General features: G+C 40.8%; 2 protein-coding genes across 2 annotated transcripts; one reads left to right on the forward strand and one right to left on the reverse strand.

Moving 5' to 3' along the window:
- The first annotated feature begins 3,885 nt into the window (after positions 1-3,885).
- BIRC2 (baculoviral IAP repeat containing 2) lies at positions 3,886-13,062 on the forward strand. The gene is made up of 9 exons (XM_075198791.1): positions 3,886-3,992; positions 6,694-8,323; positions 8,403-8,502; positions 9,390-9,468; positions 10,006-10,054; positions 10,492-10,731; positions 11,561-11,815; positions 12,238-12,279; positions 12,711-13,062. Exons 2-9 carry the CDS (start codon positions 7,468-7,470, stop codon positions 12,902-12,904), a joined length of 1,815 nt encoding a protein of 604 aa, XP_075054892.1. The 5' UTR covers positions 3,886-3,992; positions 6,694-7,467; the 3' UTR covers positions 12,905-13,062.
- An 18,188-nt stretch (positions 13,063-31,250) lies between these two features.
- Positions 31,251-60,291, reverse strand: TMEM123 (transmembrane protein 123). Its single transcript, XM_075198792.1, has 5 exons — positions 60,065-60,291; positions 44,315-44,506; positions 39,112-39,198; positions 36,376-36,523; positions 31,251-33,238 (listed from the first exon to the last, which is right to left on the reverse strand). Exons 1-5 carry the CDS (start codon positions 60,153-60,155, stop codon positions 33,214-33,216), a joined length of 543 nt encoding a protein of 180 aa, XP_075054893.1. The 5' UTR covers positions 60,156-60,291; the 3' UTR covers positions 31,251-33,213.
- Between the last annotated feature and the right edge of the window lie 11,798 nt (positions 60,292-72,089).

Raw genomic sequence — 72,089 nt, forward strand, 5'->3', positions numbered from 1 at the left:
TGTAGATTGGCTAGATTATTTCAATTCTTACAGGATGACCTAGATAAAGGATTAGGATTGAGGTTAGTTTCTCTCAAGGTTCAGGTATCTGCATTATCCATCTTCTTCCAGAGAAAACTGTCCACTACACCGGATATCCAGACCTTTCTTCATGTGCAATCTCCCTTCGTTCCACATGTACCACCATGGGATCTGAATTTGATCTTTTCAGCACTACAAAAGTCACTCTTCGAACCTCTGGAAGATCTTGAGTTAAATACCTGTAATGTATCTTCTTTTCTTGCCATTTCTTCTACAAGAAGTCTCATGGATGACGGGTCAATGGGGATGTCAAAGTCACCCAGGATGACAGAAAGGAGGTATCAGGAGAGGCAGTGGGGGAGCTAGGCTGAAAAATTATCAAAAAATTGGGAACTGAGACCTAGGGGGCTTAGCAGTCGATGACTGAGACACGGAGGTGGATGGAGTAGAAGAGATGGATATACAGGACCTCAAATAAGGAGAATGAAAGGCAGGGCTCATGGGAGATGACATGGAAGGTACAATTGGAGAAAAAGAGGATGCCCATACTGCCACCCAGAGGGCTATCAGGTCTAATGGAGTGAGTGAAGGAGAAGCCTCCATAGGAGAGTGCAGTAGGGGAAGCAGTGTCATGGAAGAGAGCCAGGTTTCGGTGATGGCAAATCGCCTGAGAAATCTGATTACATGTGTCAAAGTTGCATTTCTTGAACTGAATCACCTAACAAAATAACATAAATCCGTAATTAAGCTTTTGTTGCATTATAGTTGATGGATGGGACTAATAGCTAGACAGTCACTCAATGTAATTACATTGCAATCATCCAGGAAAAACATGATTGATTTTTTTATGGAAACTCATGGTATTCAATGACTGCAATAGTCTGACTGTGCAGTAGTGGGGGTGACAGGAAACATTGTACCTCAATTGTTCAGCTCTCCCACTAAACCAGTACATCTGTGACCATTTGCTGTCAAACCAGCCACAGATCCAGTCACAATGGGTTTGCCAGACAACTGGATAACAGGTTGTTTCTCCAGAATGCTTGAGAAAGATTGAGAAGTATAGAAGGTACGAGGAGTTGAAGTACTGTGCACTATGATTATGGATAAATAGATTTGGTAAGGTTGCTGTTATGCAGAGCACTACTCCATGAAGCCGTTTATTATATGTGCAATGTGGGCTAAGTATGGGAGCTATGTTTGCGGGTAGTTGTATTCCTTGTAGATGTTAAGAGTATGGTAGAGAAGTAGCTCAAACAAATACTGTAACATTGATTAATGAATATTGGGATTTGTGTTTATTATAATGTAAAATGTGAGTCTCTATATAATGTTACAGATTAAATGTAAAAATGTGAGTCTCTATATGTCACAGATTAAACAAAGTCAGCTATAACTTTTATCTACTATACCTGTAAAGAGAAAACTTTCAGTTTTATTTACTAACTAGTACAGAGATTAAACTGGGAGGGGGGACTAAATATTTTGTTTAGAAGTTAAAATTTCCATAAATCAATCAATAATTGATTCTTGAAACCCTGCAATCTATTAAACATCAATTTATTTTAAAATCAGGTGGTCCGGAGAGACTTTTTCTCCACTGAGCAAAATCATCCTGTTTTCCATTCATCTAAATGGGCAGAAAGGCCCTTGAAATGCATTGCTGCTAAAAATGAATAGGAAAAGCTCAACCAATCACAAGCAACGCTTACATGGTGGCAGCTTGTTTGGTTGAGCAGGTACCAATCTCCAGTCCAAAACCAAGAAAATACTGTGGGACTGTTCTAGAAGACCCTTTTCAGCCCTTGCAAAATTAGTTTATTCAAATTGGTAAAAATGGCTCCTGCACAGGGGCTGGCTGGGCATTTGGCCCAGAGTGGGCTAACTTGGCTTGGGTAACCTGTATTTTTTTTCTCCTTTAAAATGTTTCTAATAGGCTGCTGAGTCAAGTCTTGCCCCTGGGCAAAAATTTACCAACCAGCCCATGCACCTTCACCCAATCTGAAATCTGTTCTAAGTCTACAAACCTTGTTGAGCCAGGATAAATACAAGCAGGTTTTAATTAAGGTCCCCCACTGTCAGGCGCCGGCTGGCAAGTTTCAGCCCGGGGGGGGCGCACAGGCGGCCGCATCACATGACACGCGATGCGGCTGCATCATGATGACGTGGCCACATCGCATGTCATGTGATGCGGCCGCCTGTGCGCTGACGCGGCCGCATCACGTGACAAGTGATGCGGCCGCCGGTAATATTCAGGCAATATTTCATCCACGGGGGGAGGCGCAGCCGGCCCGAACAGTCATTAGACTGAGCGGCCTGGGGGGGGCGGTGCCCCCCTGTCCACTGTGTATTTTTATAGACCAATTGCTAGCCCAAACTGGCATAACCCTCGAAAAGAACTATAGCTACTTCTTCAAATTAGTACAAATGGCCCCTGCGCTCACTTTGCCACCTGATTAGATGTACAAATCCTGGCAGGTTACGTTAAACACAGGTGGATTTTCTTATAAGGAAATCCTCTCAGTGAATTTCTGCTGTCAAATTGCAGTCCCAAAATGGTTTAAATCATGAAAATAAAAGAGAATGATAGTGCCTGGTGGTGTATTCTATGGGGGGTATTCAATTGTCGGCGGGATTGCCGAAAATCCCGCGGTCCGCGCATGATTACCGATATTACGGTAATCGTGCGCGGAAAAAACGTTAATACAGTAATTTACTCGCTGGATTTCATGAGCTGCAATCCAGATGGGTGAGTACCGTTTTAACGATAATATTTTTTGAGCGCTGGATTTTCGGCGATCCCGCCGACAATTGAATATACCCCTATATATGGATCAAACCAAATTCATAGATTACACCAAGTCCAAATGAAATAATTGAGAAAGAACAAGATGTGTAGATAACATAAGGCAGAATTCAAGAGCAAATAAGTTACCACAATCGAATAAAATTAAAATAGTGTGTATGTATGTATGTGTGTTTCACCTTTGTCACCTAGTAGTCATTTATCTTACACGCACATGTAGCAGGGGATTTCCAACCACACCCACAGTCTCGTCAAAGGGATTTTCCACAGTGTACTTTCCCACCATTACTCATTCGCATTACTCAAATACTATTATTACTGCCAAATTTCCCCCAACGTATACGGTTTCACCAAAGATCACGGTAATTTTCGATTATGAAGGAAAAATAACCGAAATTTTCTTCAATAAATCTAATTATGTGTATTAAAGGCGTCAGTACGTCACGTAGCCGCTCTCGTCAGCAGTAGTTTCGCTTTAAGCTGAAGGGAGAAGAGGTAAGATGGCGCCATGTTATAAGGAAGGCTTCGTGTGATTAACGTGGCCCGCTCTGAATACCACGGTGACCGACTGGGGGGATATACAAACAAACACAGACATCACAGTATTAAACGAACGCGAGAGAGCGCCCGGCGGCAGCAAGTACGGCGAGAAAACCGCCTCGGACATTTTCCCCCACCAGAAACAAAATGGCGGCGCGGACCTGGGAGCCCGTTTCTGACAGAAAATTGTGACAGAAAAAACGGCGGGTAGTAAGTGGGTCCACAGAGTCGGTCACCTCGGCCGGACAATGACTTAAACCCAGTGCATCCAAACGTAGCCAGTTATTTCACTAATAATCCAATGTCTCTCCACAACTTATAGTTGAACCTAACAATCATTTCAGGTCAGTTGGCAACGTCCTCATAAATGCTTTATCTAAAACATAAAAGATTAAACGCCCGTGAGACACGTCTGTAATACTTTTAAGAATACGCAATGAGGAAACGCCCCTACCCCCTCCCCTGTTTCCTCTCCTCGCCTCTATGGGGAGGGACATGACATATACGAAACGCATATATATACATGACGTTGGAGACGGACAATCTTAACATTTTTGCAACACACCATGTTCTGGAAGGATTTTTGTAGCCTGTCGTTTGGTGAAACTGCGCTGCGTTGCTGCAGGTATGTGCGTCTGCTGTGTGCGCCTGCGCGTTCCTGCAGATGTGTGTGTGCGTCTGCTCTGCTGCAGGTATGTGCGCCTACGTGTTCCTGCAGATGTGTGTGTGTGCGCGTCTGTCTCACTAGGGAGTCTACAGGCGTTTTCCAGCTTCTCTACTTTGTGTCTTTAGTTTTCAGGGCATGCTGGGACTTTGTATTTGTCAACCTGTGCTTTAATCATTTTGTGGAATATATTACAATATTTAAGAGCTATTTCTAGGAAACCCACCCACTTTTTTTTTATTTTGATTGTTATATAAAGTTAAACTGTTGGTGCATACATTTTGGAGGTTAGGATTTGAGCCCTTTATAATATTTATGTAATATTACACTGATTATACCATTGCCATGTGTAAAACTGTGGTGGATGTGTTTGTTTTTTGTTTTTTTTTGGTTTTCTGTATCCTTGTTTTTTATAAAATTGAAGAATTTGAATTATCCAAGTTCATCATTTTGAATTGTGTCACTATCGCCTACGCCCTAGGTTCCCACAGTGGGCGCCGCGGCTCACAGGGGTGCCGTGGCCAGGAGGAGAGGAAAAAAGAAGGGGGGGGGGGGGGGAACGTAACAATCCGGCGGCGGCCGGGACCCAGCATCCTCCTGCCTCCGCGCTTCTCACTGAATGTCGGGCGTGATGTCATCACGTCCAACATTCAGCTGGAGAGAGGATGCTGTGTCCCAGGCACTGCCGAATTGATAAAATAGAATAAAGAAGGTCAAGTATTGTAAGTAAAGAAACTGAAGGAAATGGTGATAGGAAATAGCAGTGGAGGGGCAAAAGAATGAAGGAGGGCGCAGAGTGTGTGTGTGGATGAATGGGGCACAGAGTGTGTGTGTGGATGAATGGGGCACAGAGAGTGTGTGTGTGTGTGTGGATGAATGGGGCACAGAGTGTGTGTGTGTGTGGATGAATGGGGCACAGAGTGTGTGTGGTGGATTAAGGAGGGCACTGTGTGTGTGTGTGTGTGTGTGGATTATTCTTTGACAGAAATATAATTGAAAATAAATATAAAAATATTCTTTTCCCTTGGATTTATGTGTATTATTTTTGGATACAGCTAAATAAGTATTTCTGTCCTGACCTAAATACTTATTACGTTTTTTTGCCCCAACTTTGGAGGGGTGCCTTGAAAAAATTATGGAGATTCTAAGGGTGCCGCGAACTTCAAAAGTTTGGGAACCACTGACCTACGCTCTTAAGTTAAAATGTGCATAATAAATCATCACTAATTATATAGCACCACTAATTCCACAGCGCTGTACATAGAACTCGCTCACATCAGTCCCTGCCCCATTGGAGCTTACAGTCTAAATTCCCTAACATACACACACACAGACCGAGAGAGGTCAATTTTGATAGCAGCCAATTAACCTATTAGTATGTTTTTGGATTGTGGGAGGAAACCCACGCAAACACAGGGAGAACATACAAACTCAACACAGATAAGGCCATGGTCGGGAATTGAATTCATGACCCCAGTGCTGTGAGGCAAAAGTGCTAACCAGTAGGCTACAATATATAGACCTTTGTCTCCTATTCTTTTCCCTTGCGCTCTTTTTCTCATGTGCTCCTTCTCCTTTTCTCTTGCCCTTTTTTCGCGTGCTCTTTTTCATTTGCGCCTGCTATCGATCTTTCTCTTTTGCACCCTCCTTTTCTCTGTAAGTATGCATGATATATGTGAATAATTTATTTTCAAGTTTCCCTTGAAACATGATCTAAGCAATGCTTAGAGCACCATTTCTATGACCACTATAAGGGCTCATTCACAATAAGTAGAACACATGAAAATGGCCATGCGATGTAGTGAGGGGCTTTTTCTAATACTTTCCATTCCATTGTGTTAATGCATGAGAAATAGGCACTGTTTAACCACCTCATATCCATTATATACAGCACATCATCACCATAAGTCTTATGCAACACTCCTTTTCATTGGTGCACAGGGATTCACACTAAATACCAAGGATTACTCCTCCTTCCCTCCCCTGTTTGTCTACCTTATTTGTACTGTTCTATGTATGGTGTTTAGGGGTATTTACACATAAGCATGGATGAAAACACTGCTCGCATTTATCTTCAGGTGTGGAAGCCTCCAGCATTTCATCCATTGATATGACAGCATTTCCATGCAATTATTTCAGTTGGCTTTAGCCAGTGGAGGCTGCCATTTTGTGGGCTGAGCCAGCACTTAGTGCCTCATTGTTATCACTGATTCCTAGTCAATGGATAGGCTGCATTGTTATGAATCTTGGATAAGGCCATACCTCCACTGTGGAGGCAGCAGGGGCTTTCCAGTTCCCCTTTAAGGGGCATATTAAATTGTTGGTGTTATAGCCAAAAATCTTGCGGCGCACGCACTATTACCGTCACTACGGTAATAGTGCGTGTAAATACTGTTATTACGGTAGTTTTGACGCTGGGTTTCAGCTCGCAGCTCCCTGAGCCGCGAGCTGAAATCCAGCTTACTATTACCGTAATTACGGTAATAGTATTAACGTCCAATTGAATATGCCCCTATGACTATATTTATAACTTTTTCTGTAAGCTTTCAATATGTTATATTGCAACCTTATATATATTTGCATTGATTCATTCTGTGAAGCAATAGTGTTTTAACAAAGAATCTTCTGTTTTTTAAACACATTTATTTTTTTTCCCTTTTAGGTTCTGAGATCCTGCAGCTTCTTTTCTATTTCTGCCCATCTGTCACAAACATTTTTTTTCTTTTGTTTGATCATAATTTATCATGCAAGGCTAAACGCCCACAAAAAGGAGGGGGAAGTCTGTTTCTAGGGGGTAGTTGTGTGCAATAAAGTAGCCTATTTATAATGTATAGCATTCAGTTATTCATGTCATGGTCACCTTTTATAGTTTTACACTCTAAAAAATGTAGCACTGACAAATTAGCAAGTCCTTTTCCTACTTAATTTGTTATATATGTTTTTCTTTCACATTACTGCATGCTAGGGCAGCCTTTAAATGCACAAAGGTTAATTAGCTGCCATGATATGCCACCTGAGTTCTAAGTACCTTCATCTGCTTTTTGGCTACCAGTGGAAACCTTTGTGGTGCTTGGTTAATATACTAATGAAGCCGAAAGATGCGTAAAGTGGCAAAAAAATGGTTTTGGAAAACACACACTTGATAATATTATACACTTGGGTATATTAGTGTGGTGCTTGGCCATTGAAAGATTCAAAATATATATTATACAAAAAACAACTTAATTGCTTTTACTTGTATGATCTTTTATAAAACACAAGACCTTTAATTTCAGATTACAAGTTTCTTTAACAGTATGTGTATTACAAAAAAGAAATTATTCATTTTCATGCCAGGCGTGTTATTATTTTACCATGGTAGCTATTAGTAGGTACAAAGCTACCTCCTAGAGACAGACTTCCCCAACCTTTCTTTTTTACTAGCTCATAATATATTATGGAGATTTTGAACAGCAGCCCGTTCTTGGCAAAGCTGATGAAATCTAGTCCAAGTATGGACAGTATTACCCTTGGACCCTCGTGTGAACTCTACAGAATTTCCACTTTTTCTAAATTTCCTGCCAATGCGCCAGTCTCTGAGCGCAGTCTTGCTAAAGCAGGGTTTTGTTATACCGGCACAAATGATAAAGTAAAATGCTTCAGCTGCGGCCTAATGCTGGATAACTGGAAGAAGGGAGACAATGCAATCGAAAAACACAAAAAACTATATCCAAGTTGTAGTTTCATCCAGAATGCTCCTTCTGTAAACCTCGGAGCATCCATGTATTCAGCCTTTTCACCTCCTACTTCTATAAGCTGTCAGACAAATTCTGCCTCTTCTGATGATGATGTGAAGTTTATCAGTGGATCATTCACAAGTACTCCCCATGATTCCATTACATCAAGGATGGTTGAAGATTTGTCTCATCTAAGGGGCAGCGACAGCATTTCCTATATGTACACGGAAGAAGCAAGGCTCGGGACTTACACAAATTGGCCTCTAACCTTTCTCACTTCTTCTGAACTTGCAAAAGCCGGATTCTACTACATAGGTCCTGGAGACAAAGTAGCTTGCTTTGCTTGTGATGGAAAGCTAAATAATTGGGAACCTAAAGATAATGCCATGTCTGAGCACCGTAGGCATTTTCCAAATTGTCCATTTGTGAGCAGTAGTGCAAAGCCGTCCTTGAGGTCAAGCGTTTCAAACGTCAGCATGCAGACCACCTCCTCCCGGCTAAAAACCTTTTTAAACTGGCCGACCAGAATCCCAGTGACGCCAGTAAAACTAGCAGAAGCTGGATTTTACTATGTTGGTAAGTACTGTTCATCACGAATTATGCAAGCATAAGTTATACTTGCATTCGACTTGAGACTTATTTTGTTTTGTTATAGGACGGAATGATGATGTCAAGTGCTTCTGTTGCGATGGTGGTTTGAGGTGTTGGGAATCTGGAGATGATCCATGGGTTGAACATGCCAAATGGTTTCCACGGTATGTATTTCTCATTAATAATGTAATGAATATCCAAAACGGCCATTGCTGACACGAATTCAATTATTTACGAAGACTGACGATTGTGTTTGAATTCAGCTACTTATTTTACCTCCTCCCAAATTGGTGACCCCTACCATCTCCCCTTGGTGTGCAGTATTTGGGAAATGGTGTTTCCCCTTGCTCTGCCTGATGCCTCACGCAGCAGTTTGTGTGCAATGCCCCACCACTCTGGAATACTGCTGAAGAATTGAAATCCCATTCGCTTGTATCCCACTTCTGGTTTGAATACTGGAAAGGGGGCAATATTGCAATGTCATTTAGGCGTTTGTATGACTGATCTGCTGAAGATGGCCACTGCTTGCTATATTCCTCAGGGTTCAAGTACTTTGTCTTGATAAAGCCAAGATAACGAATCGCTATCTGCTACTGCTATTTTAATCACATTTTGCAAAATTTATGCACAAAGCACTTAGTTTTAAATTGTTTCTATTACATACACAATCAGGAGGTTGTTGTATATATATATTTTTTATTTGCTTAATTTCTGTTTTGCCAACATGGCAAGGGCTTATGAGGAAAATGCCCAAGAGAGTAAAACACGGCACAGCTTGGGAGTAGAGATGGGCAGATTAACACGCAAATGAAATGGGCAAACTTGGCCATATCAGAACCATTATTATTATTCACAAGGCACTAAACAATGTATAAATAAAATGCGAATGAGGGACACGGTCACACAAAGTATTTACTTACAGTTTAAAGGGCAGGATTGTTGAGTTTGTCAGCTAATGCAAAAGCTGGTTTAGCCATTAAATTGGTTGGATCACTTTACTTATGAAAGTTACACTTATATTGGAATGTTCATGATTTTCTTTTTCTTTCAGGTGTGACTATTTGCTGCAGGTCAGAGGTCAGAGTTTTGTTCAGGATATTCAAGAGAAATACCCACATCTTCTAGATCAGGTGTGAATAAAAAACATTTGTCACTCAAATCTGTAATGAATACATAAAAAAATAATCTTAATGTATGATTATGCTTTTGTTGTTGAAGGAATAGGCTGGTGTAATTCTATTAATTATAATCCAGTATCTTATTATATATTTTATTTATATATCCCACTCCGTGTAATCATGTAAAGAAGGCAACCATATCCATATTGACTTTGAGTTGCATAATGTAAACTTTCTTATCTTTTTGTGTTTTTAGTTTTGTGTGCAATTGGTTTTGCTGATTGCTTTCCACCCAACCTTTTCAAAGACTCCTGTCATTAATTATTAGGGTGAGCCCTTTGAAGGCTTGTTTCTCCCAAACTCATCAAATCATAGGCACAGTGGTTAGCATTGCTGCCTAGCTGCAATAGACCCTTTATAAAGAATAATAATTTTAAGCTATACAAAGAGTGAGGTGTATTTTCAGTTAATTATTTTTTGACCATTTAAAATTAAAAACTAACTGTTCCTTTAATTAACTTTGTTTTTATTTTATTTTTTTCTCGCCAGTTGTTGTCCACATCAGATATACATAACAACGAAACCCAGTACCCACCTAGTAAGTACATTTCAGTAAGGCGGTTGTTGATTTTAGTTGGGCAGGGTGCACTGACTAATCAGATGTTCAGAGGCTGCTCAGCTACCACCTAATCCCCATCCCTCTACTTGTGTATGATTTTTATTTACTGCTGCCTGCTATGGGTTACTGCATGATACAGCAACTTGAATAGCTTGATGACATCAGATCTCTGCCTGGGACCATATGCTGCACATTTTAGTTGGAAATTACTCTACAAAATGTGTTTTTAGTCTTGCTGAACGCAAATATTTATTCATGCAGTTTTTTAAATTCTAAAGTGATCATTATCGTTCACACTGTTATGCATAGATAGCATATACCATATCCCCAAAATTAGTTTGTTTATTTTAAGTTTCCTAAAAATGAAGTCCGATTGGCATCTTATAATCTTTATATATATTTTTTTCTTACTTTAGTTATTCGCTTGGGCAATGAGAACAGCCAGGACGATGAAGTCTACATGAACACCACTTTGGTTCAAAATGTGCTAATGATGGGTTTTAATCGCAGATTAGTTAAGGAAACTGTAACGAGTAAAATATTAACATCTGGGGAGAATTACAAGGAAATTGATGACCTCTTAAACGATCTAGATTGTGCACAGAAAGCACAAACGGAAGAAGAGAGAGACAGACAGTCCGAGCAAAATTCATCAGGTAATGCTGAGTGTCTTGTCTGGTGTCGTCACAATGTCCCTAAAACATTCTGTGTCTCATCCCTCAGCGATGTCCGTAAGTCTACTGAATTTAAAGGCTCAATATTGGTTTGCCCCCACAAATTGGCTGCCTCCCCTCAGAGTAGATGATGGACACACCTTATATGGCATTTACTTTCAGACCATAGCTCCCAGTCCTGATATGATACTAACTTTGTTTTATATAGTCTAGTAAAACACCTTTAACTTCTTTGAAAAGCTTTTTTAACTAGGGCTTTGAGGTTTATTAATGTATATGTGGGGAGCAGATGCAAATAATGTTGTTTTCTGCAAATATTTATCCTGTTTACTCATGGTAGGAACCTGTCCCTTACAGTCATCCAAGATACAGTATTTAACAGGGGATTGAAGCTTGCTGGTCCGGCGGTCTTTGTATTCTTATAGCGAGTATTCAGTACTATTTCTCAGTGCTTTCAGCAGAAGTCGATGTCCCACGTCCACTCCATGGCTCTGCAGCAGGAGATATATAAATAGAATCCAAGATGACTCTTGTTGGACAAATGCTTAGAATCGCTTTAAAGTTCGTTCTGTTACTACAACTGGACAGTTGTTGGCATCTTGAATTCTAAGCAATGGGTTTTGAAGAATTGTGATCAGTACTTAATCTGTGGGTGCCACTTTCAGGGTTCTAGATCCACACTAATCATTGCATCCCTTCTTGGCCTGTTTTATCTTGTCATACTCAAGTATGTGATATATGGGCATCTGTCAAATGCATCTTATTTCTAATTTGTCATTTATATGTTTCTCCTCTTTTTTAATCTTTTTAGATGAAATAAATGTAATCCGGAAAAGTCGGCTTGCATTGTCACAAAACATGACAAAATGCCTTATAATTATGGATGACCTGCTCTCCTCAATGATCATAAACTCTTCTGAGTATGATGCCATTAAACACAAAACTCCACCAGCTCTACAAGCCCAAGAACTAATCGACACTATTTTAAAGAAAGGAAGAAATGCAGTTGAAGCTTTCACAAAGAGTCTTCATACACATGAACCAAGTCTACATAGAGAATTATTACGTACGTTTTAAAAGGGTTTTCTTTTATATAATTGTATTATATTGGAAGGATCTCTACCAAAATAACACAATACTTTGAAAAATTTGAAAACAAACTTTGTATATACATGCTAGTTAAATACTTTCAACTCTAGTTTAATTGTTTTTATACATTTGCGATACCGGCTTATTAAAAGCAAGTGAAAATAATATATGTGTAAATTATGAGTTTTGATGTTCAGTTCAGTGTTAAATATAAAAACGTGTTCACTGTAAGGACTAACCAATCCCTACTGTACATATTTCATATTAGAAGTCAAAACTCCTCAGTGACTTCTAATATACTTATAATTTCAAATCTAACCTTGAGAAGCGACTGATATTATATTCTAAAGCAGTTTTAGAGTCTAAAACTTATGTTGGTTTTTTTTGTTCTTGTTTTAGTGGAACAATCACTGACCTATCCAACAGCAGATAATTATTCAGGTAAATATCTAGCTTTCTGTTTAATACACTGCTTGCATTCTGATGTTAAATTGTACTCTACAACCATCTGTCATTTACTAAAAGGGGTTATACACTTGGAAAACCCCTTTTAACTTTTCCCCTGCATACAGTAGATTTGAACACCACAAAACCAATGCTGAAATGCATTGGTTTTCCATATTTCTTCTCTGCACGGAAAATGAAGCCCTAACAAACCATCCATAGCTCTACAATAGAGCTTTGTCCCCTATGCCAATAGCTGCAAAACTGTAACGGTGTATGTAGGGGGAAAGTTTAAGAGGGGTTTGTCCAAAAGGGGACAACTCGTTTTAAAACTTACTGTTCACTTGGTATTGTACAATTTTAGGTGCAATTTTTTGTTTTTATACATTGATGCACTATTTATATTTTTATGCTGATTTATTTTCTAGATTTACCAATGGAAGAACAATTGAGAAGGCTGCAGGAAGAACGGACCTGTAAAATTTGCATGGATCAAGAAGTATCGATTGTGTTCATCCCGTGTGGCCATTTGGTAGTTTGTAAGGACTGTGCACCATCCCTTCGGAAATGCCCAATTTGCAGAGGCATAATCAAAGGCACAGTTCGCACCTTTCTTTCATGAAATGGGACACTTGGGCGCTTAAACACTTTCATCGTAACGGATGTGTTTAGTAGACTCAAGTAGCACTATAATGTGTTATCTGTAAATACAAACTTTGAAAAGTGATATGAATGCCTGTAACTAAATCCAGTTTTTTATTTAATAAAAAAACAAAAACTAAGTTAAATGTCTTATTGGTGTGTTTTTTTTTTCTTTACATTGCTTTGTACCTTGTTCTTAATTTCTTACATATGGTATTTTACATATAAGACAGTCTAACCACGATTAAAGTAAAATTCAGCAGTGATATCTGGTAAAATAATGGTTGGTTTAGAGCTCCATGTCACTTGAGCATTGTCTGTCTAAAGTCTTGTTCAGTTTACAAATATATAATTTATGCTCTGTCCTTGGTCGATGAGAAATAAAGAACCACCCTGGTTGAGCATCCTTTAATGGTTCATATGATAGAAACTTAGGGCTAGATTTACTAAGCTGCGGGTTTGAAAAAGTGGGGATGTTGCCTATAGCAACCAATCAAATTCTAGCTGTTATTTTGTAGAAGGTACTAAATAAATGAATGCTAGAATCTGATTGGTTGCTATAGGCAACATCCCCACTTTTTCAAACCCACAGCTTAGTAAATCTAGCCCTTAGACTTGTTTAAAGCCTTTTCATCTGTTTTGGCCACTTATGTATTACATAGTATGTCCCTATTTGGTTAAAATTTATTGACAACCTATTTGGCAGGGAACTGAAGAGCTTTTCTACATGGAAGTAATTGCTGAATAATTTTCTTCCTAGTCTCATATATTTTCCAATACACGAAGACTGTTAAAATTTGTTGGATACCCTTGTAATCTTTGAGCAAGGGCAGCTTATCAAAGTGTTATGTAAGAAATCCATTGCCAAGGTGACTTTCTTTTATCCAAAACAATTGAAACAATGTTTACCCAACAGCCAGCTACTAGCATCAGGTGTTCTACTAACAATGCCACATTCTCTTACAAAAGCACAACAGAGATGATGAAGGACTATTAAGTCCTAAGGCTACAGTGACATAATTTTGAAAGCTGTCGGAAAGGTCAATCTGAAATAGATATGAGGTTTGGCTAAGGTTTGAAGTTTTTTTGTTTTTTTTTATTACAAATTGGCAGGATGGCTCGAAATTAAAAGTTAGTGTTGGAGGTGCAACTGGTTTACCCTTTCCTAACCCTAAATTAAGTCCTAACTAACCCCAACAATATTATTTTAAAAATGTGATTATATTTGAAAACATTTGGGATAGATCCACCTGTCAATGGTGTGACACAGTGGATATCAGTTTTCATGTAAGACCTTTCAGTGGTACCCAAGTGGTCAATTGTAGTCTATTGGTTGATCATGGGATGGTGCCCGCTAGAATACACGCTTGGCTTATTTGGATACACTACTGTCACTGCACCAAGCCAAGTTCATCAGGACCTGTGACACTTCTTTCCTGTGCCATCAAAGAGGAAAGTTGGATTCACCAAGAGATTGCAGAGTAACTTGGGATCACTGTGCAACAAGCGGTAGGTTGGGGTGACTGCCGCAAGGTGGCTGGTAGTATTTGGGGTATCTGTGAAAAAGTTTCTAGCAGTTGAGGGGGTCTCTGGGCAAGAAGGTGGCTGTTAGTAGTTGAGGTGTCTTGTAAGGGATATAGATTTGGGAGTAGCTAGGGAAGCAGGAGATAACATGGCTACCATAGTTATTGCTAAAATAGACCACAGGTGTATCCAAAATATAGTCAAAACAGGAGGATAAGATAGATATCATTCTCCATCCGAAGGCAAATGACCTGGACAGACATGAATGAAACCCAGCATCTATTTCAGAAGAAGTGCCAACATATGCGAGAAGCGAGGGCAGGATGCTATACACCAGAGCTTTTAATGTGTGGCTAGGTGTAACTAGGACTTTAGGTCCAATAAATCAATTGGTAGATGAACATCCAGCACACAGAGTACAAAAAAAAACAGGTTCCACTTAGTCTGGGCCCCTAGTGAATAGAGAATGTGATTTATTCTTGTTCGAGTTGTTACTTCCATGCCTCCCCCCATTGATTCATATCTATATTATTTTTGTTCATCCAACTTGTCTACTAACATTGTTTATCTTCTATAATCCTGCGCATCGTTCTGAAGCTTGTTCATGATTTTATGTATATAATTATGTTGCACCAACTATATGTATTTTGATAATCATGACTTTGCACAATTTACATATTTGTAGTGATGATGTTGTGTAATTATTTCTGAATGTTTAGATCTATAAACATTTTTGGAAATGCAAAGTGTGCTGGTTATCAAGAACATGAATTTGTTACTGTGTGAACAGATATAATTCCAGAATCCATCCATGTACTTTTTGATAAAGTTACCTTTATTGATGTGTTTATATACATCCTATAAGGTTCTTATAGGTGCCCACGATAGGCTTGGCTTCTGACAAAAATGGACCCTAGGGTGTGTGTGTGTTATGGGATTTAGACTGTAAACCCTAATGAGACAGGACTGATGTGACTGATTCCATAGGAAAGCAGCTGAGCGCATCCAAGATGACTGCCCCATGCTCTGCAACAATGTAAATTATTGGATATAATAATTGCTTTGAGAACTGTGTGGTAAAGTGCAGGAGAAAGGAATCATGCATACCGGCTATGATGGGTAACCAGAGAGCACTTGGGTGAGTAACTAACTGTTATGTATATGTATGCTGATTGTTAATGCAGTATCTGTGTGTATGTGTGTTAGTAAATGTGTATGTCGCCAGGAGAGAGCAGTTACTTACCAGACAGGAAGATGCTCCTTTGCAGAACAGGTGCTGTCTAGATCAATTATGAGGCAGTTCTCCCCCTGTTTTAATGTAATACAATTACATTTTTTTCCAGCACAAGTCTGTGTCCTGATTAGTCCTGGCTCATTTTTGTTTGTACTGAGCAGCAACTCATTTGCTACATTTTAGGTATATGTGTATATAGATACATCAAAAACCTGCACGTGCATCTAAATTTAATATTAATCTGAAAACGAATCAGATAGAGTAGAAATCAAAACTTTTATTATAATATGTTCAACTTATGAGAATTTAAGCAAGAATGTAACATTCATTACATATATTGAAGTATGTTTCTCACATGAATACAGTGTAATAGTGTGACTCAGAAACATGTTATAATTGTACAAATATTTACACAACAGTATCATGTGATTAATGACTTAGCATAGTTATCACATTGCAACATGAGACACAGTTCATATAATAATGTATTGTTGTTTCTTCACATGCATACCAGGAAAATTTAAAAGAAAATTAAAAGGATGTACTGTATCCATGACATAAGGTTTTCTGTTGTGAAACATCAGAAGGTAAGGTATCATTGTATGTAACTAGTGAAGATATTGTAGACATTAGACAGTGTGGGACAGATTCAATTCGGCCACGTTATTCTAGGAATAACGCGGCGCTAATAGTATTACCGTTAATACAGTAATTTTAACCCGGATGGCTGCTAGCAAATATCCATGTAAAAATGACCGTACTAACTGTACACTATTACCGTAGTAACAGTAATACTGCGCAGAATTGAATTGGCCCCAGTGAATTTATAATTGAAGAAACACAGTTCATAATCCTGAACAAAAATGAGATCCCACAGAAGAGACACAGTCACTTGCCCAGGCCCATGTACAATGGCGTAACATTAGGGGCAACTTGCACAGAACTATATTTTTGGCATGTTCAACATTGATCTGATGACCATAAAGGAAAAAAGGTCTAGGAACCCTATATGCAGTGAATATGGAGGCTGAGGAGGGAGTTGGATTAAAAGAGACTGATAAGGAGACTCTTGCGGACCCCTTGTGGTGCATTATAAATACATGGTAAGAGAAATAATACATTCCTACCTACAAATATATGTACAAATATCCATACATGGCTACAAGTAAAAGTTTGGTTTGAAGCTGGGTGACCTTTTTGGGTAGTCGCACCCGGGCACTTTTCTTGCTTATCTTGTAAGACTTTTTCCTGCTTCAATTTTATAACATTGTTTTATCAGAGCCGGAAAATTGCAGCACTTTTGCAGCTCATATCTTTTAATAAGCAATTAAAACGTCCGTTTGACAGGGCCTACTGAAATATAATTTATTTTAATTAGAGATCGGTTTAATCAGGAGCTTTGCATACTTATCCAAAATGCTGATCTGGGTCTTTTAAAATCTGCTTGAACGATTAAAGTGCTGTTGTGATATTCTCTCTGTATTAATTATATAAAAGAATGATTTCAATTAGGAGCGATTAAATGTTGTGCCGCGTGACACCCCCCTTAGAGATTATGAAGAATTAAAGTGTAGACAGGACCATAAATAGAAAATTGGGTGCAGAATGTCACTGAAAAACAGTGTCATTTTACACATTCTACACCCACATGAACTGCTTCAAGGACCCTTGTGGTTTACAGAAGATCACGGATCACATGATGTTGAGAATACTGTTCTTTTGTTTATCTGTAAATAGTGTTGTGTTATTCTGAGTATATATTTGTGATCACTTGACATCATATTATGCGAAGAAACATCTTGTACAGTTTTTGTAAGAACAATGTCTAATGCACTTTGCTCTAACCCACTGTACACCTACTGCTTTATAATTTAGTCATAGACACACAGAAAGTTTCTATTGTATATTGTATGTTAATGTCAAATCATGAATTGTGGTTTACAGCTTCACTTTTATTTATAATATACATTGGAAATTTTTTTTTTTTTGGTAACCTAAGTCATTGCTGTCTTACTTTTCCAGTCACTACATCAGATAATATTCCTTTATGTAAATTAGAATGACTTTTGGAATTTCAGAATTCTTTAAACTCAGATACTTATGTTGAATGCTTTGGATGTAACACCGCCATGGAATTTTTAAATCACAAAAATCTGTTTTAACTGTATGCTATTAACTTGTTAGCTACAGTATTAAACTACAGTATTACAGTAAAGTTAAAAAAGCAGCCCACGAGTTAGGTATATCTAATATAGGATTTGGCAAAGTCATTATTATTTTTTGGCATTTGAACAGATAAAAAACTATATATGTTTTAGGCAGACAATCTGAGACTGTCCCTGCAAATATCTATTAGGTGTATTTTATTTTGAATGTAGTTTACCCATACTTGGGGCAGCACAGTGGCCTAGTGGTTAGCACTTCTCCCTCACAGCACTGGGGTCACGAGTTCGATCCCCAACCATGGCCTTATCTGTGTGGAGTTTGTATGTTCTCCCTGTGTTTGCGTGGGTTTCCTCCGGGTGCTCCGGTTTCCTTCCACGTTCCAAAAACATATTGGTAGGTTAATTGGCTGCTATCAAAATTGACCTTAGTCTCTCTGGGTCTGTGTGTGTGTGTGTATGTTAGGGAATTTAGACTGTAAGCTCCAATGGGGCAGGGACTGATGTGAGTGCGTTCTCTGTATAGTGGCGCTATATAAATAACTGATGATGATGATGATGCTTTAGATTGCCTTTAGCTTCCACTATAAAATAATTTTTTATACATTTGCTGGAAGGCCACCAACATGTCTCCACCCACTATTAAATGTGTATCCATGTATATAAATCTTTCCTTATCCCTACTGCTAGCCCTCTCGCTTTTGCATTATACTATGCTAGTACTGTCTATTTGCATTTAGTTTCATAATCTCATTATCTGTTAAATTGGTTTGTTGTAAAAACATGATGACTGTTTTTACCTATACATGTTACATGTTAAAAAGTGTTTCCTCTTTATGGGGGATTTTACATCTCTCATATTCCAAGAGCAAACTTTTATATTGATCCTACTAAGGTTAAAGTGGGATCAATCTTGATATCCGTATGGAATGGAGGTTGGGTGGATTGCTCTATAGGTCTTACACTCTGGATCTACCCATCATGTCACATTTTGACTTACAGTCCTAAATCTAGGCATGGATGGCACCACGAGCAGTTTTGCGCACCTGTAGGTATAAAATAATAACAGTGAACAATATACATAAACAACAGTAACACGGAGGGTTTGTAACCCACAACAGAGTGTCAGCTTTAGTACTGACTGCCGGATATTATTGCACAGCACGGAGGATTTATGTTTAATTGTTGTCGTATTATTTAGGCTGATATAATTACTTTGTTACTTGTTGCATATCTGTAATTTTATATCAGGTTTCTCTCTTTTTTTAAAAATAAATAAATAAATAGCATGGTTATGATATGTTGTTTATGGTGATTTCACCTCTTATAGTGTAAGTCTTAGTATCTACTGAGAGAGACCTACTTTAAGGTCAAGTGAGTATGAGGTCTCTTAGTTTGTGAGGTAATTATATTTGTTATGCATTTAGTGCTTAAAAATATATCACATAAGTATAGCTGTTTATGTATAGGAGAGGACATGTTCTTAGGTTTACAGTCATGTTAGAATTGCAAGTTTAAAGGGCTATAGCTATCCTACGGGGTTAACACTGTTGGAAGTTAGCAGGTATAAGCAAATCTTGAGATATATAAATATATATATTGTCATAAGATTGTATTAGGGTTACTGTCTTCTGGGGTAGACAGCTGCAATTCAGACATATCAGCTAAGGATATCACATCAGTCAATTGTTTTGGATTTTGCCATGCAACCCTATGGGGTGCGCACGAAAATCCACGTTATTGCGGTACAGTGAATTGACTTTGCGACCTGTTCTGGCGCATTCCCGCAGACCAGAAACCCAATTGAATATGCCGCAGAGCTTCTTTAGCTAAGTTGTGCTTTTCCACAATTGTGAGCTGAATACCGGCGATAACCTGTTAGTCTCGCTGTGACAGCAACAGAGTTGAGCTTTCGGCAGCTGTCCACATGCTTGTCAGAACAGGAAGTCTCCTCGATAATCTATATTAAGTATTCAGATGCTCTTAGGAATCACAGAAACAAATGGAGCCATATAATATGCAGGTGTATATGCATGTATGCAGTGATCGAAGTGGGAATTTAGACGTGTTGGGGGCCTATACATCAAGCTAATTTTCATTTAAAAGTGGAGATGCTCAGACTCAGTTCCCCGAGAACCAAACACATCCGAACTTAGCATATCCAAGTACTGAGCCAAGCCGGCTGGTACTTTCGCGCTTTTTCGGAATTGTTATATTGTTGTTTTCGGTGTTATGTAGGTTACACACAAAGAGGAGCTCTCCATTGCTCCATTGCTAATTCTCATTGCTGAAATACAAATACTAGGGATTGCAGGCTTGTCTTCTGAATTTGCAGTCAAATTGTATGGTGTTATATAGGATACACACAAAGAGGAGTGTTCCATTGCTAAGTGTCATTCCTGAAATACAAATACTCGGCCTGGCAGGTTTTTCTTCTGAATTTACAGTCAAATTGTACGGTGTTATATAGGTTACACACAAAGAGGAGTGCTCCATTGCTAATTGTCATTGCTGAAATAGAAATTATAGGGCTGTCTGGCTTGGTCTAAATCTGCAGTTACATTTTACTGTACCATAGCTCACTCAGAAACAGGAGAGGTGTCAGAGTTCAGTGCTGAAACAGAAATTGTAATAATAGGGCTGTCAGTGTTCTTAAAAATCTCCAGTGATATTCTACTGTGCCATAGCTCATACTGAAACAGGATGGGTGTTTTCACTCTCCAGTCTCAGTCATGATAATACTAATCCCTCTACCTCATGTGCTAAAGCCTATGTTCAAGTGCATAGTGGTTTTAAGCCAGGGGAACAAAATGTAAATAAAAAGCTTGTACCTTTTTAAAGAAAAAAAAAACGCTCTAATAAAGGTGAAAGTTTACTGTAAAAAAACATAAAATTGCCAAGATGCCGGTCTACCCAAAATATTACCAAGCATACCAGCATCAGGTAGCTCCCTTCTCTTAGCTAGATTTCAGCACCTGCAATCTACACTGTCATCATATTCACCCTCATCAGTGTATACATCATCCTGAAACAATACTTATTCATCCCCGCTGGAATCCACCATACAGAAGTTTGATGTAATTGCCGATAATGGCCTTCCTCATGGAATTGTAATTCATTTTATGGCAGAGCTGTCACGATTTTTTGGGGAATTCTTTAAGACCTGCCCAAATGTCAAAATGTTGTGCTGACTCATCTGCATCACCACTGGGTGTCTTGGGAAAGCTTAGTTTTTTCCTAGAAGCAGTTGCCAGAGAAACTGAAAGAGACGTCGTTGTGTCATGTACCACTTGAGCTTTCAGCCTGCTGACCAGGAGCTCATTGCATCTCTTGTGATCTGGGACAGTGGGAAATAAAGACATAGCTCTTAAACCTAGGATCAAGCACAGTTGGCAAAATGTAGTGATCCAATTTCAAGATGTTGATAACTCTTGGATCCTGGCAAAGCCAATTAAGAACTCAATCTACAATTACAATATAGTTAGCGAATTTGCTTTGTTTCATTTCCTCCTTCAATTTCTCTAGCTGCTTCTCAAATAGTCTAATTAGGGCAATCACTTGACTCAAACTAACAGTGTCTGCACTCTCTTCACAGATGACTACTTCGCTGGACTAAAGTACATTTCCCCTCAAATTCTATTCTTCTTGCAGCTGCTGCATTCTCCTACCTGCTGTTGCACAATCCTGAAAATGACCCTAAATATTTTGGGACACAGACAGCATCTCCTGCATGTCATTGTCATTTTTTTAAAAGTTCTGTACCACCAAGTTGATTGTATGAGCAAGACAGGGAATGTGATGAAATTCTCTTCGCTGTAATGCTCTAACAATATTGGTGGTGTTATCAGAAATCACATATCCTCGGGAGAGTCCAAGCAGGATAAGCCATGTTGCAATGACATCCCTTAGTTTTTCAAACAGGTTATCAGCGGTATTACCTCTGACCTGCGCCTTGTCTCATGTCTGATAACCACCTCTCACTCCCGCCTTCAAGACTGCTCCCATGCTTCTCCCCACATATGGAATTCCCTACCACGCTCAATCAGATATTCCCACAGCCTTCAAATCTTTACATGCTCTTTGAAAACCCATCTCTAAAAAAGATATGGGTTTTTGCAACCTCACAACTCTCTCAATCTCCACTCTGAGCCACACTCGCTCCTCTTGTTTCAGCTGTGCTCTCTTCCCTTTAGAATGTAAGCTCTCTAATGAGCAGGATCCTCCGTACCCTTTGTTTTCATGTCTCCATTAATTTTGTCTGCCTTGTCTGTTCTTGTTCTACGTATGTCTTGTTATATGTATGTCCTTGTCTTCCCTGCTGTACAGCGCTGTGGAGCACTGTGGTGCCTTACAAATCTACCATAATAATAATAATAATATGCCTCTTAGTGAAGCAGATGATACACAGAGTAACCTGCCTCAGAAAAATGTGATGTTCTTGGGTACATGCTGCTGCTGTTCCTGCTGGTGAAGGTGAATCACCAACCTATGGGCTGTCACAGTTATATAATCTTTAGTTTGCCCAGTTCCACTTGTCCACATATCTGTGGTTAAGTGTACATTGGGTAGAATGGCATTTTGTAGCCCAATAATTAAATTTTTACGAACCTTCTGGTAGAGGTGAGGAATAGCTTTTCTAGTAAAATGGTGTCATGATGGAATTTGGTAACGGGGACACAAGACCTCAAGTAATTGTCTAACATTAGCTGCATTAATAGTGGATATTAGACGCAGATCTAATACTAGCATAGTCCCCATGGCGTCTGTGATCCGCTTTGCGGCTGGGTGACAGCTTTGATACTTGCTAAGGATTGTTTAACAGTCAATTGTTGTAAACTAATAGTAGTCTTCTTTTTGGTCTGCGTCTGGGTTGAAGATCCACCCCCAGCAGCAGCAGTGGGCCTAACGCTCAAGGATTCTTCTGAGGAGTCCTGGATAGGGGAAGAGTCATCTCGCCTTAGCAATCTCCGATCACTTGTGAGGATATTGATGATGAAGGTGTTGGGGGTGTAGATTTCAGGTGCTGGGATCTAGATGAGAGAAGGGAGATAGCTGATGCTGGGCAGCTTTTTGTTATTTTTTTAGCATAAGTATCTGATTTTCCCAAGAGCTTTCCATGAACTCGCTACAAATGCCATAACATAGATGAGGTTCCTAGATGGTTAAGGTCCCTACCTCTACTGACTGTGGCTTTACAAACGCTACAAATGGCTAGACAACTGTTGTCAGGATTTGGGTGAAAAAAATTCCACACATAATAGGTGTATTTTTTGGTCTTATGCCCAGGCATGATAATGGCCTTCTTCTTATCACTGGCAAGAACTGCTGCAGACTTTGTTTGAAAGTGTTATAAAAATAATATTGTGACCTATGAGGTGGTAAAAATTGACTGCAAATGACTTTAAATTACTGTTATTGAGGTTAATAATAATGTAGGAACAAAAAAAAGAGCAAAATTATGTGATTTTAGATATTTTAGCAATTTTTCTAAAAAATACAGATCCAAATCCCATTCCCAAACCAAAACACACAAGGGCGGTTTTGCCAAAACCAAAACACGAAGCTAATCCAGATCCAAAACCAAAACCACTTCATGGGGGTCAGTGAGCATCTCCACTTAAAAGATACGGATATGGTTGTTACCGCATCTTTTAAGTATATTTGCTATGCATGAACTGCCTAACGTAGGAGATTTCCCAGAAATCTCCTCCATTTAGGCTAATACCGTGCAGCATCGCAGTCCTCATAGATTTATATGGGGACTGCGATGTTCTGCAATGCACCATGCTTTGCTAAGCTTCGCATTGCACGGACAGGTAACACCATCTCAGGATGGCGTTACCTGTCATTTCCTATGGGATTCTGCTGAAGCCTCTCTGGCTTTGCAGATATTGATACATGGTTAGTGATATGTGCATGTGCACAGCACTTCCTCCTGTCACCGGCAGCTCTAAGCAGTAAACAGGAAAATGTGATCGCAAGAGAGGGGTCACTTTGCCGTGGCTCCCAGAGTAGCCCCGAAATGATGCATCTTAGCGGTACATAAATATGCTTCACTACGATGTGTAGCGATGCATATTTAGTTGTATTGCATCAAATTGATGCATAGACCCCTTGGTATGGCAAATGTAAATGAATGTCTGGGGGCTTGGGGCCACCTAGTGCTCTATTAACACTATACAGTATAATAAAAAACCTGAAATAGTGGAAGAATATCTTCTCTCTGCCCCACACCTACTGTGTCTAATTACCTCTCCTCTATGTCCCTCCACTCTCCCTCTTGCCTCCTTTGCGTACTTACATTTTCCCTCATGTATCTTGTGTCCCTTCAACGTTCTAGAATGTCTTCCCTGTGTTTCTTTCCCTTCCCCTTATAGTTTTCATATGTTTCTACTCCTTGCTTTTATCTGTTTCCTTTGACAGTCCACTCTCTTCATGTGCACTTATCTTCCATCTCAAATAACCCACTCTCTCCCTCTCCACCTGCCGTCCTCTCTGCCTGCTCTTCTCACACGCTCCCTAACCCCTGCGTATGCTCCCTGACCCCCTGCTTATGTCTATTTATGCCTGTCCCTGCCTCTAGATATACATAACATTGGGTAGGTAGGTTATTTATTCAGGTTTCTATAATGATACTACAATGATCCAGTTGTTGGCACATGTTATAAGCATTGCTGGGCCTTAGGGAGGATTTAATTAAATATAGGATATGAATTAGCACAGAAAGCCAATAAATGAACATGGGCTGTCACAGATGTAGAAGTTATTATGTCTCATGATATGTTTGGGACCAGAAACTTATTCTCGTCCAGGAGGTAGTCTCTCACTTTCACTCTGCACTGTTCCACTGTAGTCTCTCCTCTCAGGGCTCACCTGCTTGCTGCACATGAACACTCCTTGTTTTCTAGGCGCTTCTCTGCGCAATTTCCTATTTGCTGCTGTCCAAGAAGGGGAGGAGCAATTAATACTTTTTTTTTTCAGTTGAAAGCACGGTGGCTTAGTGGTTAGCACTTCTGCCTCACAGCACTGGGGTCATGAGTTCAATTCCAGACCATGGTCTTATCTGTGAGGAGTTTGTATGTTCGCCCTGTGTTTGTGTGGGAGGGAGAGGGAGGGAGGGAGAGGGAGAGAGAGAATTTAGACTGTAAGCTCCAATGGGGCAGGGACTGATGTGAATGAGTTCTCTGTACAGCGCTGCAGAATTAGTGGTGCTATATAAATAAATGATGATGATGAAATAGGGGAGAGAGGGCACCGGTGATGTGACAGAGAGAATATAGTGAGGGAAGGGAGGTCAGGAGCAACTTTCTGATGTGACAAACAGAAAAATGGAAGGGACAGAAGAGATAGGGGGGGTACAGAGTGACAGGCAGAGAGTAGTATCACACCCTGACAGTTCTCCGACTCTTTCGGATTTGGAAAGTTCGATCTGCAATCTGGTCACTGTGCACTACACGGAGACAGGGAAAGGGAAACTGTAATGGGCCGCAGGATGCTTGGGCTATGCAATCAGATCAGTGTGAGAATTGGAGGTATGGTGCTGTATACAGGCCCACTTCGACCACTGTATGCATGCATGTATGTATTTTCAATATATTCAGACCAACTATGGTTTCCAGGTAATAATTTTAATGCAATAGAATATACAGTTTATAGAGATGTATATTAACTTTACAAATGACACTTTTACATTATATATCAAATAATAAAGAGAAATGTGTAGAACTCTTACTGTGCAATAATAATTTAAAGGTGTCCTTGGAGTTAAAGCTTCTACCAAAGGTTACTATGGTTAATCCTTGAACCAGTTTTATGTGTTTTCAGATTAAAGAATATTTGCTCCTCCTAATGCTGTCTTTCTAAACTGAAAAACACACATATCATAAAAATAGAGAAATCAATTATTTATTTGCCCCCATCAGTGTGCATATACAGTATATGTATAATATTTATACAGCACCACTGTACGAGCAGCAAAACTGTACAAAATACAGTGCAGGGAAATAACATACATATAAATACAAGTGCATTGACACAGATTTTTTTTAAGGTTAAATTCCTTTAAGAACCAACAGAAACTGCATTAAAATGTCAAGCAAATGTCATGCATTTTACAGTCATGCTTCATGCAGCATATGTACATTTAATTGTAGGGTTTGGCTGCCCTTTCCCCTTTTCTCAACCCCCAATAACAGGTTTTACAGGTCTTATATAAGCATACATTGTTGAGGAATCATACTTCCGAGTACATGGATTGTGCAAACCATATGTGAAAATGCAAACGTTTGGTATGAAGTCCACATGTAGTTGATATGTGTTGGACGCATGCATTTGCGAATGTGTCTAGAATGCAAGCAGTACAGAGTATTTCCTATTCATTGCTATGGGGTTTACAGCTTGTAGGGTATCATGTAGAAACCCCATTAAAATGAAAAGGGTATTGAAATAAACAGGAAAGCTCTGTGCATAAAATAAATAAAAATGGGCCGCTAGCCCCACCCTATCCCAAATTCTTCAACCAGTTCCAGGACTAGACATTCTTCGCTGGCTCCCACTTAAACAGGGGGACAACGAGCATGGACAACCTCTAGAGTGAAAACCAGCCCTAGGCTAGACGGCATGGGCTAGTTCCCATTATAGGAGGGGAGGCAATGAGTATGGGGTCATTCTGCCGGGTGGAAACCAGCCGTCCGGCCTGGTTCTCACTGTTAACAGGGAGAACTACAGCGTAGGCTCCATCTATCATTGTAGGGATCCAACCTGGGACTCTATGGAAATGGGGTCCCCCTTAATTAACTAGTACACCCCTTAGGCTAAGTACATATTGGAGGTTTTTTAGCAAATTATCGGGCCAATCATCCGATAAATGATCGCTTGGCCACACATTCCAAAGTGCTGACTGTCGTTTAATTTGCTTTATAATTTCGTTCCAATCACCTTCCGATCATGTAGTGAGTATGCACTCATAATCACGATGACCATAGAGTTTACAGAGTCCTAGGGGTATATTTACTAAACTGTGGTTTTCAAAAAGTGGAGATGTTGCCTATAGCAACCAATCAGATTATAGCTTTCATGTATTTAGTGCATTCTACAAAATGACAGCGCGACTCTGATTGGTTGCTATAGGCAACATCTCCATTTTATCAAACCTGCAGTTTAGTAAATGTACCCCATGGTCTTTCCAGCCGATGCCAGCAATTAACATGTCCAGGTGACTAAATGTAGAGTGCTGTAGATGGAATGGTTTGTTCATTCTTTCCGAGACTGAATATTTCATTTTGGAGTCCCAGAAGCTAACATTCGTAAGGACATGTGGATAGCTATAACAAGGCGGTTAATCTCACAGGAGTGCCTCGACCAGGGTCACTGGTAAGCAAGGCGGGGGGCCACTTAGTAATTATTTTGGCTTAGGGGTGCCTTGAAAAAATTATGGAGACCCTAAGGGTGCCTTGAACTGAAAACGTTTGGGATCCACTGGGTTAATCAGTGTGACAGAATACTGTGCTGTCAGTCTCTAAACAACTATAGGACCAGATGAAGAGCACAGATCTGAAGGTAAATCATGTGTAATGTATACATGAATCGCCTGGTTGGACCTTCAGTCATAGGAACAATCACTGTAGATAACAGATAGGTTGGAATATTCTCCAGTGTGTACATAGCCTTAGCCACTAATGTGGTGGTCGAGACGGATGGGATTTCCTTCCCTTACCTTGTCCTCCAGACACGAGTCAAGTTCTTTTCTGTTCGGATATCCGGTGGTCAGGAGATAAATACTTCAATGAAAGGGACAAGGATTGGTCAAACAACTTGGGTTTATTAAGAATGCGGTAAGGATAATTTTGGTAAGCCACCGCGCCACTGACCCCTTCAGCTCAATGGTAATAAAAAAAATAATAGTTTGCTCAGCATATAGCACAATAGCATTTAGCATATAATATACACCTGGTGAGTATAAGGCACAATAGCAATAACATCTTCAATATCAATAAATCAATTTTTAGGTAAATCACTTAACATTAACATTCATCTAAAACATTTGGTGCACCAATATTATCCCTGGTAACGTTACAATATTTTACACTCAGTCCTGGGTTAAACTGTGCACAGGCATTTTGTAGTGTTTAAATATCCTGCAGAGGTTTCCAGAAGGGTTAATAATCCTGATTAAGTCTCTGTACTTTCTCTCTAAAAGGTAGATGTTAAACTGTAGGCAGTGTTAAAGATTATAACAAAACACAGGACTGTTGCTCAATTCAGTCACAAGATGGCGCTGTTCTCTCATCACTCTTCCCTCTGACGCTGGGGTATGTGCAGTACACTGCATGCTAGGATTTTACCTTGAAAAGGTTCTGCAGTTCGTGGAGACTGTGTTGGATGCCCCACTGTGTGTCCCCAGCCGTTCTCCAGTCGTGTGTGCTGGCAATGTCACCAATTCCAGCAGCAGATCAGTCTCTGCTTCCCCTTTCTTGTTGCTATATCACACACTCCTCATTCCTGCACATGCTCCTGGGTACGTCCTTTCAGTTCAACTGTCATTCCCACTGTGTCTTCCTCAGCCTCTAGTAACCCCTTGTAGTCCTGCATTTTAAAAGCATTTATGCACTTCCTCTGTGCTGTTCAACAGGGTTTTGGGGCACCACACTAGCAATTTCCCATGCTACTCATTATGTGATTGGCTATTGGCGAAAGGAATTCTGCCCAGGGGTAAAGGGTAGACTAATTAAATCTCTATTAATGGGGGGTGGGGGGTAACCAACAGTTCTGCAGTCCCTTCATTCAATAACCTGTTTCAATGGGGTTTCTACATTAATCACAAAACTTCATTGACAAGAATTGGCCATTATCAAGAATTGTTAACCCCTCGTGGGTATGTGCACAATGCAGTCAAAGGGATGAATGGACTTTTTTCAAGTATGGTGACATGCTTTCAACGCTCTGGCATTGAACAATCACGGTCCAAAACACCACACTGCATCGCCGATGCAAGTATGAACGTAATTCTATGTGTTATATAGCTCCAATACGTAATAATTTTTTATGTACAGATTGTCTGATTTTCAGCTATGCAGAGATGTCTTGATTTATAAAATGACATCAGTATATGAATTTGCACTTGCTGAAGGGAGGAGTTTGATGGATTCAGTCGTGCCTCGGCAAGTACAGGTTAGGAAAATCAGAAGACTGAGGATAGTTACAGACTCAGGTGCCTTTGACTCACTGTGCTGCTAGCGATTGAACCCTCTCACTTGAAGCACTGAGTCTACTGCCAAATTGTCTATATGCGGTAAATCACCTACAACGTTCTTCCTTTATAATAGTGGGCTGTGGACAGATGATGGTAGTATGATCTTAACTGATAGTGAAAGCAGAAACTACTTAAAAGTTTAGTTCTCAAATCGAGTGAGTGTGTGTGAGTGTGTGTGTGTGTGTGTGTGTGTGTGTGTGTGTGTGTGTGTGTGTGTGTGTTTTATGTTCCTAACATTTAAACATATTATATATACTATAGAGATACCAGACATCTCTTTCTACTGACATGGAAATAAACCCTCATGCAAAAACTTTACTTCATGCACTCATCCTCTCCCACATTGACTGCTGCAACTCCCTTCTTACTGATCTTAGACTAACCAGTATTTCACCACTACAATCTATGCAGCAAACGATAGATATGTTTATGTGTAAGGGTATTCTGTCTTCTAGGAATGAGCTTATGAAGTATTCTCTGCAAAACACTGATAAGAGAATTAATGCATATCTCAAGGTTCAGAGCCTCTTCTTCAGTGTACTTGTACATTCTCTAGGGGCAGAAGCAGGCAAACAGTATTTATCTAACCAATGCAAATGTTAAGATTAAAAACGGCCCTCTGTGAAGGGTGCCAGGATGATTGTTTATTAAAATTGTGTGCAAATGTGTAACCTTTGCCTTCTGATCTGATTTGGTGGTTCGGGTGCATGAGAACCAATAAACTCCATTCTTTTCTACAAAGCACCCGAGACTCCTCCTTTGGTAAGATGGCAACGTCACATGATATAAAAGTGACGTAATGAAGACATTAGCTACATTAAAAAGAAAATTGAAGGAAAAGTTATAAGCGAGATACATGAACTTTATTCCATATAACAGAGCAACATTACGTCAAGAGCCTTATTTCCATAGTCCGTGGCTTCCAGCTGGTCTTCATCCCACTTCTCACTAACTACATGCGTGGCCAGGTCACTGCTTCCCACAAGATGAACACACACATTTAATAAAATACTCTCTCTGCTCACTTACATTGGCGTTTTATTCTATATAAGCGTTCTATTTTATTATGTAGCGTTATTTCCCATGTGAAAGTATTTTTTAGCCTAGTGCTAGTTTAAAGAACAAACCAAGAAGATGCCTAAAGGCGAGTTTCATATTTCATCTAATTCCACGTCTCACGCAGTCTGCATATTCCCTTAAGCAAGCAAGCGAAAAAACCAAACAACTTCAGTATCTAGAGAAGCCAGCACAAGGCCAGAGACATCGCATGAATGACAGACAAAGGAAAACGGTTTTGTTATGGTTACTGCCGCTATCTGTAAAACGCAACATAAAGTTAGAACACTAGACGCAGATCACACAAGACGATAGGTCGCCACCTCCCCAAGATCTGTGCTGCTGTGAGGATCAGATTGGCTAATCCAGTGGTTCCCAAACTTTTGCAGTTCGCGGCACCCTTAGAGTCTCCAAATTTTTTCAAGGCACCCCTCCAAAATAATTATTGAGCAGTCCTGTTTTAGGAGTAGTTGGGTCAAAAAATTGTAATAAGTATTTAGGTCAGGACAGAAATACTTATTTAGTTGTATGCAAAAATGCCCCCTCTGCATCCAGACACGCTGTGTCCCCACCCACTGCGACCCCATCCACTGCCCCTCTCACGCTGTGTCCCCACCCACTGCCCCTCTCACGCTGTGTCCCCATCCCTCTCACGCTGTGTCCCCATCCCTCTCACACGATCCCTCTCACCCTCTGCCCCGCGCCAGCCATAAAAAAAAACCCAAAAACACAGAAACTTACCAATCCGTCGGGCGCCGGGACCCAGCAGCCTCCTCTCTCCCGCAGCTTTTTACCGACGTCGATATTCAGTGACAGCTGCGGGAGAGAGGAGGCTGCTGGGTCCCGGCGCCCGACGAATTGGTAAGTTTCTGCGTTTTTGGTTTTTTTTTATGGCTGGCCCGCGGCACCCCAGTGACAGTGCCACGGCACCCCTGGGAGCCGCGGCGCACAGTTTGGGAACCGCCGGGCTAATCTGTTCTAGTCCCGCCCACTTCAAAAAATAGAGTTCACAAGATGAAGAATGAATACAATAGGTGCTCTGAGCCTAGTCAAACAATTAAAAAAAAAAAAAAGGTATTAAAAATGAAGAACACCGTAATAGAATAGTGCAAATCATCCTCTTTATTTTATTTGTACAGAAAATTCAGATCAACAATATATTCAAATTTTATTTCAAGCAAGTCAAAAGGCACATTAAAAATATAAATTCTTCTTAAAGTAACATATGTGGAGGTCATGCAACATGAATATATATATAAAAAATAGCAGGACATTCCAATAAAAATGACCTTTCATTAAAATCAGTACAGTTCTTTGAAAATTCCATATCTGGGTTTTGGCTTTTGCTGAATGGCTTTCCAAATGAAGTAAAAAAAAATTGTAACGGTTCTGTTTCCATATTGGTCAAGTAATTTTTGTTTGGGGGAGGGGGGGGGTTCAAAATTAAAAGAGTACGAAGGCACCAGGACCTCTGATGTCGTTTTATAAATGCACAGAGACCACTAGTAGGTCTTGGGTAAGCTTCCTCTAGACCACAGAGCAGGAGAGCTGTGAACTGTAGAGTAAGCCAGGAGTGAGCCTAGTATAAGCTGACAGCACGACTCGGAAGGAGGGTCATGATGTCAGCGTAGAGAGCCTATTGCTCTCCTGCTGTGCGTTAATGCAGCAGCCTACCCAGGCAGTAGCATAAGGAGTGCGCTGGATTTTTTGCTCTGCCACAGGTGAACCCTGATTTTTCCAGTAAACACAAAATCCACAAGGCACTAAGTAGTACTGCAACAAAACGACATCAGAAGACCAGATGAGAGGTCCTCTTTAAATGCATATTACATATTTGTGTAAAAAAAAAAATTCTGATTCCCAAAAATGAATTCAGTAACAACGCAAAGTGCGACACTTGTGTTTTTGAGCGGTACCGGTGTATAAAAAAAAAAAAAAAAGTGTGTTAAATACAGAAGAACACTATGCAAGAGGACAGCATAGCACAACTTGTTTACAACCCATAGTGCAACAATATAGAGAAAATAAACATCCCAGTAATAAAACAAATGAGTTTCATTATGTAACCTGCAAGATACATGAAATATTATCTACAACCATGTCAGTGAAATAAGTAAAATAGTAAAAAAAAAAAAGTAACAAGCTACAGTTGGCACACCTCCCAATATGACCCGTTACATAAAGAAAACAATGTTCTACCTTCATTCTTCCAAATAATTTTACACCTGCAGTAACCTGGGCTGTATAAACGCCAGTAGAGGTTTGTGTGATGTATATATGGGTGGAGGATTTCATGTGCCTTTGATAGACGGAGCCATGGAAAATATTTGAAGTAGGGCGAATAAATATAGGAAGGTAAATGAAGTATAAACATTGCAAAGTACAAGCCCTTAATGTTTCTCTTAACATCGGTTATTTACTCAGCCTAGATGAATTCAGTGGTGGGGGGATATCACAGATAAAACCCGGAATTTAGCAGAACAATGGGTCATGTTGAACGGTATGCAATAAGCACTATTCGATTATTTCTGCAAACACATTCATTCTGGTATTGCTAAATGAAATGATTAAAGTAACAACCTCAGAAGAAGACGAATGTTAAAATGGCATTAGTATTAATTAGCAACATTTTTATTATAAGTAGAAAACTATTGAGACAATAACACCAGGGCGGCAACCTGTGGCTCTTTGGCTCTTGTAAAACGACACAAGTCCTGGCAAAGGTTCCCTAAGTCTGCATTATGCCAATGTCACCACCTGGTAACTATGTGAAGTGATTCTGTCCACAGATTATACTTCAAGTTGCTGGGAGCTGCAGTTAGCATCGGTAACAAAAGGTTCCCAATGTGTGCCTGGTTACGGTTTGTAGAAAGGCCTTTGTGAAAACAAAACGTCTTGTGTATTATGCTGTTATTCAATGATAAAGATCAACTTGAACTGTTTGCAGATTTTATCTCAAGCGTATCTTTGTACAACTGCAAATTTCCGAGGAAGCAAGCCGATTCCAAAGCAGCAAGCTGATTTCAGAGGGAGATTAATAAGTATTGCCTGGCAGCACCAGGTTAAATAATTGCTTCATGTTCATCTCTGCAACAAAAGAAACCAAACGTGTTACAATAACAATATGGCAGCTGGCCAGGTATTAGATTTATTTTATTTAAATAAATCACCCTTTGGAAGACTATCATATTCTGTTTCTGTGAAACACCTCTCGCACGTAACAGCAGAATCTTACATACAGATAGTACTGGGTTTATCAGAGCAAATCCATCATCATCATCATCATCATTTATTTATATATCACCACTAATTCCGCAGCGCTGTACAAATAATTCATTCACATAAGTCTCTGCCCCATTGGAGCTTAAAGTCTAAATTTCCTAACACACACAGACACAGAGACAGAGACTAGGGTCAATTTGATAGCAGCCAATTCACCTATTAGTATGTTTAAGGAGTGTGGGAGGAAACCGGAGCACCCAGAGGAAACCCACACAAACACGGGGAGAACATACAAACTCCACACCCCAGTGCTGTGAGGTAGAAGTGCTAACCACTGAGCACCCGTGCAGCCAAATCCAGGGAGTATATTTACTAAACTGCAGGTCTGAAAAAGTAGAGATGTTGCCTAAAGCAACCAATCAGATTCTAGTTGTCATTTTGTAGAATGTACTAAATAAATGACATCTAGAATCTGATTGGTCGCTATAGGCAACATCTCCAGTTTTTCAAACCCGCAGTTCAGTAAATATACCCCCTGGAGTCAGACAGCCACCCTGTCATTGGTCCTTCTAGCTTCTATAATACTTTCATCCCTGATAGCAATACGAGTTACCATGTGAGGAAGAGAAGACTGCCTCTATGAGAACTGCAGGCTGCACTATGCGTTGGTGTACAGTCTATATTGATGAATCACCAATGGATGAAAAAAAGAAACAGCCTCTATAATACTAATATCAACTACCATCAACAGGCTGTACTGTGCACCAAGTACTGAAGAGAATTCTCTTTATAACCCTTTTTGCTGTCAGTCCCGCAAAATATTAATGGAATGAGATCAAGGTAATTTAAATGATAACCACTATTTATGGCAAATTCATTGGGAGCACGTGGGAGGGAAGACTTTTGTTCACTTTGTGATTTTAATTTTCTGTTTTGCGCATTTTTAAATTTTAAGATTAAAAAAAAATGAAAAATAATCACAGTAAGTATTACACTAAACTGTAAGGTGGCTCAGTGGTTAGCACTTCTGCCTCGCTGGGATCATGAGTTCAAATCCCGACCATGGCCTTATCTGTGTGGAGTTTGTATGTACTCCCCATGTTTGCGTGGGTTTTCTTCCGGGTACTCCAGTTTCCTCCCATACTCAAAAAACATACTAGTAGGTTAATTGGCTGCTATCGTGTGTGTGTGTGTGTGTTAGGGAATGTAGACTGTAAGCCCCAATGGGGCAGGGACTGATGTGAGCGAGTTCTCTGTACAGTGCTGCGGAATTAATGGCGCTATTTAAATAAGTGGTGATGATAATGATGACCCTACCAAACAGCTCACGTCACATTGCAAAATACAAAATGTTTAGCTTTTGTTTGTATGATCAATGTAATTGTAGATTTTGTCACACATAATTGCACAAGCCTTGCCCATTCTCTTCAACGTCCCTGCAGAAGTGCTTGATTACTCAGGTAACTCCCCAACGACAAGAAGAATTATTTCTCTTTCAGAGCCAACAAGTTTATTTGAAATAATGACAGTGACATCTACTGGCTATATGAAGGTATTGCTCATACTAAAGTATTCAAATACTAGTAGTAGTAGCCACAAATGTACACTCCTCTCTTTTACAGCTAACATAACATGTGAATCTAAATTATGCAAAACAACTAATTAGCTGGTCAGAGTGTGTAGCAGTTTCTGGCTGTATGGGTCTGAAGCAGGGTGGAGGATAGCCACAGTTTGCTTTTAGGTGCAGTTGGGCGAGACAGGGTTATGATAGGCCTGATTCACATAGGCCTTCAAAGAGGTGAATAGTCCATGCCAGGGTCATTCTGGAACACTACCCGCTTGTTAGAGAAATCTGAATAACTGTGGAGGTGTGAGATGGTCATATGGCGATCAACTGGATCCCAACACGAAGAGATCAGTGTCACTGGGGTTCCATCCACTACCTCAGGCGGGTCACAAAGCGTATCAGCCTGAGCCAGGGACCAGTTTGGGGCTCTGTCAAAGAGGATCTCTGGGCTCCTCTGCAAATCTCTACTGGCAGCAGGTGAAAATTCCATGTGTGTCATTAGAGCGTGGTGAGAACTGGGGATGGAACCCTCTGTCAGAGCTACCATCCACAGTGGACATTTTTGAGCGTGTGTGTGTATATATATATATATATATATATATATATATATATATATATATATGCCAGTAGATCACTCGTGTAGTAACCTTAGGTTAATGGTGGAGGAACTTCCCTTGATGGTGGTGGGGGGATGGGATATGTCACTGAGTGAACACTAAGTACTAAATCAGAGCATAACTTCATAGGTCAGTGATGGCTAACCTGTGACACTCCAGGTGTTGTGAAACTACAAGCCCCAGCATGCTTTGCCAGCTATGAGTTAGTGATCTACTGGCAAAGCGTGTTTCACAACACCTGTCACCTGTCACAGGTTAGCCATCACTGTCATAGGTGCTAATTAAGTTGCTGACATAGTCTGAAAGAGGAAGTGAGCAGGGACTCCTGAAATGGGGAAGAGAAACACAGGTGGTGATATACATACACGATTGCATGGGGATAAAAATGTGCAATAAAATGCAAATATTTGGGCAAAACATTACAATAACCAAATATCAATATTTCATGACACAGAGTTCTGTTATCTACTCCTCGGTTAATACCAACGGTTTGTAGTTATTAAGCTAGGACAAAATTTTGGAACTTGAAGAATGGGCAAAATGTAACAATTTTTCTCATAAGACAGAATATATACAAGTGAGTGTTAAAGATTTTTGAATCGCATGAAGAAAACAATTTTCCATATGTTTCTAGAGAACTTCCCGGCTTTGCACTATAAGGGCTTGTTCAGAAAAGTGTTCTGCTAGAAACTGCTCCAAATGGAATGTGAAGTGCACAATCAGCTCTAAATAGACCTTCAGTATTATCTTATTACTTGCATCAAATTCCATCTGGAACAGCCCTTCAGACACTTCATAGACACAGACTTTATACTTACATGGTGCGGTAGCGGACGCCTCTCTTTGAATTATAAAATCTGCACCCAAAGTACAGCACCGCCAGGATTCCCAGCGTCAATACAATGCCACCTATGAAACTTCCCAAGTCAAAACCAGTTATCTTCTGTGGTGCAGAGGACAGAGAAGCTACAAAACAAACACAAAAATGCAGAATGGTATTAAAATCAGCAAAAAATACAGCACAGGAAGGCAAAAAATGTAAGTTGGAATATTGGGTTGTTTGGGCCGATTGCCAAGTAACCAATCCTGCCACACACACTTGGAAGGCCGAATCGCACAGTTCTATTCACTTGGGGTAAAACTACTTTTCTCTGAAATTGACAATCTCTATTCTCCAGCATAAAAACCAAAACTGTCACATTAGCTCAGCTCTGTGCCCTACCTTCCACTTCTCCGTATTCTTAAAATATAAAGCACTGAATATTTTTGGACACTGTTGGTGGAGACACAGTAGCGCTGAGCATGGACAATACACCTAGAACTAGGTTATTTTAGGTTCTACTGAACTACCATCTGTATTCATCTGCTGGAACCACCGAGCACAACTGTCAATGCTGTTGTCATATTTGTCTGGCTGCTGGTCCCACTGACTTCAAATGCCATTGCTAGTACCATCTCCACTTGGCTGCTGGTCCCTCTGAGCCGTCATTGCAGTTTCCAAATCTGTTCAGTTGCCCACTGAGCTCAACTGATTCATGTTGCCATCTCCGATTGGCTGCTGGATCCACTGAGCCCAACTGTCAGCATCCTGGACTATTAACCCCAAGCAAGGGGGCAGTATAGTTGCCTCCACTTCCTCCAGTTTCCTGCACAACATGGATCAATTGTTCCTCTCCACTCTTTCATTACCTACACGAACTAATCCACATCCATCACATCAATCCACCATGCGCCTACTCTATTTACCGTCTCTTTCTCATACTCACTTTCACCACTCTTCTATCCAAACTCATCTTTGCTCTCCAGCATTCCATTTCTCAATCCACAATTATTTCCCCTTCACTACTCCCCTCCTCAATAGTCTGCACCCGTGAAATGTATCGTTTCCTGCAGCCACCACACTTACCGGCCTACATTAGCAAAAACAAACCTCATACCCACAAATCACCCTCACGTCCTCTCTCTCTCATGGCTGCTGGTGACTTATCACCCGTGCAATCGCCACTATCTGCTCACGGGGGGGGGGGGGGGCGATGGCCCCCCCTACCAGGGGCTTGCTGCCGACAGCTGCACACTGTACAGGTCCGTTCAGCAGTGACAGTATGCTGCCCGGCTGCTCTGATTGTGTTTTAAACACAATCAGAGCAGCGGGACAGCACACTGTCACTGCTGAACGGACCTGCACATACTGTGCAGCCGCCGGCAGCCGTAGAACACAGAAAGGGGCCGGGGCCTAAATCGCCCCCCCTAAAATCGCCCCGGGTAGGGCAAATGTCTGGGTCCGCCCCTGGCTAGAACATGTGTTTGCAATCAAGAGCAACTGTAAAAAAGCATTTTATGTACAGTACACATTAACATGATAAATTTATTTCATGGAAATAATTTTTTTCTTCATTGTTTTTTACCATTAATGACTATATTAACAACAGGTGACAATAACCGATTTTTTTCCTGTCCGTTCTACTGGTACTTTATATTCAACATAAGTAGTGTACGTATCCAGCAATGTATTGTCCCAATACAGCAAGTGCCGTATATGCAGAGGGTACCTAGACCCGTATTCAAGAGAGAGGATTCTTCATATATGCTTCTAGTTAATTATGGACGTGCGTATGCTCGAATTATATATATTTTTTTAAAAATCAAAAAAAACCCGCACAATACGTTCACTTTGCATGCCTTAATGAATCAGGCCCAAGAGCTACTTTTTAATTCAGTGGACAAAGACACAGAAAGCATTAAGCAACAAGTAGTGTCTTCAAAGGCAACAAAAGTTTAACATTCCAGATTTTTGTACATCGTTGGATAAGAAAAACAGATCAGGTCAAGAGAGACAAAATAAGTATTTTTATAATTAATGCGGTGCTAGCTGGACATCAGTCAGGAGACAAGTAAATGGGTTAGGAATGCAGTGTCAACCAAATGTATAAATGTCTTATAAAATACACACAAGGGAGGGCTAAAGTCTGCCAGCCAGCCCCTATATGTTATGCTAAAAAACTATAGTGCTATGGATTTTTTCAGGGAAGGGGCCCCAAACCAGTATCTTGCCTAGGGCCCCCATGAGGTCTAAATCCAGCTCTGAGGGAGGGGTATCGGTGTAATTCTAGGCTATATTTAAACTTGACTGTCCAATTTTAAACCATACGGAGTGCTATATAGGCGAGTAATAGAGTTGCAACCTCTGTCTGCATGTTGGAAATACGCGGTTGCCTCTTTAACTGTATGTTTCCTATAAAGGCATAAAGCAATTGAAGGAGAAGTTAAAAAGGTCAATTCACACCAACACTATGTCACCCACTATGGAATATGCCAGTCATGGCTAACCTGTGACACTCCAGGTGTTGTAAAACTACAAGCCCCAGCATGCTTTGCCAGTTATCAGCTAGTTATCTACTGGCAAAGCATTTTGGGGCTTGTAGTTTCACAACACCTTGGAGTGTCACAGGTTAGCCATCACTGGAATATGCCAACATATTTCAGACCCATTATACACTGTTAAGACCCACAAGCACACGTGAATCAGTTCATGTAGCGTATGATGGAATACATACTTGTCAACGAGATAGTGGAAGTCACAGTTGCTGTTGTAACTGTTCCTTTAGTGATCACCGTTGTAGAGGAAGCATTGTGGGTTGTACCTAAACACAATAAAACAATGCATTAGACTACAACCATATCTTACAATTACTGGGGAATGTGGTGTTTTATTCCAGTCTCCCCTGACACTCGGGAGCAAATAGGGTTTGGTGATAGATGTTAGAAGGCATTATATGTTTGTGTTTTATTATCCTTATATTACAATCCTAATTATATACACACGTTTACTTTTTCTTCACAGCCAAAAGAATATGAAAATATTAATTCCCCGCATTAATTGCTGCAGATTCTTCACTTCAAGGGTTTCAGATTGAAAATCTATTGTTGGGTCAATTTTAACATAGTGAGAACTTTAAAAAGTCCAATGTTAATTTTTCTAACCACTAGGTGGTGACACAATGTGTTATTATTACTATTGTCATTATTAACAGACTGATCTGTGAACTATTTTTTAAACAGTTTATTCAATCTCTTGCTATTGCAATCATCTCTGTTAACACTTGTATTGTAAACATTTGAATGTACCGAGTGCTTTACACATTGGTCTAGCCCCGTGGTCTTTCTATTGTTTGGACTGACTGCAGATTATTGTAGCTCTGAAAACATTCCATGTCTCTGATTGGCTGCAGGTTGGTCTAGCCCTGAATATTCCTTGTCTCCGATTGGCTGCAGGTTGGTCTAGCTCTGAAATTCCAGGGTCTGACCGACAACCATCCCGTGAATGTTCTGCTACAGGCGGGTTTAGTCTGCTCACAACTCATCCCCACCCAAGGATCCTGGGGGCTTAGAAAGGGGGATACAATAAGCACTTTATATCCCAGTTACAAATGCTTAAAAAGAGTCTGAGGTGAACTAATTTTAATGGTTATTTTCCTATCCTATGTTAGAGTGTTAATGTTATGGAAGTGAATCCATTGTGCCTGCACTTACCTTTATGATTACAGTGTGGTCAGATCCTTTTTGAAGCATGTGTAGAACACAGATAATAAGCTGCTTGCAATCATTACAATGTCCGCATAGTTTTGACAGTTTCCCAGCATGCATTGTAATAAGGAAAAAACCCAGCTTGAAAACTTTATATGATTTGCTGCCATTTTCACACGCTTCTCTATTACCCAATGGCTGCCTCAACTGAGCAATCTGTGCGGCAGCTCCCTGGTTTCAATGTTTTACCTCTGGCCTACACAGTGGAAGCAGACTTTTTTTTTTGGACTGAGCCAATATTCATTCCATCAATTCACTTTCAACAAGTAATATCATCGAGATAGGACTCGTCCTGAATATTAGTTCAGCTGACAAAATGACTGTTTCCAATACGAGTAAGTGATGGCTCTACTTTAATCTCATCCCAAGTAAATGAGAAATATTTGACATACTTGATGTGCATACAGTTGTCCGTTGCGAGACCCATAATCGTGTTATTTTAATAATCATGAAATCATCACCATGAAAGGTCTTCAGAGCAAACTTTAAATCTCCACTTTGAACAAAATCACAATGATAATGTAGGGATATAAAATAAACCTACTGGTTTCATAAAAAGTAATATTTATTCAAGCAAGAATATTTAAAAAACAAACCATGTGAACATGAACCATGAACAATTCATCATCTATACAGTCCTTACTGTGCATAAGGTGAACATGAACCAACTGGTTTCATAGTATATCCCTCCATTGTCCATGTGATCCGTTCAAACTGGAGATATTAAGTTTGCTTGGACAGAGTTTCTTGTATTTAACGTTTGGGAGGTAGGATCCCATGAACCCTAGCAGCATCCTATAAACATCTCAGGTTATAGTGGGCATTCAATAATGGGCCACAACAGCAAAATCCCAAATTCCTTTACACGCGTGTTAAAGTAACGCAGAACTAGAGCATATAAATAATTTACTCATGAGCCTTTAAAATTTCCCTCTAGTGCAATTCTGTCATTAATTAGTAAGACAATAAACAAAACCAATATTTTATGCATTAAACCCTTAGCTGCCAAAATCAGATTGAGCCCTAACGTACCAAGTGTTCAGATAACAGTAAGCAATACAAGATACAGAAGCTCTCGCTTTACAAATTCTTCCATACACACAGATTGTTGGAACTCAATTTTGACCTTCCGTGGAGACCCTCAAGGATGCGGTATTTGGGTTTCTAAATTAATAAAAATATAAGCAACTGTTCTACACCCCCTGATCAGTATGCTTAAAGATTTAAATTTTTGGTGTCCTCTATATTTTGTGGGTTGGCAGAATTAACGATATTAAAATTAATTTGTGTCTCAGTCTCTTTCTTGAGATCTTTGCAATCAATATGTTGATAAGCTAATATGGTAAAAAAATAAATAGATGATCTTTGCTTAAACCCGCAACAGCTGGAGGTTTGGGCCTATCCATCTTTGACAAACACTATCATGGTACCAAACTAAGTCACAGTGTATCTTGGCATGTCGGTGAGGGGATATAGAAATTGGTAGACATAGAAGTTGCTCTGTTGAAAGCTCAGGGACTAAGATTCCTTCCCGTCTCCAAAGGAGCCTTAGACCAGCCTTGGTCTACTCTATTCTGTCCACTCACTTTACCCTGGAAATCTGGAACAAGTTAAGCAAACCAGCGGATTTCTCACATACTTCACATTGTGTAAAGTATAACATCCCCGCAAACACTTCATATTCACTAAATACATAAGGGCTTTATTCACATATTAAATCCTCTAAATGGAGAAGTCTAAGATAATTTGACAGTGTATGCACCTATTCTGTCAGAAGGGGAGGGGAGATTTCACATTTATATGGCACTCTACATTTCCCGATACCTGCATTACCGAGTCATTTGAATCAGCATGGTAACAATTCGCTTATTCATCAGCGAATCAATAAAATCTCAATTAATATTGGCATTAATGGAGACATAAATCACACACATCTGGTGCGATTTCCCCCATTATCTCCAATTATTGCAACAACATTGTTACCTTGATAGCACAAGTAACTAATATTCAGATATCACAAGACCCACTCATAGTGTCGTCGGGCCCCCCAATCCAATCCACTTTCTCTACCCCCCCTTCTTTATTAAATAAAAAAAAATCCCCAGCAGTCTTGTTGTTGCTGTTCCTCTATGAGAACCTTTTGTTTACTTTATTAATCCACCTTGGGCTTGACCATCGAGCTGCAAACATTGAAATATTGCTTTTTTCTCTCTCTCTGTTGGGACTAATTAACAGTTTTATAAGCCATAACCGTATTTTTATGTCTGTTTCAAGGTTTTCCGCAATCTGATCACAATCTTTCGGACGTCAGCAATGTAATATAAGCACCATATGAGTTTCCACAAGGTTAACATGTTACATTTTATCCCACAGTGCACAGTATAAACCAGCTAAACCGCATACAACCAGCGTTATCTTTCCACTTACCTGCATAGACCTGTAAATCAGACGTTATGTGCGAGATAACATTGCTAAACTTTGTTTTCTGTAAACAGGTTTCTATTTGTGTAAAAGGTAACACTGAGCCTCTTGAGATCAAGGCCCTGGCTGCAAAACTTGAAAACTAGACAAAGAAACAGGTGACATATCGACAGAAAAAAACAAGTGACGATTGTGCGCGTAGATCAGATGGCGCAAGGAGGGTGGTAGGCGCATGCAGGCGTACGGACACAGCAGGAAGAACATACCAGGAACACACAGCAGGGCAGAAGATACACAGCTCACAACAGGTTAATAGCACAGGGAATACGAAGAGCAGACAGGATGGATATAGGAGGGGAAAGACAATGTCACGCAGATCACAAGAGGAGACGTGTATATAAAAATGCAGACAGGACAGCGTGAGATATACAGCTCACATCGAGAACAGAGAAGGGTAGACACAGACTATACAGAATATAGGAGGGGCAGGCACATATGCAGCACAGGTCGAGATAAATAATTAAGGGAGATACATGCAGGGAGACATAGGAAGAACACAGGGGATAAGCAGCCCCTATTGGGGAATAGAAGGGTATTAGAAGTCACTGAGGAGTAACCACACACAAGGCTGCAGACCAACGGCTTTTATAAAGGGTACAGAAATCTGCAGTGACTTTGGAATTCAAATATCCTTAATTTTAAAATTCTGTATTACCTTCTCCTTATTCCAGAAAAATGTAAATGTTTTGATTAAAGAAACAAACATATTAGTAACTCCATATTTTTAACATAAGGTTTTAAAAGACCAAAAAATACCTTTTTGTTTTGTGTCTGACTTGTGGCTGCAAGTAGGTGTACTGTGGGCGGATTACCCAGAGCTGGCCACCCACACATGTTACAAACACCCATCATTCCATCTAATATATATATTATATCTTTTTTTTTTTTTAAATCAGTTTAAGAATCAAAAAGTAGATGACAAGTTGATCGTCTGCTCAAGTGTATGTATTAAACGTTATGTGCACTGGAATCATTTAAGACTCGCAATCCTACAATGGACAAAACAATGATGGGATTGCAATGTGCGTGCCTCAGTTGTATATTGAAACAATTGTGCAGAACTGTGGTCATTCCTCCTGGCTAGCTTAAAATGGAGAAAGAGAGAACAAAGCAGCGAAGTGTTGGTAAGACAGCGTATGAACAAATCTGCAATATATCATCTTAGTCACTATCGGGCATGGATGTGGTATGTCCTAAAACAGACAGCGGAGTAAAAGATATTACTTGTGAGGACTTGTGATGCCAGAGAGTGGCAAGATATTGTCTACGAGTATCCATAGCATTCAGGTGGCTGGTACTCAGGTGGAAACAAAGAAGAGGGGTAGATTTATACAATAAAGATATAGGTACAGAACAAAGTATAAGAACAGTAGATGAGACTTATATAAGAGGGCAGGGGATATAGAGCACAGATCAGGACAGGGGAGGGGAGAAGGGTAATTATTACTTAAATAAACGGCTGGACATTCAGGAATACAGATTTAGAAACCCAATGTGTTAAAGACGGTCAGTTCCTTAGGATGGACAAAAAGCAAACATACAGAACTTTCAGCTACGGTAAAATTTCTTTGCAGGTCATTGCTGAAGTTAAAACGCTACCAAAATATTTTTTCACAGTCAAGTGCAATAAACCTCCAGGTAATAAATACAAATAAGACATTTGTTCTAGCAACACGTATGCAAGAAAATGACCTTTTGTAGCAGCAGTAGTCGGAGACACAGGAGGCGGCTTTGGCGCAGTGGTGATTTTCGAGGTGTTGGTAGGCACGGGTACTGTTGTAGCAGAAGTGGTGTTGCCCTTCGCTGGAGTGGATGGCACTGGGGTTACATCGGGCGTTGTGACAACCTTGCTTGAAACGGTAGAAGCAATTGGGGGCTCAACCTCTAAATGTGTAAACAAAAAACCATAATAGCCATAATAAATACAAGAATGTACAACATGTTACATGAATAAAAACTGCACTGAAAATTAGAAATGCGTTTTGGTTTAAACAGTTGTGGTATTGTCCATCTGCTCTGGCCTCTTATTGGTAAAGTGTTATTTCAGCTTGGTGACAATACTTTCGGATGGAAATTAACAAAGACCCGAAAACAAGTCTCACAAACAAGCTAGCGATGTATCAGACTAGCGCCTAAACCACTACTGCACAGCTTTGGCTTTCGGTATTGAAGGATTCCAAATTAGAACACGGCTAAAGCCTATATAAATCCTCTTAGCTTCCAGTGAATGCATGTGGTGGTGTATCCAGGTCAGGGTTTACAAGCAGCTTGGAACTATAGGACTGATTTGCACTCACAGGTAATAAGCTGGTAATTGTTATTTTCTCGTCATGATGTTTACATACAGATAAATTCAAACCCTTTTAGGGATTTACTAAACTGTGACAGGTGGGGCTGGGAACAGAATACAGCCCTATTAGTGTCCATAAGGGTAATTTACAAACTCCAGAATTGCAGACCTATGAAGCTATGCAAAAAAACTGTGCCTACGTGTACGGGAAGCACATCTGAAAGGTGCACGTTTGCTTTGTGTTCCTTGGAAACACCCATGTAAACTTACAGTGGGCTTAGGCTTACAGGTTGGTGAATACATAGGGAAACTGTGCAGGGTGGTACCATCAAATAAACGTCAAACTTACTACCACCTGTCCTTAGGAAGACCCCTTCATTTATTTTAACTTTTCTGTTATTCTCCCCCCCAAAAAAATGTTGTTTTATCCTTAATTAGGTCTTAAAATCATAAGGAAAGGAACATCGCTATTTATATCCATGGCTGAGAATTAGACCGTATCCAGGGAATTCAATTTAATTTGTGCAATTCAGTGGTAAAGTAGGTGCGCTTGTGTGCCTGATCCACACTTAGTAAGGAACGGCCTGGATGTACCAAAATCCACCCACTGACCAGAGCAGACGTCTTTAACCCTACGGATGCACCATTTTGGACCACAAATGCAAGCACCTCTAGGTACAATGTGGCACACTTGCGCAATCAAAAGAGCATTTGCATTTAGTGTCTGCCAACCCTTCTTCCACAAGACTGCAATTTTTTCACACGAGCAAAAAATAGGTTCACATTTTATACAATACATAAATGTAGCAATTGTGTAATCCGTTGGCATCTAAACCTGTGCTCCTGAGTTTGGCACCAATTGAATGGTGCAATTCTCAATGCAGCGCTCAACAAGGAACAAGAAAAAGTAGTAGACACAAATCAGTGGACCACTCTACTAGTCACGTAGTCTCCTCAAACCCATTTGGATGAAGTAGACCTATGTGAAGCAGTGATTTCCAAAATACAATCTAAATAACCAAGTAGAATAATTAGGTTCCGTTTATTCTGGGTAGCACCATCTTGCCCGTAAAGGAGAATTCCCGCACATGTCTACGCAGCTCTGCACACGCGTCTGCCCCCCCCCCCCCCTCTATTTCAGACATCCTCGAGTATTACCGAGAAGCGCTCAATGGCCCGTATGTCTAAGGTTCTGAAAAGGAGAGAGGAGTCTGATCTTGTGATTGGCAGTGATCGGCTGCCAATCTCATGGGCAGATAACCATATAACCCCTGCCATCACACACAAAAAAGGTGGATACACTTTTTAACATATCTCCTCATCTAATATATTTTTGATCAGCTTCCTCAAGACATAAAGACATAAAAGGGAACATGTGATAGAGTAGACAAAATACCACATATTTGCTGAGTACTAGTGAATGATTTCTATCTTTACAAAGGAGAAGTCAGATAAGAGTGGTAATATAATCATAATGGGATTTTATGACAGCCTGGGAACTTTTATACCATCTTATTATCCCATGTTAGATTGCAGGAACAAAAAAAGACTAGACAGTAAGCATAAAGGTGGTAGACTTTATAGCAACCAAATATACAGTGGTTCCCATCTCTTATATTCTGCCTAAATGCCACAAGTGTGTTCAATCCACTGGCGGGTCAAGCTGGGTACACACTACACTGTTTTCGTCCAATAATCGGCTCAAACAGCCGACATACGACCGCTCGTTCAAAAGTCGGGTCAGTGTGTGTAGTGACACGATGGTCGAAAGTCTGCCCAAATGGACGATTGTCGCCTCATTTGGTTGGTCGTACCGTTTAATATTTTCATTTCAATCTCGTTTCCATTGTGTAGTGTGTATAAACTTCTGACCGATCCACAACAGGGAGTACGAAATTACAGTCATTGCTCACGACAACATGGCTGTAAAAAGTCGCTAAAGGGACGTCCGCTCTTCCCTTTATCGTCCTAAACAAGGCTAGTGTGTATGCAGTCCATGGGCCGAGCGATCGGAACATCGATCGCATGTAAAATCGCTCGGCATAAAAAGTTGGTCGAAATTTCTGTAGTGTGTACCCAGCTTCAGAAGTGGCAGAGATTGAAGATCTTCAAAAGAAACTGACCACCACTTGGGTTGTATCTGATAGAGATCGTCCAGGAGACCATTTAAAAGAGCGATGGGTTCTAGGCCAAAGAAGATGGCATATGACTGGATGTGATTTGGAAGAGAGTATACAACTGCTAGATAGGTCTTCTTTCATACCATCAACTTTGGTCACCCAATGCTTCTTTTGACCAGCGCCACTGTCTAAAACGACAATCAGCTGGAAGGTGGTCCAACACCCTTAATGAAAGAGTTATAGGCTTTCGGACTTCTCTAGTGCACCATTTGTTTTGTCTGAAAATCCATAGCTACATAACAACACATTAACAACGTTCATAAATAAAGCAATCATATGCTGTCAGCTAGTACAACAACATTTACACACAACCAGCGACACTGGACTAATGAGCCACACCAAGAAATTGAGGTTAAAGAAGGTGGTTGGATCCCAGGCTGTCAGGATGTGCCCTCGTGCATGGGACTACAATTAAGAGGCCACGGTGAAGTGGACTCGGTGTGGTGGTACCCCCCCTACATAACTATAACAGGAACGGGGCCGACACGTAGTACTTCTAGGGCCTCATTAATCACGCAAATTCATTTTAGTGCAGTGTTTACTTCCCTTTTTGTCAGTCATGTGAATACATGCAATGTAACTTGGGAACGCAGGTGGCTAGAGTTCAGGCAGCAGATTTGTACACAAACCTGCATGTGGTCAATGCTGTTCTGGCACGACTGTAGCAGTATGAACCTCAAATGGGAGCAGAATAGTCTTAACCCCCCCCCCCCCCCCCCCCACAAAGAACTTATTTTTCCCATCTAGTGCAAGTCACAAGAAACCCATAAGAAAATACCAGGCGTAGTACAGCAATCATATGACAAGGATAATAGAAAAATGCAATAAACAAGATTTCATGTCCAACTAGTTATAGCATTTATAAGCCAGAGCTGTTACACAAAACCAATAGGGAAAGCTAGTCATGTTTTTCTGAAGTATCCAGAGCTTTTGGTCAATAACTGTACAGCACAGACCTCATTTTAATAACGCCACAATAATCAAACTATACCCAAGAGCAACTTACAACTGCTAAATATAAATCAACAGCTGTCAACATACATACATGCATTTAAGGTACTTAAAAACATGCAATACCACTTATTTCTTTGTAACAATAAGTTTAATATATTTTTCTAGGCTGACCCCTAACTACATCTTCCTATTTCAAGATCTCTATGGGGGAGACTTATATGGCTGCCACTCCAATGCACAGCCACTCTCAGCAGGATGGTATTTGGTTTTCAGCACTCATTCCAGAGGAAAAGATCATCTCAGAGTCATTGCCCAGCCTCTATTGTACACAATGGTAGAGGATGGAAGAGAGTGGGGGGGGGGGGGGGACTGTGCTGTGAACGAACATGCTCAGAAGAGGGACCTTCTAAAGAATCTCTGTTCACAACATTCTAGGTTATGTGACTGTAGTTGCCATGGTAATATGACACTTATTAATAGCAGCTTGATGAAAAAGGGGTTTGTAGCTTTAATATCAATTATGTTGATTATATTACAGTACTTAATGTTCTATATGGTTTCTGTCACTCTGTATATATTATATACAGTTGGGGTACTTAATCATTCACAGACAGGACATGAATTAAGTTTGGAACCAAGCCTGGGCTCAGTATATATCCTGAATTCATATCCTATTAAATTTTCAATATTTTACTGAAAATGATGACAAAATCCCACAATTGACACTTGTAAGATATGAACAATCTGTCCTACACCCCATTGCTTATGATCCATGCAAGCAGTAATATATGCTATAACAGACTTTATATTTAATTTATTAGCTGCTTAACTTTTCCACTAAGTGTAAACATGCATTGATTTATAATTTTATATGACAGCATTTAAAGACAACGTCAGCTATATCATTCTCTACAACAATAAACTGACATAGGTGTTTCTGGTGTTGAAAATTCCCACATGTCCCAGGATAGCTGTAGCCGTGCAATAATGGGTCACTGTGCATTCCTGTATAACTGGCAATAACTAGTTTCCACTATCAGATATATAAACATACAATCAGGATGTAAGGTCACAACACAAGGCTGCCTGTGGTGATATCAGCTGCAACACCACAGCCAGACATCCACGCGTGCATTCACCCCTAGAGACACAACAATTACAAGGTTGAGGCACGGGACAATTTATATAAACAGAATTTTCTCTTTAAAAGAAAAACAAAAATGATTGCACAATATATGAACAAAACAAGGGCTATCCCATGTCCGAGAACGAGAGATGAACGAGAGATGAACGAGAGATGAACGAGAGATGAACGAGAGATGAACGAGAGATGAACGAGAGATGAACGAGAGATGAACGAGAGATGAACGAGAGATGAACGAGAGATGAACGAGAGATGAACGAGAGATGGGCAGCACGGTGGCTGAGTGGTTAAGACTTCTACCTTACAGCACTGGGGTCATGAGTTCAATTTCCAACCATGGCCTTATCTGTGAGGCGTTTGTATGTTCTCCCCGTGTTTGCATGTGTTTCCTCCAGGTGCTCCGGTTTCCTCCCCCAATCCAAAAACATACTGGTAGGTTAATTGGCTGCCATCAAATTGACCCTAGTGTGTGTGTGTGTGTGTGTGTGTGTGTGTGTTAGGGAATTTAGACTGTAAGCTCCAATGGGGCAGGGCCTGATGTGAGTGAGTTCTCTGTACAACGCTGCGGAATTAATGGCGCTATGTAAATAAATGATGATGATGATGATTTACATGAACTGCTGCACAGCCGCATAGCAACTGGATGGTACGTATGCTTCTAGGAGACTTTAGACAAAAGAAAGAACATCCGTTTTGTTGCCGCGAGTTACCTGCACACCAGTAGTTCATAACAAACCCAGCACGTCTGCGGATATTAATTTATGTTTCCATGACCGAGCAATTAGTATTGTAGCAAGATGTTAGCACAATACCAGAGGAAATTGAGTGTCTATAAATCACCCGTGTCTAATTTACTGTGATAAAAATGTTTGCAGAACAAATAAAGGTAGTAAAAGTTACCAGTTAGTGTAAATAAATATATATGATTGTTGATATTCATTTTCCAATCTGCGGTGAAACAGTGGCTGTACCCAATAGGTTGAACAGAATCACATATGCTCATATTGTGCTATTTTTTTTATAAGACAGACAGTTACATAAGAAACATAATTATTTCATATAGGCAAGTATCTCCTATAAATAGGATTATTTTATGTAACAAGTTGCTTTTTTCCCCTTTAAAATATAGTATGGAGTTGCACCCTTTAATCAATGTTACAAAATAACAAAGTAAATGTTTTTCTGCTAAAGTGAGTTGGAATGTTGTGTGCAAGACACCTGTCTGTCGCGTCTGATCTGGGAATCTCGAAGGGGGTATATTTACTAAACTGTGGGTTTAAAAAAGTGGAGATATTGCCTATAGCAACCAATCAGATTCTAGTTCTCATTTTGTAGAATGTACTAAATAAATGAGAACTAGAATCTGATTGGTTGCCAGCATCTCCACTTTTTCAAACCCACAGTTTAGTAAATATACCCCAAGGAGTCTACTGCAAACTCTCACAAATGGATTACACAACTGGCAGAGTAGCAACAATACTGTAATACATATATTTAAATATAAATCAATAAATAAAAAAAAAACAAAACCAAAGTACTAAATTATTGTTAGGTCAAACAGAGATGATGTAGAAAATGCATTATAGATCATGAGCAGTGAAACAATTTTTTTTTACTGTACCTAATGAACTTCCATCCCTTACTGGTTTTACTTGGACACTAATTATAACCTAAAAAATATAGCTATAGTTTTTGTTTTACCTAGCAAAAGTGACCTGACCATTGCCCATTATATGCTAGCTTAGGGGTCGATGGGCAGCTTTAGATATGATCATCAGAGTTGGGAGCCGCATAAAAGAGATGTTATATGTCATAGCGCAGCTACAGGGAATGGGGCTTAGAATAAGGGCACAGAACCCATGAAAGATGCACCGGGCACTCTATAGCATTTAAGGTAGTACAGGTATAAATAGATTTAAAGCAGTGTTTGAGTTGTAATACACATCATGGTGGGCGCAATGTAATATGCGCTATAAATGTGCGTAGCAACAGGAAAGCAGAGGAAGGATTACAACCAACAATGGAGGTTAATGGTGTGTAGAGGATTAAGAATAGGAGGCGATGGACTATGTGTGAGGTTTAGCAGAGGGTGTAAGGGTGTATATACTGTAATGTGTGGGTCAGGGGAATCCCTCTAGGCTTTGTGGGACCCACTGAAGTATACCAGGTGCTTCAGTGGGATTTGTGCCTTTTATTAGTATAGAAACTGGAATCTATGCGAGTGTCTTGTTTGTGTGTTACTGTAGACAGGCGGCCCGAGAGCCAGTGATATCACTGCCATTCAATCTCAGCTTTCTGACCTATATCAAATCACATGACCTGTCCTAACAATGACTGAGGAGCTTTCAGTTGTCTGCACAGGAGGTAACAGGTTAACACGGATTAATGTATTTTACTTCCACATTAATGTAAAGGAAAAAAAAAAAAAAAGTACATTTACCTATGGTGCATACAATCAAATGCTCCAATGGTCGAGCACGGCATCCCTACCTCCTGCTACCACTTGTTCAATTCAATACATGCAGCAGTCCGATGGGAACATGAGGTTCCAAGGACATCAGCACTGTTCCACAGATTCTCACCAAGGTTGGAGAGCAGCGTAGCAGGACTATTGGAACCTTGGGGGACTCGCTAAACATTACGGGATGCAGTACCTCTAGCTCGCCTAGGGAGAGAGGGGAGCATTATAGCTCCTGCCCAGGGATTAGGGGGGGCGCTCCACACAGCAGTTTCCCTATGTCTCAGGGACTAGTCTCACAAACCCAGTTTCCGGTTTGTGAAACATTTCGGAAGGGTTATGAGCAGAGGGACCAATGAAAGGCTGTAATCATGGACACTGCGCCTTCTTATTAATCCTCATGCTCACAACTCCGTTCTGCATCAAGTCCAAAGTAATGCAGCTTTATGGCAGAACTCAACCAAATCTTTAAATAATTCCGGAGTAGGGTACTTGCTGTATATTCTAATGAACTTGGAAGACGCTCTTGATGTATGTTGCAAAAAACTTGGGAGTATGAGTTTTGCAGTTTATAATTATTTCTTTAGGCTAAGGGCTTGCTGATTGTTTTAATAAAAATGTAGAGTTCAAGTGTTCAGTACTGCACACTAAGCAGTCTGTCAATGGGTGCACAGGGGAGAAAAAAAAAATAAGAAAAATAGTGTGAAATGGCGGTCAAACGCTTGAGAACAGCCAGTCAACCTGTCAACTGTTAGTATTATTTACCTTTGCAGGTGTAGCTGCTTTTTCTTGTAGCCTTTCATCCCTTTGCCAGTAACAAAAAAGAAGAGTGGTTTTCTGTAAAACTAAAATAATCCCGTGAAGGGTTAATGGCGCACACTATGTAGGCGGAGGAATACCACCGATAAGGTTTTTTTTTGGAGATCTCTTTAAGAGATGATACTTATCTATAAAGATATATATACAGAAAAGGGATAACACCAATCTCCACTGCTGCACTGTCGTGGTTTATTGCACAACCACAAAAATACATAAATGTATATTCACCAGAACAAACAAGACAGATTGCGCTGCGGAGAAGGTATGTTGGTATAGCTCAATAAAAAGACCTAGAGGATCCTCCCATAGCAATAAGGAAACAATTGGTTAATATCACATGAATATATGTTTAATCACAAACAGTATAATCTAATGAATAAGTCATAAGTATTACATCAATTATAAAACTGTATAGCTGGCCAGCGTAAATTGAAGGGTACCTTAAAAATTAATTAAAAAATAAGTGGTTTTCTGTGGCAGCCATTCGAGGATGTATCCAGGGTGCATTGAGAGCTCAGCTGCAACTGTATCGAGAACCTGGATTTTCTCCCTCGTCTGCAAATTATAGGCAGTGCAATTGTTGGGTTTCTGTCTCACTACAGTGGATTTACTCTAGGAATAGTGCAGACAGCATTCATAGAGAATATTTGCAGTGGTGTGACACCATCCACTGAACATATTCACGGTAGCATGGCAGGAATCTAATGTTTACACTGCCTACAATGTGCATGCATAAGGTGAGGATAAATGGCAAATTCCTGACCAGGTTTATGCTGTGTATACAAAGCACTCACATGACACCAATGTTAGAGCAGCTCTGACGAGGACACAGGGTTTAGTAGATCGAATCACTGCTCTGAGTATTGGAGGAGGCAGAAAGTGTAATGGAAAAATGCGTTTGCTTAGTAAGGAGTCTTGATACGTTTCAGTGTTTGCATTAATCTATATTTTAGTGAATGTCTCAGGGAGGGAGAAGTTACTCCTTTGCAGAGCAGGTGCTGTCTTGGCTGGATAAACTGTAAAGCATCTCACCCTTGTGAACCTAAAGTCTGTCCTGATTATTTGTAGCTTCCTTCTGTTTACATTTAGCAGTTCTCTCATTTTCTACAATTCATATAGATTAATATAGATAAAAAAAGAAAGACAACTGTGTAAATTTAAGCCCAACCTATCACCACAAAATGGTAGCGACTATATTCACTTTTTTTGGGGGGAGGTGTATATTTAAAGAGCAAGACCAAAAAGCAGAATGAAATTTACTAAGCTCAGGTATCTGTAGGGGTGTTTTTACCCAAAACACGCCAGAGGATTTCAATTATTGAAATTGTGGCATAACCTGACCAATACAAGGCAGTTATTGCTTTGGGTCATGGTATACTGGGCGAGTTTGAATGTACAATTGTGTGAAGGCAAGTGTCACAGCCAAAGCCGAATTAAGATTTCTGGGGGACTTCCTGCTACATCAGTGTTTGCTAACCTGTGACACTCCAGGTGTTTGTGAAACTACAAGTCCCAGCATACCCTTCCAGCAATAAGCTGTTATATGTTGGCAAAGCATGCTGGGACTTGTAGTTTCACAAACACCTGGAGTGTCACAGGTTAGCCAACGCTGTGCTACATGCTAAATGTGACCATTCGCACCAAACAGGAATCTGCAAGCAGAGATTGTGGCTTTTTTTTGGCCCACACGGACATCCCCCTTTCTCTGCAGCTAATATTTTGTGACAGGTAAACCAGGCATTTCTTCAGTTCGTAGGGTCTGTTCCTCTGCCTATAACCTGGCTCTAAGCACAGCTCTCGGGAGCACAGAATAAAGGAGCACTCAACAATGCACAATAAAAAAAATAAAAAATGAATAAACCAGACACAAACTAGAAGCATGGTGTCACACAAGAGACTTTCCGTCCAGTATAACAAATATAATCTTCTTGTATCTAAGCTGGTTTTCCGCAGTTGATTAACACTTGTGTGACAGGAGCAGGAAACAGAACAGAGGGCTTGTTTTCTGGTAGTACTCTTTAAAATTTGTCAGGAGGAGAGAATCTGCATGCATGAAATATTCTAGGTAAAAACCAAGCATTCAATAGGAAAATTATAAAAATACATGTTTTTTTAAAAAAAATAATCTGGAGAACAGAAATGCAATAGGAATCATGTGTCAGCAGCTTTAATCATTAATAATATCCCCCACTCCACCTCCCACGACAGACTCTCTGTTCTGGGGAGTGACCTATATAAAACAAGCCCAAACTACATTGCAAATCTCTCACTGGACTATTACAGTAACCGGCTGGTGCCCACTAGCCGGATGTTACACTAAGGCTGGATGTGTGGCTAATCTCAGAGAAGCAAAATCTCTCTCAGTGGCAAATGATGAATAAAATCTATCTGAAAGTGGTGTTGGCAGAATTTTATTCTACCTGTTAAATATCATAATCAGAGATTGACATTATACAAAAATCTCTCCTCACTCCCCCCCCCCCCCCCTCAGACCACCTTCATTGCCTATGATCTTGCTTCCTCCGTCAGAGACAAGGTGGACAAGATTAGACATGAAATGACATCCTCTCCCCAAGCAATAACCTGCTCAATTCTTTTCTTGCCCCCTCTGGCACCTTCTCTTCATTTCATCCCAAAAAGGAATATTAGTATATAGGCTTTTGTTATCCTCCAACGTTACTACCTTACCACTTGACCCTAGCAACTCACAAATCAATTGATGTCTCCTGTGCTCATTCCAGCCTTAATTAGCATATGTAACCGCTCTCTCTCTACACCAATAGCTTTCCATCATTATTATTATTATGCAATTATTTTCCTATTCTGGAAAAAAAAATTTTTTTGGACCCTAGACGATCAGATGAGTGTCCTATCTCTCAGCTGTAAGTTTTTGGTTGCTTTATTACACGTAGCTTACACAACCTAAGGTGGTCAATGATTTGATCATTGCTAAATATAAAGGGCACTACTGGTTCCTAATCCTCATGGCGGTCTCTGCTGAAGATTCACTGGATCCGTCTCCTCTAGGCTTCCTGCACCAGTTGTAGCGCTACAAGGCTTGGGCCCTCTATTTTACTCTTATACGTCTTTTGTAAAATAACTCTGCGGATCGCTCGGTGTTACTGAATGTTTTTCTGACATTTCATCTTACTCCTCTCACCAATTCAAACTTTCAAAAACAGAGTTAATAACATTCCCAGTTGCTATAAGCTACCTACCTGGCATCTGTTGGCAACCTTACCTCCAACCCCCGCCCACTGCCTTGGTACATCCCTTGACAAAACTGGTTATTATTGCCCACATTCAATCTGTACCCAAATCCTGTTACATGCATCTAAGGAACATTTCCAGAATAGGATTGTATCTTACAGAGACTGCAAATACTTTAATTCATGCACCCATTATTTCCCACTGACTACAGCAATTCCCTTCTTACCCAACCAGATTTTCACCCCATACATTAAACTTTGAACGCAGCAACTACACTAATTTTCCTTGAAAAACATTAATCTACAGCTGCTCCAGCATGTAAGACTCTATATCGTCTGTATTCTATCTAATCCTATATAACATACGTCCATCAACATACAAAGTCATTAACAAAATTGAACCAATCTACATAATGTCCATTGTTTCAAAAATCCAACTTCGCCTCTCGGCTCTGCTCCTTATCCACACTCATGGCTCACATTCCTGGTTACATTACCTGGCAGGCATCCGCACTGCGGAACTCCCTCCCTTGATCGTCAAGACGTTCCCTAGGCCTCCTGCAAGTGGTTAGTGAAAATTCTCCTTTTTAAAAGTAACCTTTTCAAAATTTCCAAACCATCTTCTTAAGCTCCGTAAGTTATTTTATCGAATTACCAACCCCCTACACAATTCACTGGACCATACAGCCCCACCACTTTCCCCATTGCAATCTAGCTGGGAAGGCCTGCAGTGTGCGGCACTTAGCCGCATGTATTACACTCCTGTTTTCCTTAAATCCTAAGCAGGACCCTCTTACCTATGTCTGTTAATATCCAGTCTTTTATTACTGCTTGCTACCAATTGTAAAGTGATACAGAATGCGCTGGCGATCTATAAATAAATGTAACACGGGTCCAGCGAGTTGCTTCTTATACATCTTAATGTACCTAAGCTTGTATGAAACAATCCATATATCATTCTGTACAGACATAAAACAATGAGCAATCAACGTGATTGACGGATTTAATGGTGCCATGAACAGCACATGTATTTCAGCTAGTGGATTAGTGGCCCAGTCATGCTCATTAAGTATCTATATTTAACCACTTCATATTCACACGTATTATGTTTTTTTTCTAAGCAAATGTTATATATATATATATATATTTTTTTTATTTTTTTTTCTCTTAAAGGTACAGAATGAATCCCAAAAACGCAAATGAAGGAAGCATTTTTGTGTGATGTGGTTTTCCCCATTGTCTAGCATATAGCTCTCATCAGCAGTCTAGGCATTTATTGGGGTTTTTTTTTTTTTTTACGTAAAAGTGCACTGTAGATGTGCACTAATTGAGAGGAGTTCAAAAAATAGTGACTGGAAAAACAAAAAGTGCCAGTTTCGCTGGCACATTTTCAGAACACAGGACTTCACCACCACTACCAAGTACTATGTCTCCCCACAACCTTAGTATCTCAAATCCCAAGTTTCAGAAACAAATCTCACCCCGCTTCCCACTACCAAATCTTTGCAATAAGGATTTAGAAAAGGTTCATCACTATTCTTAGGAGGAGATTGAATTTAAGAGATGCGCTACCGGGCATCACCGCAATGTCCGTCTGAGCACATTGCCACCTAGTATGGTAAAGAATCTCTGTTCAATTTTCTGCCAGTGGAGATTTCAGGCCACACATCGCCTCACAGTGTCTCCACGGACTGTCCTGGAGGAACATTGTCTTGAATTGAATCTCCCCCTTAGAACATATAATGTGAAACTACAAGTAGGCGGGTTTACAGAGCAGGAGGGCGCAGTTTGCACTAGAGCAGAACTTTAAACAGGACAAGAGGAGGCGTTGCTGGAGTGAGGGCGTTCTTTGCACTGATGCGCCTACTTCCGCAGAGGACTGCAAAAACGAGGTTTCATTAGTGGAGGAAGATTACTGAAATGAAAAAGTGGAGGAGAGAGCGCATATTTAGGGGTGTTCCTTGCGGAGGGGCACATGGCATTTTCAATCCGCAAAATAGCTTGAAGCATACAGCGACGTGTGTGAATGGTAGTTGTATGATTAAAATGTAGGGATCCTACAACTGATCCAGGGGGCACATGTACTGCAAATTTATTTCTATTGCGTCAGAATTGTGTATGCAGGATTGTACAGAAGCACAAGATCCTTCAGAAATGCACGAGAGGTCAGCATAAGAGGATACGTTTTCATCACTAAGGAAATAAGAACCATGGCATAGCATTGATGGACACATTTTAGATGAATAGTTTCTCATTGGTGTCATAATTCACACAAATGTGTCAGAGCATCCACCACAAAGGTCAGCAAGACCCTCTCATGAGAGGACAAAGGCCTCAAATCTCAGGCACTCGTGATATTACAGTCCAGCTGGGTACGGTAATAACAGGTCATGTCATTATCCTCTCACCCACTGCTTTCTATTGGCTGTGCAAACACCAACCTCTCGCTGCATAATAAGCTCAAAGTCCAGTTAATTCTATTCTGCAGTGATGGTTGGGAGTTTAGGGGGGGGGGCAACAATTTGTGGGGGTGACAACTAGGCAGTGACTACTGCAATTGAAGGAAGCAACAACATGTTACTGAAGTATAAGAGGAACGACAAATATGCAGTGAAATCCGAGATTTAAGAAGAGTGGGCGACAACTATGTGGTGACGACTGAGATTTAAGAGGAGAGTTATTCACTAGTATTGATAGCTGTAAATGTCTTGGTTAAAAGCCGTGGTTGGGGACTGCCATTTATAATATAGCTCATATATTACACATGTGCCGGCAATGACACCACCAGCTAGTACAGAACCTGCAGGTCATTGTCCTGTAGTACACATGAATATGCATGTAAAGAGCCAACATATGGTATAATGCCGTCATCTTATCTATGATAATCCCAGTCAACATTACACAGAATGTTTGTTTTATTGCAGGAACAGGACAGAGAAGCAAAGAAAACACACTGCTGACTACACCAGCTATGTGTGTCTGTAGGTTTATAGGATCTTACACTCCACAGGGATTTGCAAATATGATTGATGCTCAAATCTAACTGCTGGCTGAACTGAAAACACTGTTTAGCCTTCTCCTGTCTGCTTTGCATAACAAACAAGGTGTGCTGAGACAAATGACTTCCTTGTTCAGAAGCCTCAGGTCCATCACTGGTTTCCTGTATAATACATTGTGCAGCCACCGGCGGTAAAGGATGCTTACAAAAGTCACAGAACTGGGGGAGTCTACTTCCTAGTCACTTGCAGTCTGCAAATACTAATATGACAATCCTATCTAGCACACAGCTGCACATAAGGGTATGACAGCCAGTGAAGAAATCAGTTAACATAAAACAAATATCCATCTCTCTCAACTGTGGCTAGCAAACTGCAGTCATAGGCTTATTGAGGTTGTAAAGTGAGAATGGAAAGAGACAACTCATATCTATTAACCACTAAATAACCCACAAAGTTTTTGCCTTTCACACTTCTTGCTAAAAAAACGTAAAATGGACATATGACCAATACTGAACCTGGACACTGAAGCAAGTAACACAATTAGTGTGAAATTTGGCCACACACATAGGTTGGTATATTGGACGAAATCCGCTGTTCAGCACACAGGAAACACTGATCTTGTACAGCTTCACTGAGGACTGTTAGTGTGGGCTGTGAGTGGTTATTTACCAACCTGCCTAGTAAAGATCCAGTCAGATTATAATCTGTCCTGTTTTGGGGCAAAAACAGGTCATAGAATGGTAATGTAAGTATATTTGAGTTTTTTTTTTTTTTATTTCTTTTACACATATATGAAGGATACACATTTGTGTACCTTACTTAAGGTTCTATAGAAACAAAACAAAAAAAGAAAAACAACAAAACATGCATGTTAACAAACAAGTAAAAGCACAATTAAGCAACATGGTGTTTATGTTTGTTATCTGTGGGGTTTTTTACAAATGTGTCTGACAAAACAGGAAGTTAAGCCAAACACATACCGTATGTAAACATTTCCTAACTGTATCTTACTGCGTTTACAATGTGCTCCATGGATGGACCTAGGCTTTCAACTGCAGGGACACATGTCACACACATTGGAAATGATCAAAAAACATTAAACACAAAACAAAAAACACACCATAATTAACAAGTTGAATGCAGGTAAAAAAAATTAAAACTAAATAAAAAGTAAATGCGTATGTTTGGGATAATATTTCTTTTAACCACAGTAGGGTTTAACATTAGAAACGCATAATAAACGTTAACACACCGGTATATAATCGCACTATGCTGCATGCAATGCCAAGCTCAGGGTACCAGAGGACCACAGCTCTGCTAACACGTGTCCTGTGCCTGCAGGGTATCACCCTCCCACGTCACGAGTGTCCATCCCCAGCACGCACTCACCGCTTGAGTTGTCCGCTGCAGATGTGCATGATGCCAACAGCAGTAGAAGCGCAGCCGGCAGCCAGATCAGGGACTCTCCCGACAGCCTCATTCCGCCTGCAGCGCTGTCTCCGACTCAATAGAGGAAAATAAAATCACGACTAGACCAGCGCCCGCGAGTTCCCCCAAACTGCTCTCACTTCCCGGAGCCTCCCAGGAGCGCGCAGTGTGCTCAGGGCTGTCACCAGCAGCGCGCTTGGGATGGAACGCAAGCGTGGAGGAGGGAGCCGTGTGCGTTCCAATGCGGCATGCTGCGTTACTGTGTCATTATAGGCAGTATGACAGTACTCAGGCTTCACTGATCACTTCTTACTCTGCTGGTGTCTGATGCACAATCCCACTGTATATCCTCTTCACATGTGTTCTTTGGACCCTTTATTTGTACAAATGTCTTGGTTTGTTATTATGACTAAAGTTGAAGCCTTCATAATTGAAGCATGACACATGAAAATATACTGCATGTTAGTTATTACCAGTGCTTTTTTTGTAAGAAAAAAAGGTGTCGGAACTCACATCACATAGTCAATCAAAACTGTACACACACCCACACACGTCAGTTGTGTAACGAAACATAACGGTCGACGCCCGCAGTAAGTTCTCGGCATGTGACCACACGACCAATCACAAGCTGAGCATCGCCACAAGCTGAGCAGTGCCATCATAACCAGCACGGACAAAGTATGCATATATCGGACTCGACACACAAGCAGCCCGCATGCACCGTTTTAATGATTTTGCAGCTGACCGGCTACGCTCGACAGGGCGATTCTAATTCATGTGGACCAAACATCAAATAAGGAGGAGACATGGGACAGCCTAACGCTTCAAATGTGCTTGGAATGCCCCCCGTGGTGTGGCCATATCTCAATTGTGACGTGGTCACGATCTCATTATCATGTACCGCGCCCCCTGTCACAGTGCAGGATTCCCAAATGTTGGGAGGTATGCAATAGCATATTTAAAACTGCATTACTAGAAGTAGGGGCTGCACCAAGATGCTCTTTTTCCCAAGTCTTCCTGAATCATTTGAGAACTGAAAACCAAGGATGTGAGCAGGAGGACCACTAAGCAGCCTTAATTACAGAAGGTATTGTTCCTGAGCTAAGGGGTGTTCTTTTTTAGGCCAACGAAGAAAGTAACTAATGGGATGTTGAGTTTTTGTTGCTGTTGGCTATTGAGTTTCTCTACATAGTAAGAGAGAATCAATTAAACCCATGCCCTGCCTTGCATCCGTGATGAGCCTATGGAGGGGGCAGCAGGACCATCCATAAGAATTTTGGGTCCCTTGAAAAATTTTAATCTTCGGCCCTCTTTTCCCCGCACAGTGCCTCTGAAAAGGTCATGAAGGCACTCCGCCCCGATGTAACATCACAGATTTTCCCTTGCATCCCAAAGAGGAGAGCAGGAAAATCAATGATGTTCGGGTACTGTTCTGAGGGTGAAAATGATATTTTCTTTATTGACAGGTGAATTATAAAATGTTGTTGTAACTTTAAATAATAAAGACCTGATATATGTCTGCTTGTGTACTGGAATCTAAAGCCAACGCCTACATTAGTCACCCAGCTGTCAAGATAAGGAAATCTACTTTCATTGCCATAAAATCTGAAGATTGCAAGAAGCCAACGCCTAGATCAGTGATCTGCTAAGCTGGAAAGCAGCCAGAGCTGACTCTGAAATTCAACCATGTGTTTGAGTTTTATTTTATACTCTCCAGTCGACTGTCAGATTGCTGTTATTGGGAAATTATGTTATCAGAGGGGCAGCAAGCCTCGGTACCCCGACACTGTAGTAACTGGATATGAGTGCAGCCGGACATTGCCATGAAGTCTGGCAGCTCATTCTCCCTCTGTAGATTAAATGTCCATCCTTGGGTATTTTCCCTTCTAGTCACTGTAAAACAACTGTGGGCAGAAACTTTTATAGTAAACCACTACACCTGTTATACTGTATATTGGTGGCGTGATGATGCAGTGGTCTTCTCTCTGGAGAAATTTCAAAAATGCGTGCCACGTTGGCAGCCACAGTGCCTACACAAGTCACATGACTGGCCCCATGACAACTCAGATGTGATACATGGGGCTTTTGCCCTTCGGGAGTAGCGTGATTGAATGCTGGGAGGTTGTTTGAATTATTCGAGGCCCCAAAAGATCAGAATTACGATAATAAATGCAGGGCCGCTCAACATATGTCCCCTCTAAGGAGCGGTCTTGGGGGGGGGGGGGGGGATTTATAGGCCTGGCGGATACATGTTCTCCATTTAATTGTATTCATAGTTTACTACTGCCCTTAATTTCCAAGGATGGGTCTAGTAGTTGATGATTTGCCGATTCATATTACTACTAATACTGTGCTTCTTAGGCCAGTGACCCTTTAATGTTGGGTTTCTGTACTGATGCCTCGGGCACATCTGGTATCATGCTAACAAGCATTCAGCATGTGCCTGTGACATCACCCCTCTGGCTTTGTTAACGCCCGTGTTAAAGTTACCAACTTCAACCCTGACCTGTATTTTCCTGCCTCCTATATCAATGGTTTACTAGCAAGACTATATTAAGGAACACGACCTGTAGGTTCCCCATGGTGAAGTCAATTACACACTTCCAGGGATCCCTGGTGAATACTGGGCTTCCCATTATACTCCGCACCTTAGGTTAACAACCTCAAATTGTTATCAAGGAAAAGGACAACAACTTTATAATACATCTCCACGTTTATGAAATAAAATTGATGTGTGACTCAGAGAATTGTTACACTCACCTTTTCCTCGTTCCTGCGCCGCAATCGCCGCATCGCCATCTCTCTTCCGAGTCTCGGATGCCGGCTGGTCACTTGATCGCGGCGGGGCGGGGAATTCAAACTTGCCTCTATGTAAACCCCCGCCCTGACACCTGGGCAGCGTCAGAGCAAACTTCCTCCGTTTCTGACTTGGTGGCTTTCAGTGTGTCTCTCCTGTGTACCAGACCTGCTTGTGACTTCTCCGGTTCTCCTACCCCAGTATACCAGACCCAGGCTTCCTGACTTCGTTTCCTCTGCTGTCCTTGTGTACTGACCCGACTATTCTGACCACGTATATTTCTGGCATTTCTGTGTACCGACCCGGCTATCCTTACCATGTATATTTTTGGCATTCCTGTGTACTGACCCGGCTATCCTGACCACGTATATCTCTGGCTATTCCTGTGTACCGAACCCAGCTATCCTGACCACGGTGTTGTCTATATCCAGTTCCTGGCTCCAGTGTTGCCTTCGGTTTCCTCCCGCATCCTTACCTCTAGAGGCAGACCAGTGGACCGCGACCTGCGATCCTCCGCAGCTAAGCCCATCCTGCCTTGCGGCGGTTCTTGGTGAACACCAGGGGGTTCGTTAGACTCCGCACCATCTGCCAGCCAGCGCTGATCTAGAGTAAGGCAAGTACTCCATATTGTATTACTTTCTCATTACATTACTGTTACAAGAACATAATCAGGAGAAGGATAGCGCCAAGAAATCTGCACAGGTTTGGTCATCTGCGTCATTTCCGGTGCCCTGTACTTCCCTGAGGAACCTATGCAGGTGGGTTAATTCTATTTGAGGAGGAGTGTTGTTATTGTTGGGAACATGGGTCAATAATATTCGTCAAAGCCTGGAAACTTGAACACCTGGCTGGAGTTGGTGAGGCCATAATAGGGAAAATAAATTCCTCGGCCCAGTGAAACATTTGTGGGCCCATCCTCTCTCATTACAGTGGGCTAGTAAATCAATACCGTACTTGGGAGTTCAACTCCCGAAGAACATGGCCACTCTTGACAACCTTAATATTGGTAAGGCCATTTCTGATATGCAAAAGGAACTTTTGGGGTGGGAGCAACTCAACCTCTCCTACTTGGGCAGGGCGAACCTCCTGAAGATGATATTGTTTTCACAACTCTTATTTCCCCTGCATACATTGCCCCTTTTACTAACGAAAAAAGATGCACAACATATCAGCTATTTATTCGACATGTTCATATGGAGGAAGAAGCGCCCCCGCGTTAGCCGCATTGAACTCCAACAACCCAAAATGAATGGGTGCATAAACTTCCCCGACGTTGTCCAATATAGTCTTGCAGCCAACCGACGCTAGCTGAGAGATTGGCTGACTGACCAAAGTACTTACACCAATTTGGCAGGGGAGAAGCAATTCCTTCCCAATTTCCATATCAAGGTCTTTCTCCACTTGCACGATCAGGAAATACCCTCCCATATCCTGGACAACCCTCTTGATCTTTCTGTTTGGAAAATTTGGCACATATTACGACACAAATTTTGCTTAAACCCTTACAATTCCATCCACTTACATCTTGACTTGTCCTGGCTTCAGAAACACTTAAATACCCGGACTAGAATTTTGGATAAATCCACTCTTAGAGCCATTTTTGTATCAGAAATTATGTACATCTAGCATTTAGACTAATACTAAAATATCTTAATATGTATAGTTTTACAACAGAGAAGGGAATGGGGGGACATGATAGAAACTTTACAAGGTACAGGAGGGAAATATTCTTCAAAGGAAGAGAATTATAAGAACACGAGAGTATGCACTGACACTGGAGGGAAATAGGGTCAGAGGAAATATGAGAAAGGCCCAGAACTTTTCAGAACGAGGCATGCTGGTTTTTGTGCCTCCACTTCCCCCAAAGAGGCACCACTTTTGCACAGTCTGGGGCTGGTTTTCAATATGGCAGAAGGGCTCATGGTCTCTGTGCTAGAGTGGAAACCAGCTAAGGTTGTGATACCGGCCAACTCTCCCGGAATTTCCAAGAACTCAGAATTTCGGCTAGGTGTCATGGACTCGGTAGACATTTCTAACCGCCTTCACCCCCCCCCAGCAAAATGATCCTGCTGTGGGGGAGGTTCTCTAAGGTAGAGTCGTTTGCTTATTTCAATGGCCTCTTATTTAAATTTTTCTGACATAAATACAAAGACAGCTTTAAACTCCAAGGTACGGTAGAAATACAGCAGCCAGCTTGCATGAAAATGACATATTAAACACAACGAAAACAAGCTTGCCTGCATTCTACTCACAGGTATGTAAGTCTTTCCTATATAAGAGCAATGAAAAAGTCACAAGGTATCCGCTATGATAAACAAGAGATCTACTGTGTTTTATAGCATTTTCGGCATACTCAGGTTTATTATAGTAAACTTTTAAGTTTAAAACATAACATAGTTGACCTTTGTTGCCTGCATGTAATACAGTATCAGGAAGAAAAGTAGTCTTTATGTCAAAATATCATATGATTCATTAGAACAATAAATAATTTATTCTTTCTAGTCAACTAAATGTATCTAATAAAACAGAACATCCACCAATTAGATATTACATTGTATTACTCTAGTTCTAGTAGACTGCTAAACGCTGATTTATGAATGGTTGCTGTGGGTTACAGCGCATCACTTCTCTATGCACCATGTCTTTAAAGTGAACCTGTCACCAGGGTTTGATATTTTACACATGTATTGTTTTACACATGTATGTATACAGTCATGGGCAGAAGTTTTTAGAATGACACAAATATTATTTTTCACAAAGTCTGCTGCCTCAGTTTTTATGATGGCAATTTGCATATACTCCAGAATGTCATGAAGTGTGATCAGATGAATTGGAATTAATTTCCCTCTTTTCCATGACAATGAACTTTATCCCAAAAACAACATTTTCACTGCATTTCAGCCCTGCCACAAAAGGACCAGCTGACATCACTTTAGTGATTCTCTCTTTAACACAGGTGAGAGTGTCGACGAGGACAAGGCTGGATATCACTCTGTCATGCTGATTGAGTTACCATAACAGACTGGAAGTTTTAAAAAGAGGGTGGTGCTTGAAGACAATGTTCTTCCTCTGTTAACCATGGTTACCTGCAAGGAAACACATGCAGTCATCATTGCTTTGCACAAAAGGCTTCACAAGCAAGGATATTGCTGCTAGTAAGATTGCACCTAAATCAACCATTTATCGGATCATCAAGAATTTCAAGGAGAGAGGTTTAATAATTGTGAAGAAGGCTTTAGGGCACCCAAGAACGTCCAGCAAGCACCACAACTGTCTCATAAAGGTGATTCAGCTGCGGAATCGGGGCACCACCAGTGCAGCTTGCTTAGGAATAGCAGCAGGCAGGTGTGGGTGCATCTACATACAGTGAGGGGAAGATTTTTGGAGTTTGGCCTGGTGTTAAGAAAGCCAGCAAAGAAGCCACTTCTCTCCAGGAAAAACATCAGGAACAGACTGATATTCTGCAAAAGGTACAGGGATTGGACTGCTAAGGACTGGGGTAAAGTAATTTTCTGTGATGAATCCCCTTTTAGAGTGTTTCGGGCATCTGGATAAACATTTGTCCAGGAGGAAGGAAAAGTGAGCGCTACCTTCAGTCCTGTGTCATGCCAACAGTAAAGCATCCTGAGACCATTCATGTTTGGGGTTGCTTCTCATCCAAGGGAGTGGGCTCACTCACAATTTTGCCTAAGAACACAGCCATAAATAAAGAATGGTACCAAAACATCCTCCAAGAACAACTTTTCCCAATCATCCAAGAACAGTTTGGTGATGAATAATGCCTTTTCCAGCATGATGGAGCACCGTGCCATAACATAAAACTGAATCCAGAAAGCGTGACAAAATAAGCCTCGACCCAATTCCACACAAACGGGCACATTTTGGCAAAACCCCACCTACTTTCATGTTGTCCCACCCCTTTGCGGACCACAAATCGTGATATCCCTAAAAAAACGAGACCAATGGAAGGTATGGTATGTAGGGTGGATAATTAGAGTGCAGAACTATAAGCAACAATACTTAATTTGGTTAGTTGTTTGGATCTTTATATTGTTGGACAAGATAACAGAATCACTACAACCATATATTTTAAAGAGGATGATGCCAATTCAGTTTTACTTTTTTACGAAAAGACACTACCATATAGGGCTACTTTAAAAGAATGTATAAAATATTCTTTATTTGGAGATTATGATGTATGTTTACAAGTGAAGGTGACGTCTAATTTTAATCATCACATAGGCCAGATACACAGCAAAGTTTTCAAGTAACTACACAAACTAGAAATCAAAGTCTCCAATAATTACAATGTGGCTTATGGTAATATTACAACAAAATCTAAAGAACTATTAGAACATGTTAAAATGTGATCCTTTATTTAAATCTGTTGTTATTTTACACACATTAGTTACTTTAGGGAATGAATGAAGCATTTTAGTTAAATTTTAAAAGTTACTAATTATTTTCTAATCATTTCTACTCTTATCACAGATGGTTTAACACATGGTACAATGTAAAACTAAAAGACATGTTTACATTAATTAAGCCCCTGTGTCCATTGTAAACATTCTAAGAGACATATAGTGATGTATAAATTTTTTTTGTAGAGTAGCACTCACCACTGTATGGAGGGAGTATAACAACCTATTCACCCAAGAGTAACTCCAATGCAGAAAAACACAGCACTCCAAATATGTCGCCATCTGTTCTTAGACCTTTATAGTTGCAAGATTTATTTAGTCCAGAAACGTGACTGAGCGCTGTCTTTACCTGCATCTTCCTTGATTTGGTTGGTGCTGGATTACTCAAATTGACTAAGTAAATCTGTGAGAAAACGGGATGCTATTGGACTGAGTACTTTTTATTCACTCGTTTCTCACAGTTTAATGTACTTTTTAATCCTTGGTCCAATCTAAGTATACACACCAGAGCATCTGTGTATTATGTGTATTCTTATTTCATGTTATTAGGTACATTTTGCCCTTGCAATATTGTATGTATTAGAAATAGAAAGAATATTGCCATAGTGTGTGAAAATAACAGGACAGCAGAAGTCATTTTGCTTTTGTTGGCTAAGGTAATTACCATTTGTCTCAAATGTCCATTGTCATGAGGTGTGACTTAAGCTGGGTACACACTACACAGTTTTCATCCAATAATCGGCTAAATCAGCCGGCATACGACCGCTCGTTCAAAAGACGGGTCAGTGTGTACAGTGACACGATGGTCGAAAGTCTGCCCAAATGGACGATTGTCGCCTCATTTGGTTGGTGGTACCGTTTAATATTTTCGTTCCAATCTCGTTTCCCCTGTGTGAAGTGGGTATAAACTTCCGACCGATCCACAACAGTGAGTATGAAATTACAGTCATTGCTCACGACAACATGGCAGTAAAAAATTGCTAAAGGGACATCCGCTCTTCCCTTTATCGTCCTAAACAAGGCTAGTGTGTATGCAGTCCATGGACCGAGCGATCGGACCATCGATCGCGTGTAAAATCGTTGTAAAAAGTTGGTCGAAATTTCTGTAGTGTGTACCCAGCTTAAGATTTGGGTTGTAATCAGAACAATGTCTGAGTGACTTGACATAGCTAGCTAGCAGCCCACGTTAATTAGCTAGTTCAACAGGTAATCTGAGAGGTAATTAGGTTAGAATGTCTAGATGATATGCAATGTGCCTTCACAGTAATATACTGGCTGAAATAGCATTGGAAATGTATTAATATGTATCAATATAAATGTTATTGTATCAAAATGTATCACAGACTCAGATTGTGTAAAGTTGTAGATACAATATGTCAAATGTCTTGTTGTTTCACGCAAGCGTGAAGTGTCATTGCTTGATGTTATATTGTAACCCTTTGTTTAGTGTATCCAGCTAAATAGCTAATTGAGTCAAGCCATTCCATTGTATAATCAAGGTAACAGAGACAGTCTGTCTAACAATTAAAGTATCCACTGATAGATGACTGATAGACCCCTGCTAAAAGGGGGAAGATTGAGACATTTGAACCTACTCCCTGTGTCACGGGCACTAGGAGTTGCTACCCGAGTTTCACCAGATGGTACTCTGCTGGAGAGGCGGGGATATAGCACGCACCTCAAAGCAGGCAGGTGAATGATTGGAGCGACACCACAGCAGGAGAGTAGAGATGGTCTGAGGCAATCAACGACTTGGAGTTGGAAACTGGAAACTGGAGATAAGGTAGACAAGAGGAGTGGACGTGAATCGGTGATGATAGGTAGAGGAGGAGTCAGTGGTCTGCGTACAGCAAGTTGTACCACTGTAGTGATGGGAAGAATAGGATTGGTGCAGGTAGGTAGCAGGGTAGTCGGTGGTCTGCGTGCAGCAAGTTGTACCACCGCTATGGTGAGGAAACGGGTCCAGGTGTAGGTAGGTAATAGGAAAGTCAGTGGTCTGCGAGTAGCAAGTTGTACCACCGCTGTGATAGGATGACTTGTCCAGGTGCAGGTATGTAGCAGGGAAGTCAGTGGTCTGCGTGCAGCAAGTTGTACTACTGCTGTAGAGGGAGTGAGGACTTGTCCAGGTGCAGGAGAGTGAAGTTGAAAGGCAAACTGTGGCTGTATGGGAACAGCTCGAGTAGAGCAATGTCTTGGAAGGCACAATGAATAGTCTGTATATATAGTTGGTGCCTTGCAGTGGGGAGAAGCTGATCACAGCAGTTTATGCACAATGACGCCAAGTAGTAGCGTGAGTAGGTAACGAGCTTGAGTGACAGCTAGTCCAATTGGAGCAATGCGAAAACACAGTCTATATGGGTACCTGTACCCTGCGCAATAAACAACAGTGGATGCAACTGGTATGTGAGTAGAATAGATAATAGTCAATAGTTAGTAGCGCATACCCAGTTGTGTAGATCCGGAATCAGCTGGGAGGTGAAGCGTTGTAGCGGTATGGGAACCGCCGCTGAGTTGAGCAGGGAAGCAGCGTGGGAGCTGTAACACGATCAGCAGGGTGTCAGCGTTGGAACGGTCAGAGGACCTCTGCTGAGTGGAGCCAGGAGCAGCGTGGAAGCTGTGACACGATCAGCGGGATGATAGTGTTGTAGCGGTATGGGAACCGCCGCTGAGTTGAACAAGGGAGCAGCGTGGAAGTTGTAGTAAGAACAATCTGCACACAGTTTGGAAACTGTACAACGAGTAAAGCTGGAAGCAGTTTGGGATCTGCACACACCTATAGAAGTTCACTGGGAATGAGACTTCAAGATCAGGCCCCTACCTAGGGTTGCAGGTGCCTCAAATAGGGTGAGGTGATTGATCTGTCAATCACCTCCATGGACAGGTGAAACTACTAGTGAGACCTGCGCATGCGCAGATGGCAGGATAGCGAGCGGCCACGATTCCACACAGATGTAGGGAGAAAAGTTGGAGGACCTCGCACCAGAGTAGAGGCACTCACGGTCCGGTGAGTGACACCCTGTGTATACAACCGAAAATATAGGGAGAGTAGAATGCCAAGAGAGCTATTGTAGCTTGGAGGATACTGGTGTACAAGACATCAGCGAAAATGAGTCTGGGCAGGCAATGTAGTGCCGCTGGAGGAAACCCTACCAGGGTCTGTGTGAGCCAGTATCCCAAGCTGGAGGACATAGTAACTGTCTAGCTAATGGTAGTGGTAATATTGCGGAAGGATAAGATTCTTTAAGAGACTGAGATTATTACTTTGGAGTGCTGACTGCAAGAGGCTGCTGGAAGGTACATATTACCATTTACCCTGTATCTTGTGAACGTCTTGTGGTGTTGTGCTGTCATAATAAATCCTTATTTTGGATATACTCTGGACTACCCGAGTGAGTTGAAGCCCACAGCGGGTAACTGCCATCCCAGCTAAGGGCGATATCCTCACAAAATCTTTGTTCATCTCAAACATCTATCATGTAACCGGTAATCCATTCTTCAGATGAACAGTTCAGTAATAACCCATCGCACAGTTTTATATCCTTAGAGTGATCAAAATCGTAATTCATACAAATGTTACAATTAGTCTTAGGAACCTTTGAAGATTGATGCACATAGGATATAGCGCCCTCCCCACCAGATACTTTGCTTTTCATCTTTCAGTGTGTATGTATCTCCTAAGAGGCGTATTTGGAGATGCGGTGTACTCTAAATAGGGGGCATAGTACACTTACGTGTGCATGAACTGCATGCACACCTCTCCGCGGTAGTAGGTCACAATAGCATGTTATGAACATCCCCCAACTTGTCCAGCTTCAAACGGGCCTTAAAAACCCACCTCTTCCTCAAAGCCTTCCAGTCCCCCACCTAACCGACCTCCTTCCAGCCTCCCACCTACCGCCCTCCCTATCCTGCCCTCCTCCTGCCTCCCTCCTCATCATTCTCCTCTCCCCCCTCTCCCTCTCTGCGTTCTCCCCCTTTCCTCCTCCTTCCCTTGTGTCTCTGTCCATCTTACCCTCCCCTTAGATTGTACGCTCGTTCGAGCAGGGCCTCCTCTCCTCCTGTTCTCCACCACCTTAACTCTGCTCTCTAGCTCCTTGTCTCCTCCGTGAGGTCCTCCTGCCCTTCTGCCCCTCTAGCTTCACCGCTGGGGGCTCTCACCTTTCATCTAGCTGTACTTTGAGCTTCTGAGTTACTGTGCTTTTTGTTAACTGTACCGTGCTGTCTCACCCTGTATCATGTTTCTGTATGTCCCTGTACAGCGCTACGGATACCTAGTGGCACCTTATAAATAAAAATTAATAATAATAAAAAATAATAATGTTTAACTTTAATTACACCTGTTTTTTGCTGTATATGCGCTGCAAAACTTGTGTCCAACTCTAAATGAGGCGCAATGAGTTTACCTAGTTCTGTAAAACACTGCAATGTGCCAACTACCTTCTAACGTGTCTAATGCAGTATTAAAGTGTACTTGTCCCACCTACATACAGGGTAAGTCAGTGGTGGACACCACGGCCGGGCGAGCCTTCACCTGCGGCCCCCAGTTCAGTGCCTCACTCTGACATATTCCTCCAAAGCGAAGTCAGCGCAAGGTCAATGCATCTATACTCAGCGGCAGGGACAAGACCCTGCAGAGACACGCAGCTGTCGGACATGAACAAACAGCAGCAGAAGGAATAGGGAACAATTCCGACAATCTCCCATTAGACACCTGCTCTGCATAAACGTGCAGTAACAATCTTTTACTTTTGGTTTATATTACCACTTG

The sequence above is a fragment of the Mixophyes fleayi genome, chromosome 2 (genome assembly GCF_038048845.1).
Source record: "Mixophyes fleayi isolate aMixFle1 chromosome 2, aMixFle1.hap1, whole genome shotgun sequence".
Classification (NCBI taxonomy): Eukaryota; Metazoa; Chordata; class Amphibia; order Anura; family Limnodynastidae; genus Mixophyes; species Mixophyes fleayi.

Coding starts and splice junctions, on each gene's coding strand:
- TMEM123 (XM_075198792.1), bottom strand. CDS start 60,155: ATGAGGCTGTCGGGAGAGTCCCTGATCTGGCTGCCGGCTGCGCTTCTA. Junction 39,199..44,314: donor GACTACTGCTGCTACAAAAG/GTCATTTTCTTG, acceptor TATTGTGTTTAG/GTACAACCCACAATGCTTCC. Junction 33,239..36,375: donor GGCGTCCGCTACCGCACCAT/GTAAGTATAAAG, acceptor CTTTTGTTGCAG/AGATGAACATGAAGCAATTA.
- BIRC2 (XM_075198791.1), top strand. CDS start 7,468: ATGGAGATTTTGAACAGCAGCCCGTTCTTGGCAAAGCTGATGAAATCT. Junction 8,503..9,389: donor CATGCCAAATGGTTTCCACG/GTATGTATTTCT, acceptor TTTTTCTTTCAG/GTGTGACTATTTGCTGCAGG. Junction 10,732..11,560: donor GTCCGAGCAAAATTCATCAG/GTAATGCTGAGT, acceptor TAATCTTTTTAG/ATGAAATAAATGTAATCCGG.